The 60948-nt window shown below is 34.8% G+C and overlaps 1 protein-coding gene and 1 long non-coding RNA gene across 3 annotated transcripts; both read right to left on the bottom strand.

Moving 5' to 3' along the window:
* Positions 1 to 205: 205 nt before the first annotated feature.
* On the bottom strand, positions 206 to 30888 carry LOC143052192 (kelch-like protein 24). 2 transcript variants are annotated; one of them, XM_076225152.1, is made up of 3 exons: positions 30745 to 30888; positions 5628 to 5694; positions 206 to 3531 (listed from the first exon to the last, which is right to left on the bottom strand). In XM_076225152.1, the coding sequence occupies exon 3, from the start codon at positions 3511 to 3513 to the stop codon at positions 1759 to 1761; it is 1755 nt and encodes a 584-aa protein (XP_076081267.1). In that variant the 5' UTR covers positions 3514 to 3531; positions 5628 to 5694; positions 30745 to 30888; the 3' UTR covers positions 206 to 1758. The 2 variants fall into 2 exon arrangements, with proteins under 2 accessions (XP_076081267.1, XP_076081266.1); XM_076225151.1 differs by lacking the exon at positions 30745 to 30888 and having other exon boundaries at positions 5628 to 5804.
* Positions 30889 to 45301: 14413 nt separating this feature from the next.
* On the bottom strand, positions 45302 to 50235 carry LOC143052191 (uncharacterized). The gene is made up of 2 exons (XR_012971029.1): positions 50187 to 50235; positions 45302 to 46014 (listed from the first exon to the last, which is right to left on the bottom strand). It is a non-coding gene; the product is annotated as an uncharacterized LOC143052191 (long non-coding RNA).
* Positions 50236 to 60948: the final 10713 nt, after the last annotated feature.

Raw genomic sequence — 60948 nt, 5'->3', positions numbered from 1 at the left:
TTATTTGTCCCATTGTTGAAGGCCATATGAAGTTTTGATTTTGAGATGAGGTTCATCAATAAAAGCGCTGGATGTTTGGTTTTTAAGCAATATGCATGATTTTGTGTCCACAATTTTTTTTTATTTTCTAGAGGAAAAAGTACCATGGAAACTCCCTGTATGCTCCGACAACCAGCTGCATGATCAGTAAACAGACGATAAAGACTTCCGTTTCCATATTTATTACTTTTTAACGATACAAAATGTAAAAGTTAATAAATAAAAAAGTAATATTAAAAAATCTTTAAATTAAGGCCATCGAAGTGTTTGTGTAAATTGTTCTGAATAATTCAAGTTCTGTATACAAATATCTGTGTGTATATACAACATTACATTTTAGACAAAAAAGCACTACTCGAAAGTTCCATTTTATGCAAAAGGGAGAAGTGTTAGTAGCATGCACCGGATTCCCACAACGGTACATGTGTGATTAATTTATTGTTGGTTGCAAAATGTGCAGTGGAAAATATTTCAGTATGTATGATAAAAGTCTTTTTTAGTGTCTATTTTAATTTACCCTTACACTTATCCAAACAAACAAGGAACCACGATTTATCTTTTTTAAATCAAATATAGATATTAAAAACAAATTTAGAAGACACATTTCAATGCAACAACTTCTCCACCTTCCCTCTTCCATGCTGTGACCATCTTAAAATTCATCAAATGACTGCTCCCCACGGTTAACAAACATGATAAACATTAAAATAAAAAATCATATGACATCATGAAACATTATAAAAAGACAACAGAGATCTCATATATCATGTATATGAAGGCTATAAAAAGAATATAAAAATTTCAAAATTGAACCAACCATTTTATCAGAAAAAATTCACTGGTTAGATAGCAGTTTTACAAACACTAATATTGATCATTGAGAAGCTTAATATTCCCTTAATACCACAATGTAATTAAAACGTTTAGCTGATTTTACATAGTTATCTCCCTGTAGTGTTAGGTACCACCTTTAAAAATCTTTTTAAACATGTTGAAAGGAAAAAGATACAATCAAGTAAATTAAATGTTTCCGGTTATAGAGTACATGATTTGTTTTTCATTCATTCATTCACTCTATTTTATTTATTTTATTAAAAAAATAAAAGCTTTTTTCCAGTCTCTAAAAATTGAAACTTTTCCATGTATTATACACAAGATAAAATAAATGTAATTTAACCGATCTATTGGCACACATTTCTTTCCTCTAGTTCTTTATGTTTAAAACAGGTACAAATGCCAGACTTGCCGAGTACAACAAACACCAATTATATCCAAGACAATACGTGTTTTTCACCTTATAAATAAATAGCTACTGTAGGATCAAATAAGTCAATGTTTTTAAAAAATGACAATGAGCGAAATTTATGGGACTTAATAATTTTTAAAACGGGAAATATGCGCCATACAAGTCACGTGGCATGCGACTGCACGATGAACATGCAGACGATCAGAATTGAAAAGGATGCAAATTGATCCAGCAATGCACATGTGTATATATGAAAAAAAAATCAGTTATATCATTCATTATGTTCATAAACAATATTGATAAAGAAGTTGTAAAAAACAATAACGAATTCAAATTCAAAGAAAAATGGCAAATATAAATTCAAAAATAAAATCATGCATAGAGTGTTGTGTACTGACAAAATAGAAGCCATTTAGTTGCAATATCACCAATCTACATTTACGTTCTCTATCACAAGTAAAACACGGATTGTTTCATTTTTGCAAAGGTTTCATGTGCTTTTTTAGCGCAGCTATTTTGACGCAGCCGTCAATCAGTCTTGGTGCCGGAAGTGTGTCGCTTAATGTCGTACATCCAGAAGTTGAAGGGTCAAACATTATTAGATCTTTACAAAGCGTATTACTTTCAATTTCGCCACCAAGAACGATAATGTTACCTTGGTAATGAATGACGCCGAAATGAATTCTCTGATAGGCTGTTAGTCTACCAACGGTTCGGCAATACGTTTTCCTACTTTCTTTTGTGTCTTTGCAAAACTCAACTACACGGCCATCATAGAAAATCAGGAACACTCTACTGTTAACAGTAACGGAACGTGTAAGCTTACAAGCCATTGGAATTTTGGCATCAAGCTTACATGACTGACGCATGCGTGTATCAAAGCACTGAATGAAAGCGGTGTCTTTCCGATCGTTCTTTTCACCTCCGAAGGTATAAATACTCTCACCAACCACTGCTGCTGAAAATGAACTAATTGCAATTGGTAGTTGACCTACTTCTGACCATTCGTCTTCGCGGATGTCGTACAACTCGATACTTGAGAGCATGCGCGAACCATCTTCTAATTTGTTGTCGTATCCGCCTAAGGCATAAAGGCCACCAGTTACAGCAACGACAGAATGTCGGCGCCTTCCGCTTTTCATCGTTGCCATTTGAACCCATTTGTTCTTGTCTGCGTCGTATCTCAGAAGGCAATTTTGCATTGACCCCCCACCTGACACGAAAATATCATTCTTGTAAGTGCATGATGCAAACTCTATACCAGGATCATAAGGAAGGGCAGATAACTCAAACCATTCCTTACTCTGGAAACTGTAACATATGACCTGCAGACTTCTGATGTACGGTGGAGTTGTTGATTCACATCCTCCTAAGAGGACAACCACTTCTTCTGTTCCAGACGACAGACGATATCGTGTCTGCTTGTTGCAAATGTCCTGCTGTCGAGCAGGTAGAAGATGGTATTTCTTTGCTTCGTTGATGTATTTCATTGTCTCTAAATCATCTTTGAGAAAGTCATGTCGGTCCTCGATTGTTAGTAAATATTCCGGATTTAGGAAAGACAGGCGAATGTTTTCGAAAAGATTGCCGCAAAATTTCTTCCGTTTTTCTAAATCGTGTTCAAGCCACTGGAAAACTGTATCACAGAGTCGATCCTCGCTATCGGTTTGTAAGTTGTCCTCTTTCATTATACTCGCAAGCTCTTTGCCTTCTAATTCAACAAAGTCACTAGTTTTACGAATTTCTTGGTAGTTCGCAGCAACGATTTTTATTGCATGGTTAGCAAGGTTATGGCAGTCATGAAATGAAGCAAGTTTCCAAATTTTTAAACAATTTTCGGAGGTTATATGTGGATAGAGAAAATCTTCACAAATTTGCTGTAGCATTTTGATTTGCAAAACGGATGCAATACTGAGAATTTCGACGCCATTGTCTATCGTGAGTTCAATATCGCCGCTGTAAACAAACTTAATCACGCAATCAAACAGATCAGGATCCATTTCCGGAAAAGTCACTTCACCACTTACACTTTCGCGCATGCCTGAAGAAAACATGGCGTCGAAGTATGTGGATACTGCTGCCAACATAAATTTGTGACATTTGAATGTCTTCTCTCCCACCAGAATTATGACATCTGAATGATCTCCAGTATTCCATAGACGTTGGATACCTTCGAGTAGTCCCGTGGAGTAAACCTTCTCAGGGGAGATAATCACTTGTGATGACATGCTTGTATCACAAATATCCTAAAATAAAAAAAAGGAAAATTCAATAAAAAATTCAAAACATCAGTAATTGTTTTGCTCATTGCTGAAGTTTGCTTTGTAGTTGTATAAACCCTGTCATGTTATCTTCGGCAGATACATGACAAAATGTTAATAACTAAACATATCTATACTCAATATAAGTTGCAAAAACTTTTTTCCCAATCCACTATAGATAAATATGTTTAAAACTAAACATCTCTTTGTCATTGTATTAGTCCTTCGTACACTATGTAGGATAGACGGACTAGTGTATGACAATGCCCGACATTTGTTGAGTTTCTGTTGTTCGTAAATGATATGTCAAATATATATCAAAGCAATGTAACCTCCCCTGTGTTCGGGAGATTGTTGGTTCTAACCCTGCAAGTTCAAACCTACAACTTTAAAATTGGTATTTGCTGCTTCTAAACTAAGCACGCGCCATCATGGAGTAAGAGCAAACACTGGTCAGCTCAGTATCAGAATAATGTTTCCCGGTCAGGTAACTTGCCTTCCGGCTTTGGACTGTTTCCTTTTGAAGAAGCAAGTAAACATTTCAGTTTAGCGTGTCTGTTCAGTACAGAACATTTTTTTTTACCTCGCCTCCGACGCCGATATAACACTTTAAATGTCTCGCCATAGCGAATTTCGACGCAGGCGAGACAAAACATAAGCAAGACATTGAAGTTACTATTGAGATAGACACTTACAGGGCACCAGCTAGCTGTTTATATTTTCGTTTCAAATTAAAAACAAAGTACAAAGTCGACGAACTTTTTTAAACTAGAATTTTCCATAATTATTCAGTTTTCGTTAAAAAAAAAACACTATTCCAGGAATTAGACATGATACAATCGAAGTGATTGTAATCGGAAGGATATTCATGGTCGAACGTTGATCAATCGTTAACAATAATTATTGTGTTAAAATTTATGACTTCCTTCAATACGATGTCCTTGACCTAAAAGGGTGAAGCTGCAAGTTGTAAACAAAACTATTTATACATATATATATATAATCAATATAAGGAAACAGACCCAGTTTCCGTCGGGTTTGAGTATGTTTATACAATATATTTATATAAATATATAGATATGGATATTCACATTTTAAATTGTATAGATATGGCTATTCACATTTTAAAATAAAGTTCCTAATTGTATGTTTAATTTGTCCCATTTTCTTTGATTGAGACAGGACTGTTTAACGTCCAGTAGCAAGTATCATTATGCTTATTCGGAAGTCTAACTGAATATAAATATACCATTCTACACCATAGCCTTATTTCGATTCCGAGTCGACCAATCTTTTCTCCGATTTCTAAAATATGGCATGATTCGCAAATGAATTTTATAAACGCTAATTTAAAGGTCTTTGGATGACCTAGGTGCGGATCGAATCCCACGATCTCCTACGAGCGCGCCAGCACGTGACCATCGACCATTTTCAATTTCTTTTAACTTAGATCCTACTATTGGCGGGAGTATTAAGCCGTGTAATACATTTAAAAGTATATAGTCAATTTGAGATCAAGAAATCTTCGAAATGAAGAGACGATGATGACGGTGTTTAACTCGTAAGTCCAGTTACAAATATTACATGCATATTGGGACGAAAACAAATTGAAAATAATTGGATCTTTCATTATAAAAAAGATAAAGCTTTTTACACAACATATAATTTTACGCCAGACGTGCGTTTCGTCTACACAACTCACCAGTGACGCTTACATCAAAATGTTTATAAAGCCAAACAAGAGAAATTGTCAACATGAGAAACAATTAAATTGTCTTTTTATAGCTGACCATGCGGTATGGCCATTACTCATTGTTGAAGGCCATAATCTGACCCATAGTTAATGTTTGTGTCATTAGGTATCTTGTGAAGACTTGTTTCATTGGCAATCGTACACAATTTCTTATTTTTGTAATTCAGTATGCCCCTGCGAAAGGCTGGATACTTATAGCTAAAGTTCAATCGTTTCTGACTCTTTATCTGATGAAGACAGAAGCATCATCAGTGAGAAGCATTCTTTTTGTCTTTTTGTCTGTTTTATAACCTTTGCCCACTTATCATGTAACATTTAACTAACTCACCCTTAATGAAATTTCTGCATCCTCGCCCACGCCTCGTATAGAGGAACCTCTACTCCGCGTGGACAACCTGGAACGAAAACTTTTCATCAGAACAAATATTTACAACCAACTGCCTAAAACATCCATGGTAAATCAGGAAATATTATTGTGAAGCTTGATAGAACGAGGAGGGAGGAAGTCAAAATACAAGTATATCCGGTGATGTATGCTTTGTTAGATGTAAAATGATTCAATGACCCTAGCTACATTCGTATTATAGTTACAAGTGTTTATGGAAAGTTGTAGTAAATTTTAAAATCGGGCATACAATTGTATAGATGTGGATTTGTTTGTCCGATAAGTTCGTATAGAATCCGTGATTAAGCGGACCAATATATCCCAAACGATGAATATGTGAACACCAAACTTACTGTACTTTATTTTTTTTTATTTTTATCTATTTTCCTAAATGATGTAAATTGAGAGAGCTTCAATATATCAAATTTACAAGTGTTTATACATTTGTAGATGGTTGCAGTAAATTTAACCAGATGCTCCGCAGGGCGTAGCTTTATACGACCGCAGAGGTTGAACCCTGAACAGTTGGGGCAAGTATGGACACAACATTCAAGTTGGATTCAGCTCTAAATTTGGATTGTGATTAAATAGTTGACACAGCATAGGTTTCTGACACAGAATGAATGTGTTCTAATGAACTTAAAATTTTTGTTTTCTCTTAGAGCAATTCACTATGCTGTTGAATATTAATCCTCTCAAAACAAGAATGTGTCCTCAGTACACGAATACCCCACTCGCACTATCATTTTCCATGTTCAGTGAACCGTGAAATTGGGGTAAAAACTCTAATTTGGCATTAAAATTAGAAAGATCATATCATAGGGGACATGTGTACTAAGTTTGAAGTCGATTGGACTTAAACTTCATCAAAAACTACCTTGACCAAAAACTTTAACCTGAAGCGGGACAGACGGACGGACGAATGGACGGACGAACGAACGGACAGACGGACGGACGGACGCACAGACCAGAAAACATAATGCCCCTCTACTATCGTAGGTGGGGCATAAAAATGTTTGAAGAAATTTTCTTTTTTATTTATGAAATTTCAAATGAGAAAAATTGAACCCAATTTTTTTAATCACATCCCCCTTTCCCTTATTCCAAAACTAATCTCAATTAAAATTTCTAATGGAGTTTGCAACAATAACTACTCATTTAAATACATCATAAAATATTAAGATGTAAAAAAAACTGCTTGTTATCACTGAATGTTATTTATTATAATTTATCAGTTGGTAGTAAAAAGTGAATATACATTGTATATTGTATATAACAAAGATTTAAGTTGATTCTGGACAAAGAAAGATAACTCCAATTAAAAAAAAAATCTTGCTATTGCACAATATTTTGCAATTAGATATTTCTTGCTTACTATTCTGGACAAAGAAAGATAACTCTAATTAAAAAAAAATTTGCTATTTCACAATATTGTGCAATTAGATATTTCTTGTCATTGCGCAATACTGTGCAATTGAAAAGACTTGCTATTGCACAACACTTAATATAATAATTTTAGATCCTGATTTGGACCAACTTGAAAACTGGGCCCATAATAAAAAATCTAAGTACATTTTTGGATTCAGCATATCAAAGAACCACAAGATTTCAATTTTTGTTGAAATCAGACTAAGTTTAATTTTGGACCCTTTGGACTTTAGTGTAGACCAATTTGAAAACAGGACCAAAAATGAAGAATCTACATACACAGTTAGATTTGGTATATCAAAGAACCCCATTTATTCAATTTTTGATGAAATCAAACAAAGTTTAATTTTGGACCCCGATTTGGACCAACTTGAAAACTGGGCCAATAATCAAGAATCTAAGTACATTTTTAGATTCAGCATATCAAAGAACCTAACTGATTCATTTTTTGTCAAAATCAAACTAAGTTTAATTTTGGACCCTTTGGACCTTAATGTAGACCAATTTGAAAACGGGACCAAAGGTTAAGAATCTACATACACAGTCATGACCGTTAGATTCGGCATATCAAAGAACCCCAATTATTCAATTTTGATGAAATCAAACAAAGTTTAATTTTGGACCCTTTGGGCCCCTTATTCTGTTGGGACCAAAACTCCCAAAATCAATACCAACCTTCCTTTTATGGTCATAAACCTTGTGTTTAAATTTCATAGATTTCTATTTACTTATACTAACGTTATGGTGCGAAAACCAAGAAAAATGCTTATTTGGGTTCCTTTTTGGCCCCTAATTCCTAAACTGTTGGGACCTAAACTCCCAAAATCAATACCAACCTTCCTTTTGTAGTCATTAACATTGTGTTTAAATTTCATTGATTTCTATTTACTTAAACTAAAGTTATTGTGCGAAAACCAAGAATAATGCTTATTTGGGCCCTTTTTTGGCCCCTAATTCCTAAACTGTTGAAACCTAAACTCCCAAAATCAATCCCAACCGTTCTTTTGTGGTCATAAACCTTGTGTCAAAATTTCATAGATTTCTATTAACTTAAACTAAAGTTATAGTGCGAAAACCAAGAAAATGCTTATTTGGGCCCTTTTTGGCCCCTAATTCCTAAAATGTTGGGACCAAAACTCCCAAAATCAATACCAACCTTCCTTTTGTGGTCATAAACCTTGTGTTAAAATTTCATAGATTTCCATTCACTTTTACTAAAGTTAGAGTGCGAAAACTAAAAGTATTCGGACGCCGGACGACGACGACGACGACGACGACGACGACGACGACGACGACGACGACGACGACGCCGACGCCAACGTGATAGCAATATACGACGAAAAATTTTTCAAATTTTGCGGTCGTATAAAAATCGGGCATACAACTGTACATGCTGTATATGGGTGGATTTGTTTGTCCGATAAGTTCGTTAGAAATGAATCCTTCATATAGTGGACCAATATGTGTGATCGCCTAACCATGCTATCCAGCTTTACTTGATATTTTTATATAAAACAATCTGTTTTCCTAAATTGAGTGAGTTTTATTACAAATTTTAGTGTTTTAGTTGATGGCAGTGAGTTAACTTCAAAATCGGGCACAACTGTATGGATTAGGATGTATTCGTCCGCTAAGTTCGTTTAGATTCCTTGATTAAGCACGCCATGGATGTATCCTAAAATGTGTATAATTGAACACCTAACCAGTTATATTGATATTTTTATATAAAACAATCTACTTTCTGAAATTGACTTTGCTTCAATATATTTACAAGTGTAACAGTTTATAAAGCTTCTGTCATAAACTGTATATATAATAAGCTGTGTACTGCTATTGTAAACGTTTTTATGAATCATTTTTTTTCTCGTTTCGATTTTTTTTCGGACATAAACGCAGAACCATAAGCACTATGTCCACGAGTTTAGCCAGCCAAACGTGTTGACTTATTCTGAGTTTTGAAAATGTGTAGGATAATAACATAATGTTAATTTCATTGAATTTATTTCAGAAAAAAAGAAATTGTAGGACATTTACTTCTAAACAAAGCATGCAGAGATAAAAAAAAAATACTCTTTCATGTATTCGTTTCACAGCAGGTCAAGAGACTTTTAAGATTTTTTCTTTTGAACTGTTTCACATACAAATTTTTATCATGACGGGTCCTTTTACACGTACATATGATTAAACGTTATGGGTTTTGCTCATATGCAAACTTTTGAATTCTACAATGCTTTGATTCTCGTTTTTTTTTCTAAATAAAAAAAAAAACGCCCGCCAAATCCTCCAAGGTTGCTGGTTTTACTCTTATACATGTATAATACCGGTATGCCAAACCGTATTTAAATGTGGGGACTCGATAATAGAAATTTAGATATCAGAAATCCTAGTAGACTATCAATATTCTACAATGTATATATCATTTTAAAAGGAACATTTAATACTAGTATTACAGACACATGCACTTATCTTAAACGTATAATTACACTTGTGTGTATTGACGTACCGTACCATTTTCGAGGTTACTCGGTACATATCAATCTGAGCATACGGGATTTCTACTTAATATCATAAAGATATACTATCCATGATAAGTTATACATTTACATATCTAGTAATAGATACACATTTTATTTATGTTCACAAATGTACATGTATAAAAGTATTTAGGAAGCAACCATTTAACTTGAAATAAAAAAGGTTGGGAGAGAGGGGGCGGGGGTATTATGTTTTTTTTCTCAGTGAAGATTTTTTTTCGCTCTTTAGGCGAACATATTTATTAATTTTTTAAATTATTATTTTTATAATTTATCACTATAAGTTGGTTTTTCTTTTGGTTTCGGGGGGGGGGGGCATTCTTATGTCATCTGCATTGCAGAATATTTCTGCATTTTATTGCGCTAATGGACCGTGCGAGGGCTGTATAGCCAGTCAAGGTCGTTTAAAAGGTTAAATACTTCTATCATTGTTTGGGCTTTATCCCTTACTGAAAAATCAGCCTTCTGGCGAACTGTTGCGGCATATCTGCCGCAAACACTGCGGTAAGGTTGCTGCAAATAGTTTGCGGCAACTTCACCGCGACTTTTTACCATGCAAATGAAGGTTGCGGCAGACTTGCCGCAAAGTTTGATAGCCTTAAATAGTTTGTGGTGAACTTCTGGCGAATATTTGTGGTGAACCTCTGGCAAACTCTGATAGCCTTATATAGTTTGTGGCGAACTTCTGGCAATTTTTGTGGTGAACTTCCGGCAAACTTTCAAAGCCTTATATAGTTTGCGGTGAACTTCTGGCAAATCAAGTGATAATGATGCCCTATGACTACCTTTATATGTTTATTCTTTTTTTCAAAACTGTACCTCTTATTCAAAATGATGCACATGTGGATCAAAATTAATTATTATGACCAATAACTGATATTTACCTGCTCATCTTCTGATCAAATTAAATTTTTAAAGAAATGTGAAAGAGAGAAATAAAAGTTGTGACCACAATAAAAACAATGTAGGTACATGTATATTTATAAATTTACTCAGTGCATAATTCAGAATGAGCTGATTAATTTCTTAACAGATTCATATGTATGAAAAAATCAAGAACAGATCTGTCTTCATAAGGCCAATTATAAAGAAACTGGGATTAACATGATTAAGGCATTACAACATAAAGCATAAAATCATATCTAAAATATAAATCTGACAAATGTGATTAAACAATATAGAATTACAAATTGTTTTAAAGACCTTTCCTGTAAAACATCATTATCCACAAAGTTTAAGATTACAACTGTAATGATCTTTCTCTAAGGGCAAAAAGAGTGTAACACAATCGTTATTTCAAAATGGGGGTTCTTTGACATAATTTTTGTACCAATAATAGCAAATTAACATGCAAAAACTGTCTAAATTAACTTACAAAGAGATGATCAATGATGCATGGCCTGTTCCAGGAACTAATTGAATCATATATAACTCAGACATCTATCATATACAAATGTATAACATCCATTTACTTTTAACATGAAAACACCAACATTAAAAAATCCCTCCTATTTCAAATTCAAAGAAGCAGGAAGTCTGATTTTAGTACAGGGAGCATGCTCAGTATGCTATAATGTTTGCGGCGAAGTTCCAGCAAACTTTAGGACTCCTTTAAAGTTTGTTTACAAATTTCCTTCAAATTTAAGAAAGTTAAGAGTTTGCGGCAACCTTGCGGCAAACTTTTACATATGTTTGCCAAAAGGTCGCTGCTAGCGGCGAACACTGGTGAACAACTTTCAGGTCTTCTGGCGAACTAAAAAGATTGCCGCAAGGTTGCTGCAACCTTACCGCAAGGTTGCAGCAATGTTTCTCTTTTCATAAGGGATTGTATATCAAAACAGTGCAACAGTTTTGTAGCAAGGTTTTAAATTGTATTTTTGATTACTAGTAGTTTATAGTCTAATGACATGATCATGATAATACATATGCAGTTTGGGGGGTAACAAACTTTTTTCGAATATTTAACAGGATTTTATTTCTGACCATTTATTCGGGCTAAAAAAAAATGCATTGATTATATCCACTTCATTTGAAGTTTAGTGCATGGATAGTTGTCTCATTAAATACAAAGCATATCACATCTCCTTATCTCGACATTAAACAGACCTACAAGGTGGGGCATAGAAAGGACACAGAAGGGAACATAGATAGCTTAGATTAGAGGGACGCAAGAAAGGGCAGAGACGAGAGCATTACAATTGTAGAGGGAAACATATCTATGGTAATGGAGGAGTGTAGAAAGGTCATAAGGGGAACATTAAAAGGGTAGAGTGAAGCATATAAAGGGCAGAGGGGAGCAAAATGTAATGCAGATCAGAATGAAGAGGGGAGCACAGAATTAACAGGAAGATCATAGAAAGGTAAAGGGGAATATGGAAAGCACGGTTGGTGAATAAATAACGAGAGAATAGAAAGGACAAAGGGGAGTACTAGTAATGAAAGGTTAGAGGATGAATAGGCAAGGCAGATTGAAGGACGGAAAGGACAACAAGAGCACAGAAAGGGCAAAGGGGCGTTTAAGAAAGGACAGATGACGAATAAACAGGACAACTATAGCATAGAAAGAACAAAGAGGAGTATATAAATAACATAGGGAGAAAAGAAAGAGCAAAGTGTAGTACAGAAAGAACAGAGGGAAGCATAGAACGAGTAGAGGGGGTATAGAAAGGACAGAAGCGACTTTAAAAGGACAAATGGCGAATAAACAGGACAAGAAGAGCATAGACAAGGTAATGGGGAGAGTATATAGGGTAGAGTGTAGGGTATAAGAACAGAGTGGTATAGAAAATTGAAAAGGCAGAAGATAGTTAATAGCAAGGACAGAAGGAATCGTAGAAAGAACACAGTGTCATCAAAAGGGCTGAGTGTAGGACAGACAGGACAGAGAGATTTTGAAAGAGTAAATTGGAGCATGGAAAGGGCAGTGGTGAGAATAGAAAGCGAAGTGTCGGACAACAAGAGCGTACAAAAGGCACATAAAGAGGACAAGGAGAGCATAGCAAGGGCAAACTAGTCACAAAGGACAGATAGCAAATAAAGAGGACAACGAAAACCTATAAAGGACAAAGGGGAATATGAAAAAGACAGATAGTGATTAAACAGGACAAGGAGACATAGAAAGTGCAATAGGGAGTATATAGAAAGGGCAGAGAAATAAAATTATCAGCAGAGTGAAGGACAGAAAGATAAAAGGGCAGTTTAGAAAGGACAGACTGCGATTAAACAGGACAACAAGAGCATATAATAAAAGATAAAAGGGAGTAAAGATTTGACAGAGGGAGAAGAGATAGGGAAAAGTAAAGGACAGAGGGGACCATAGAGAGAGAAAAGACGGCATATTACAAAGGACAGAAGTAATTTAGTCTAGAAAGGATAGGTTGCAAATAAACAGGACAAGGAGAGCATTGAAGGTGCAAAGGGGAGTATAGAAAGGACAGAGGCGAATAAACAGTACAACAAGAGCATATAAGAGTATAGAGAGGACAGAGGCGAATAAACAGGACAACATGAGCAAAGAAAAGGCAAAGGTGAGTAAAGAAAGTACAGAGGCAAATAAAAAGGACAAGATGAGCATATAAAGGGCAAAGGGGTATAGAAAGGACAGAGGCGAATAAACAGGATAACAAGATTATAGAAAAGGCAAAGGAGAGTATAGAAAGGACAGAAGCGAATAAACAAGACAATAAAGCATAAAAAGGGCAAAGGGGAGTATAGGAAGGACAGAGGCGAATACAAAGGACAACATGAGCATAGAAAGAGCAAAGGGGAGTATAGAAAGGACAGAGGCGAATAAACAGGACAACAAGAGCAAAGAAAAGGCAAAGCAGGGTATAGATAGAAAGGACAGAAGCCAATAAACAGGACAATAAGAGCATAAAAAGAGCAAAGGGGAGTACAGAAAGGACAGAGGCGAATACATAGGAAAACATGAGCATAGAAAAGGCAAAGGGGAGTATAGAAAAGACAGAGGCGAATAAACAGGACAAGAGCATATCAAGGGCAAAGGGTAGTATAGAAAGGCCAGATGAGAATAAACAGGACAACAAGATCATAGAAAGGACTGAGGCGAATAAACAAGACAATAAGAGCATACTACAGCAAAGGGGAGTATAGAAAGGACAGAGGCAAATAAACAGGACAAGAGCATAGATGGGCAAAAGGGAGTATAGAAAGGACAGAGGCGAATAAACAGGACAACATGAGCATATAAAGGGCAAACGGGAGTATATAAAGGACAGAGGCGAAAACACAGGACAACATGAGCATAGAAAAGGCAAAGGGCAGTATAGGAAGGACAGAGGCGAATAAACAGGACAACAAGAGCAAAGAAAAGGCAAAGCAGGGTATAGATAGAAAGGACAGAAGCCAATAAACAGGACAATAAGAGCATAAAAAGAGCAAAGGGGAGTACAGAAAGGACAGAGGCGAATACATAGGAAAACATGAGCATAGAAAAGGCAAAGGGGAGTATAGAAAAGACAGAGGCGAATAAACAGGACAAGAGCATATCAAGGGCAAAGGGTAGTATAGAAAGGCCAGATGAGAATAAACAGGACAACAAGATCATAGAAAGGACTGAGGCGAATAAACAAGACAATAAGAGCATACTAGAGCAAAGGGGAGTATAGAAAGGACAGAGGCAAATAAACAGGACAAGAGCATAGATGGGCAAAAGGGAGTATAGAAAGGACAGAGGCGAATAAACAGGACAACATGAGCATATAAAGGGCAAACGGGAGTATATAAAGGACAGAGGCGAAAACACAGGACAACATGAGCATAGAAAAGGCAAAGGGCAGTATAGGAAGGACAGAGGCGAATAAACAGGACAACATGAGCATTGACAGGGCAAAGGGGAGTAAAGAGAGGACAGAAGCGAAAACACAAGATAAGATGAGCATAGAAAGAGCAAAGCGGAGTATAGAAATACAATACAATACAAACTTTTTAATTGTCAATTATGACGCCCAATAATTTGAGCAGTACAATTAAGTTCAATTTCATACAAGTGATTACATATTGATTACATTGATTATTTAACAATTAAACAAAGTCAAGTCTTTTTTACCCAAGAAATGACAGAGGCAAATAAACAGGACAATAAGAGCATAGAAAGGGCAAAGGGCAGTATAGAAAGGACAGAGGCGAATAAACAGGATAACAACAGCATAGAAAGGACAAAGGGGAGTATACGAAGGACAGAGGCTAATAAACAGTACAACATGAGCATAGAAAGGGCAAAGGGGAGTATAGAAAGGACAGAGGCGAATACACAGTACAACATGAGCATAGAAAGGGCAAAGGGGAGTATATAAAAGACAGAGACGAATACACAGGACAACATGAGCATAGGAAGGGCAAAGGGGAGTATAGACAGGACAATAAGAGCATAGAAAAGGCAAATAGTAGTATAGAAAGGCCAGATGAGAATAAACAGGGCAACAAGATCATAGAAAGGACTGAGGCGAATAAACAAGACAATAAGAGCATACTAGAGCAAATGGGAGTATAGAAAGGACTGAGGCAAATAAACAGGACAAGAGCATAGATGGGAAAAAGGGAGTATAGAAAGGACAGAGGCGAATAAACAGGACAACATGAGCATATCAAGGGCAAAGGGTAGTATAGAAAAGACAGAGGCGAAAACACAGGACAACATGAGCATAGAAAAGGCAAAGGGCAGTATAGGAAGGACAGAGGCGAATAAACAGGACAACATGAGTATTGACAGGGCAAAGGGGAGTAAAGAGAGGACAGAAGCGAAAACACAAGACAAGATGAGCATAGAAAGAGCAAAGCGGAGTATAGAAATACAATACAATACAAAGTTTTTAATTGTCAATTATGACGCCCAATAATTTGAGCAGTACAATTAAGTTCAATTTCATACAAGTGATTACATATTGATTACATTGATTATTTAACAATTAAACAAAGTCAAGTCTTTTTTAACCAAGAAATGACAGAGGCAAATAAACAGGACAATAAGAGCATAGAAAGGGCAAAGGGCAGTATAGAAAGGACAGAGGCGAATAAACATGATAACAAGAGCATAGAAAGGGCAAAGGGCAGTATAGAAAGGACAGAGGCGAATAAACAGGATAACAACAGCATAGAAAGGACAAAGGGGAGTATACAAAGGACAGAGGCTAATAAACAGTACAACATGAGCATAGAAAGGGCAAAGGGGAGTATAGAAAGGACAGAGGCGAATACACAGTACAACATGAGCATAGAAAGGGCAAAGGGGAGTATATAAAAGACAGAGACGAATACACAGGACAACATGAGCATAGGAAGGGCAAAGGGGAGTATAGACAGGACAATAAGAGCATAGAAAAGGCAAATAGTAGTATAGAAAGGCCAGATGAGAATAAACAGGGCAACAAGATCATAGAAAGGACTGAGGCGAATAAACAAGACAATAAGAGCATACTAGAGCAAATGGGAGTATAGAAAGGACAGAGGCAAATAAACAGGACAAGAGCATAGATGGGAAAAAGGGAGTATAGAAAGGACAGAGGCGAATAAACAGGACAACATGAGCATATCAAGGGCAAAGGGTAGTATAGAAAGGACAGAGGCGAAAACACAGGACAACATGAGCATAAAAAAGGCAAAGGGCAGTATAGGAAGGACAGAAGCGAATAAACAGGACAACATGAGTATTGACAGGGCAAAGGGGAGTAAAGAGAGGACAGAAGCGAAAACACAAGACAAGATGAGCATAGAAAGAGCAAAGCGGAGTATAGAAATACAATACAATACAAACTTTTTAATTGTCAATTATGACGCCCAATAATTTGAGCAGTACAATTAAGTTCAATTTCATACAAGTGATTACATATTGATTACATTGATTATTTAACAATTAAACAAAGTCAAGTCTTTTTTAACCAAGAAATGACAAAGGCAAATAAACAGGACAATAAGAGCATAGAAAAGGCAAAGGGCAGTATAGAAAGGACAGAGGCGAATAAACAGGATAACAACAGCATAGAAAGGACAAAGGGGAGTATACAAAGGACAGAGGCTAATAAACAGTACAACATGAGCATAGAAAGGGCAAAGGGGAGTATAGAAAGGACAGAGGCGAATACACAGTACAACATGAGCATAGAAAGGGCAAAGGGGAGTATATAAAAGACAGAGACGAATACACAGGACAACATGAGCATAGGAAGGGCAAAGGGGAGTATAGACAGGACAATAAGAGCATAGAAAAGGCAAATAGTAGTATAGAAAGGCCAGATGAGAATAAACAGGGCAACAAGATCATAGAAAGGACTGAGGCGAATAAACAAGACAATAAGAGCATACTAGAGCAAATGGGAGTATAGAAAGGACAGAGGCAAATAAACAGGACAAGAGCATAGATGGGAAAAAGGGAGTATAGAAAGGACAGAGGCGAATAAACAGGACAACATGAGCATATCAAGGGCAAAGGGTAGTATAGAAAGGACAGAGGCGAAAACACAGGACAACATGAGCATAGAAAAGGCAAAGGGCAGTATAGGAAGGACAGAGGCGAATAAACAGTACAACATGAGCATAGAAAGGGCAAAGGGGAGTATATAAAAGACAGAGACGAATACACAGGACAACATGAGCATAGGAAGGGCAAAGGGGAGTATAGACAGGACAATAAGAGCATAGAAAAGGCAAATAGTAGTAAAGAAAGGCCAGATGAGAATAAACAGGGCAACAAGATCATAGAAAGGACTGAGGCGAATAAACAAGACAATAAGAGCATACTAGAGCAAATGGGAGTATAGAAAGGACAGAGGCAAATAAACAGGACAAGAGCATAGATGGGAAAAAGGGAGTATAGAAAGGACAGAGGCGAATAAACAGGACAACATGAGCATATCAAGGGCAAAGGGGAGTATATAAAAGACAGAGACGAATACACAGGACAACATGAGCATAGGAAGGGCAAAGGGGAGTATAGACAGGACAATAAGAGCATAGAAAAGGCAAATAGTAGTATAGAAAGGCCAGATGAGAATAAACAGGGTAACAAGATCATAGAAAGGACTGAGGCGAATAAACAAGACAATAAGAGCATACTAGAGCAAATGGGAGTATAGAAAGGACAGAGGCAAATAAACAGGACAAGAGCATAGATGGGAAAAAGGGAGTATAGAAAGGACAGAGGCGAATAAACAGGACAACATGAGCATATCAAGGGCAAAGGGTAGTATAGAAAGGACAGAGGCGAAAACACAGGACAACATGAGCATAGAAAAGGCAAAGGGCAGTATAGGAAGGACAGCAGCGAATAAACAGGACAACATGAGTATTGACAGGGCAAAGGGGAGTAAAGAGAGGACAGAAGCGAAAACACAAGACAAGATGAGCATAGAAAGAGCAAAGCGGAGTATAGAAATACAATACAATACAAAGTTTTTAATTGTCAATTATGACGCCCAATAATTTGAGCAGTACAATTAAGTTCAATTTCATACAAGTGATTACATATTGATTACATTGATTATTTAACAATTAAACAAAGTCAAGTCTTTTTTAACCAAGAAATGACAGAGGCAAATAAACAGGACAATAAGAGCATAGAAAGGGCAAAGGGCAGTATAGAAAGGACAGAGGCGAATAAACATGATAACAAGAGCATAGAAAGGGCAAATGGGAGTATAAAAAGTACAGAGGCAAATAAACAGGACAGCATGAGCATAGAAAGGGCAAAGGGGAGTATAGAAAGGACAGAGGCGAATACACAGTACAACATGAGCATAGAAAGGGCAAAGGGGGGTATAGAAAGGACAGAGGCGAATACACAGTACAACATGAGCATAGAAAGGGCAAAGGGGGGTATAGAAAGGACAGAGGCGAATACACAGTACAACATGAGCATAGAAAGGGCAAAGGTGGGTATACAAAGGACAGAGATGAATACACAGGACAACATGAGCATAGGAAGGGCAAAGGGGAGTATAGACAGGACAGAGGCGAATAAACAGGACAATAAGAGCATAGAAAGGGCAAATAGTTGTATAGAAAGGCCAGATGAGAATAAACAGGGCAACAAGAGCATAAAAAGGACAAAGGGAGTATAGAAAGGACTGAGGCGAATAAACAAGACAATAAGAGCATACTAGAGCAAAGGGGAGTATAGAAAGGACAGAGGCAAATAAACAGGACAAGAGCATAGATGGACAAAAGGGAGTATAGAAAGGACAGAGGCGAATAAACAGGACAACATGAGCATATTAAGGGCAAAGGGGAGTATAGGAAGGACAGAGGCGAATAAACAGGACAACATGAGCATTGACAGGGCAAAGGAGAGTATAGAGAGGACAGAAGCAAAAACACAAGACAAGATGAGCATAGAAAGAGCAAAGGGGAGTATAGAAATGACAGGCGAAAAAACAGGACAATAAGAGCATAGAAAGGGCAAAGGGCAGTATAGAAAGGACAGAGACGAATAGACAGGATAACAAGAGCATAGAAAGGACAAAGGGGAGTATACAAGCGACAGAGGCGAATAAACAGGACAACATGAGCATAGAAAGGGCAAAGGGGAGTATAGAAAGGACAGAGGCGAATACACAGGACAACATGAGCATAGAAAGGACAAAGGATACATATAAAGGACAGAGACGAATACATAGGACAATATGAGCATAGGAAAGGCAAAGGGGAGTATAGACAGGACAGAGGCGAATAAACAGGACAATAAGAGCATAGAAAGGGCAAAGGGCAGTATAGAAAGGACAGAGGCGAATAAACAGGATAACAACAGCATAGAAAGGACAAAGGGGAGTATACAAAGGACAGAGGCTAATAAACAGTACAACATGAGCATAGAAAGGGCAAAGGGGAGTATAGAAAGGACAGAGGCGAATACACAGTACAACATGAGCATAGAAAGGGCAAAGGGGAGTATATAAAAGACAGAGACGAATACACAGGTCAACATGAGCATAGGAAGGGCAAAGGGGAGTATAGACAGGACAATAAGAGCATAGAAAAGGCAAAAAGTAGTATAGAAAGGCCAGATGAGAATAAACAGGGCAACAAGATCATAGAAAGGACTGAGGCGAATAAACAAGACAATAAGAGCATACTAGAGCAAATGGGAGTATAGAAAGGACAGAGGCAAATAAACAGGACAAGAGCATAGATGGGCAAAAGGGAGTATAGAAAGGACAGAGGCGAATAAACAGGACAACATGAGCATATCAAGGGCAAAGGGTAGTATAGAAAGGACAGAGGCGAAAACACAGGACAACATGAGCATAGAAAAGGCAAAAGGCAGTATAGGAAGGACAGAGGCGAATAAACAGGACAGCATGAGTATTGACAGGGCAAAGGGGAGTAAAGAGAGGACAGAAGCGAAAACACAAGACAAGATGAGCATAGAAAGAGCAAAGCGGAGTATAGAAATACAATACAATACAAACTTTTAATTGTCAATTATGACGCCCAATAATTTGAGCAGTACAATTAAGTTCAATTTCATACAAGTGATTACATATTGATTACATTGATTATTTAACAATTAAACAAAGTCAAGTCTTTTTTAACCAAAAAATGACAGAGGCAAATAAACAGGACAATAAGAGCATAGAAAGGGCAAAGGGCAGTATAGAAAGGACAGAGGCGAATAAACATGATAACAAGAGCATAGAAAGGGCAAATGGGAGTATAGAAAGTACAGAGGCAAATAAACAGGACAGCATGAGCATAGAAAGGGCAAAGGGGAGTATAGAAAGGACAGAGGCGAATACACAGTACAACATGAGCATAGAAAGGGCAAAGGGGGGTATAGAAAGGACAGAGGCGAATACACAGTACAACATGAGCATAGAAAGGGCAAAGGGGGGTATACAAAGGACAGAGATGAATACACAGGACAACATGAGCATAGGAAGGGCAAAGGGGAGTATAGACAGGACAGAGGCGAATAAACAGGACAATAAGAGCATAGAAAGGGCAAATAGTTATATAGAAAGGCCAGATGAGAATAAACAGGGCAACAAGAGCATAAAAAGGACAAAGGGAGTATAGAAAGGACTGAGGCGAATAAACAAGACAATAAGAGCATACTAGAGCAAAGGGGAGTATATAAAGGACAGAGGCAAATAAACAGGACAAGAGCATAGATGGACAAAAGGGAGTATAGAAAGGACAGAGGCGAATAAACAGGACAACATGAGCATATAAAGGGCAAAGGGGAGTATAGGAAGGACAGAGGCGAATAAACAGGACAACATGAGCATTGACAGGGCAAAGGAGAGTATAGAGAGGACAGAAGCGAAAACACAAGACAAGATGAGCATAGAAAGAGCAAAGGGGAGTATAGAAATGACAGGCGAAAAAAGAGGACAATAAGAGCGTAGAAAGGGCAAAGGGCAGTATAGAAAGGACAGAGACGAATAGACAGGATAACAAGACCATAGAAAGGACAAAGGGGAGTATACAAACGACAGAGGCGAATAAACAGGACAACATGAGCATAGAAAGGGCAAAGGGGAGTATAGAAAGGACAGAGGCGAATACACAGGACAACATGAGCATAGAAAGGACAAAGGATACATATAAAGGACAGAGACGAATACATAGGACAATATGAGCATAGGAAAGGCACAGGGGAGTATAGACAGGACAGAGGCGAATAAACAGGACAATAAGAGCATAGAAAGGGCAAATAGTAGTATAAAAAGGCCAGATGAGAATAAACAGGGCAACAAGAGCATAGAAAGGACAAAGGGGAGTATAGAAAGGACTGAGGCGAATAAACAAGACAATAAGAGCATACAAGAGCAAAGGGGAGTATAGAAAGGACAGAGGAAAATAAACAGGACAAGAGCGTAGATGGGCAAAAGGGAGTATAGAAAGGACAGAGGCGAATAAACAGGACAACATGAGCATATAAAGGGCAAGGGGAGTATAGAAAGGACAGAGGCGAATACACAGGACAAAATGAGCATAGAAAAAGCAAAGGGCAGTATAGGAAGGACAGAGGCGAATAAACAGGACAACATGAGCATTGACAGGACAAAGGGGAGTATAGAGAGGACAAAAGCGAAAACACAAGACAAGATGAGCATATAAAGAGCAAAGGGGAGTATAGAAATAACAGAGGCGAATAAACAGGACAGCATGAGCTAAAAGGGCAAAGGCGAGTATAGAAAGGAAAGAGGCAAACACACAGAACAACATGAGCATAGAAAGGGCAGAGGGGAGTATAGAAAAGACAGAGACGAATAACAGGAAAATAAGAAGCATACTAGGGCAAAGGTGGGTATAGAAAGGACAGAGGCGATTAAACAGGACAAGATCATAGATTGGCAAAAGTGAGTACAGAAAGGACAGAGCCGAATAAACAGGACAACAAGAGCATAGGAAAGGCAAAGGAGGGTATAGAAAGATCAGAAGCCAATAAACAGGACAAAGAGAGCATAACAAGGGCAAAGGGGAGTACCAAAAGGACAGAGGTGAATACACAGGACAACATGAGCATAAAAAGGGCAAATGGGAGTATAAAAAGGACAGAGGCGAATACACAGGACACCATGAGCATAAAAAGGACAAAGGGGAGTATAGAAAAGACAGAGGCGAAAACACAGGACAACAAGTGCATAGAAAGGGCAAAGGGGAGTACAGAAAGGACAGAGAGGAAAAGACAGGACAATATGAGCATAGAAAGGGCAAATGGGAGTATAGAAAGAACAGAGGCGAATAAACAAGACAATAAGAGCATACTAAGGCAAAGGGGAGTATAGAAAGGACAGAGGCGAATAAACAGGACAACATGAGCATAGAAAGGGCAAAGGGGGTATAAAAAAGACATAAGCGAATAAACAGGACAACAAGAGCAAAGAAAGGGCCAGGGAGGATATAGAAAGGACAGAAGCCAATAAAAAGGACAATACGAGCATAAAAAGGGCAAAGGGGAGTACAGAAAGGACAGAGGCGAATAAACAGGACAACATGAGCATAGAAAGGGCAAAGGGGAGTATAGAAAAGACAGAGGCTAATAAACAGGACAACAACAGCATATAAAAGACAAAGGGGAGTATAGAAAGGATAGAGGCGAATACACAAGACAACATGAGGATAAAAAGGGCAAATGGGAGTATAGAAAGGACAGAGGCGAATACACAGGACAACATGAGCATAGAAAAGGCAAAGGAGGGTATAGAAAGGACAGAAGCCAATAAACAGGACAATAAGAGCGTAAAAAAGACAAAGGAGAGTACAGAAAGGACAGAGGCGAATACACAGGAAAACATGAGCATAGAAAGGGCAAAGGGGAGTATAGAAAAGACCGAGGCGAATAAACAGAACAACAAGAGCATATAAAAGACAAAGGGGAGTATAGAAAGGACAGAGGCGAATAAACAGGACAAGGGCATATCAAGGGCAAAGGGGAGTATATAAAAGACAGAGACGAATACACAGGACAACATGAGCATAGGAAGGGCAAAGGGTAGTATAGAAAGGCCAGATGAGAATAAACAGGGCAACAAGATCATAGAAAAGGCAAAGGGGAGTATAGAAAGGACTGAGGCAAATAAACAGGACAACAAGAGCATAGAATTGGCAAAGGAGGGTATAAAAAGGACAGAAGCCAATAAACAGGACAATAAGAGCATAAAAAGGGCAAAGGGGAGTACAGAAAGGACAGAGGTGAATACACAGGACAACATGAGCATAGAAAGGGCAAAGGGGAGTATAGAAAAGACAGAGGCTAGTAAACAGGACATTAAGAGCATATAAAAGGCAAAGGGGAGTATAGAAAGGACAGAGGCGAATACACAGGACAACATGGGCATAAAAAGGGCAAATGGCAGTATAGAAAGGACAGAGGCGAATACACAAGACACCATGATCATAAAAAGGACAAAGGGGAGTATAGAAAAGACAGAGGCGAAAGCACAGGACAACAAGTGCATAAAAAGGGCAAAGGGGAGTATAGAAAGGACAGAGAGGAAAAGACAGGACAACATGAGCATAGAAAGGGCAAAGGGGGTATAAAAAAGACATACGCGAATAAACAGGACAACAAGAGCAAAGAAAGGGCAAAGGAGGGTATAAAAAGGACAGAAGCTAATAAACAGGACAATACGAGCATGACAAGGGCAAAGGGGAGTACAGAAAGGACAGAGGCGAATACACAGGACAACATGAGCATAGAAAGGGCAAAGGGGAGTATAGAAAAGACAGAGGCTAATAAACAGGACAACAACATCATATAAAAGGCAAAGGGGAGTATAGAAAGGACAGAGGCGAATACACAGGACAACAAGAGCATAGAAAGGCAAAGGAGGGTATAGAAAGGACAGAAGCCAATAAACAGGACAATAAGAGCGTAAAAAGGGCAAAGGGGAGTACAGAAAGGACAGAGACGAATACACAGGATAACATGAGCATAGGAAGGGCAAAGGGGAGTATAAAAAAGACAGAGGCTAATTAACAGGACATCAAGAGCATATAAAAGGCAAAGGGGAGTATAGGAAGGACAGAGGCGAATACACAAGACAACATGAGCATAAAAAGGGCAAATGGGAGTATAGAAAGGACAGAGGCGAATACACAGGACAACATGAGCATAGAAAGGGCAAATGGGAGTATAGAAAGGACAGAGGCAAATACACAGGACACATGAGCATAACAAGGACAAAGGGGAGTATAGAAAAGACAGAGGCGAAAGCACAGGACAACAAGTGCATAAAAAGGGCAAAGGGGAGTATAGAAAGGACAGAGAGGAAAAGACAGGACAACATGAGCATAGAAAGGGCAAATGGGAGTATAGAAAGAACAGAGGCGAATACACAGGACAATATGAGCATAGAAAGGGCAAAGGGGAGTATAGAAAGGACATAGGCGTATACACAGGACAACATGAGCATAGAAAGGGCAAAGGGGGTATAAAAAAGACATAAGCGAATAAACAGGACAACAAGAGCAAAGAAAGGGCAAAGGAGGGTATAGAAAGGACAGAAGCCAATAAACAGGACAATACGAGCATAAAAAGGTCAAAGGGGAGTACAGAAAGGACAGAGGTGAATACACATGACAACATGAGCATAGAAAGGACAAAGGGGAGTATAGAAAAGACAGAGGCTGATAAACAGGACAACAACAGCATATAAAAGGCAAAGGGGAGTATAGAAAGGACAGAGGCGAATACACAGGAAAACATGAGCATAACCAGATGCTCCGCAGGGCGTAGCTTTATACGACCGCAGAGGTTGAACCCTGAACGGTTGGGGCAAGTATGGACACAACATTCAAGCCGGATTCAGCTCTAAATTTGGATTGTGATTAAATAGTTGACACAGCATAGGTTTCTGACACAGAATGAATGTGTTCTAATGAACTTAAAATTTTTGTTTTCTCTTAGAGCAATTCACTATGCTGTTGAATATAAATCCTCTCAAAAAAATGTTTGAAGAAATTTTCTTTTTTATTTATGAAATTTCAAATGAGAAAAATTGAACCCAATTTTTTTAATCACATCCCCCTTTCCCTTATTCCAAAACTAATCTCAATTAAAATTTCTAATGGAGTTTGCAACAATAACTACTCATTTAAATACATCATAAAATATTAAGATGTAAAAAAACCGCTTGTTATCACTGAATGGTAAAGATTATTTTAATTTATCAGTTGGTAGTAAAAAGTGAATATACATTGTATATTGTATATAACAAAGATTTAAGTTGATTCTGGACAAAGAAAGATAACTCCAATTAAAACAAGAGGCTCTCAAGAGCCTGAATCGCTCACCTGAATTTTTTTGGTTTAATCTCTCATCAATGATTATTTTGGCTTTTCAATTTATTTAAATGTTCTTTGAATCGTCCTATTTTCTTCAAAAGCAAAAAAAAATCATTTTCTCCTATGTTCTATTTTAGCCATAGGAGCTATGTTTCTTGACATACAAGGAAATGAAATATAAAATTTATACTAGATACTCTGAAACTCTAAAACTCATTTAGCCTAAGTTTGGCTGAAATTGATACAGCAGTTTCAAAGGAGAAGATTTTTTAAAGTAAGTCAACATGATGAACAAATTGTGAAAAAAGTCTTTAAAGGGCAATAACTCCTTAAGAGGTCAATTGACAATTTTGGTCAAATTGACTTATTTGTAGATCTTACTTTGCTTAACATTTTTGCTATTAACAGTTTATCTGTATCTATAATAATATTCAAGATAATGACCAAAAACTGCAAAATTTCCTTAAAATTACCAATTAAGTGGCAGCAACCCAACAATGGTTTGTTTGATTCATCTGAAAATTTCAGGGCTGATAGATCTTGACCTAATGAACATTTTTACCCCATGTCAGATTTGCTCTAAATGCTTTCGTTTTTGAGATATAAGCCAAAAACTGCATTTGACCCCTATGTTCTATTTTAAGTAACGGCGGCCATGTTTTTTGACGGATCAACAATCGAAGCACACACTTTGTGCAGGATAATCTAAGGAACAATCATGCTAAGTTTCATCCAAATCCATTCAGCAGTTTCAGAGCAGAAGATTTTTTAAAGTTGGCAAATATGATGAACAAATTGTGAAAAATTGTCATTAAAGGACAATAACCCCTTAAGGGGTCAATTGACAATTTTGGTCATATTGACTTATTTGTAGATCTTACTTTGCTGATCATTTTTGCTGTTTACAGTTTATCTTTATCTATAATAATATTCAAGATAATGACCAAAAACTGCAAAATTTCCTTAAAATTACCAATTAAGTGGCAGCAACCCAACAATGGTTTGTTTGATTCATCTGAAAATTTCAGGGCTGATAGATCTTGACCTAATGAACATTTTTACCCCATGTCAGATTTGCTCTAAATGCTTTCGTTTTTGAGATATAAGCCAAAAACTGCATTTGACCCCTATGTTCTATTTTAAGTAACGGCGGCCATGTTTTTTGACGGATCAAAAATCGAAGCACACACTTTGTGCAGGATACTCTAAGGAACAATCATGCTAAGTTTCATTCAAATCCATTCAGTAGTTTCAGAGGAGAAGATGTTTGAAAAATTGTTAACGACGACGACGTCGACGACAACGACGACGACGACGACGACGGACGCCAAGTGATGAGAAAAGCTCACATGGCCTTTTAGGCCAGGTGAGCTAAAAAAGTCTTGCTATTGCACAATATTTTGCAATTAGATATTTCTTGCTTACTATTCTGGACAAAGAAAGATAACTCTAATTAAAAAACAATTTGCTATTTCACAATATTGTGCAATTAGATATTTCTTGCCATTGCGCAATACTGTGCAATTGAAAAGACTTGCTATTGCACAATACTTAATATAATAATTTTAGATCCTGATTTGGACCAACTTGAAAACTGGGCCCATAATAAAAAAAATCTAAGTACATTTTTCGATTCAGCATATCAAAGAACCCCAAGATTTCAATTTTTGTTAAAATCAGACTAAGTTTAATTTTGGACCCTTTGGACTTTAGTGTAGACCAATTTGAAAACAGGACCAAAAATGAAGAATCTACATACACAGTTAGATTTGGTATATCAAAGAACCCCATTTATTCAATTTTTGATGAAATCAAACAAAGTTTAATTTTGGACCAACTTGAAAACTGGGCCAATAATCAAGAATCTAAGTACATTTTTAGATTCAGCATATCAAAGAACCTAACTGATTCATTTTTTGTCAAAATCAAACTAAGTTTAATTTTGGACCCTTTGGACCTTAATGTAGACCAATTTGAAAACAGGACCAAAAGTTAAGAATCTACATACACAGTCATGACAGTTAGATTCGGCATATCAAAGAACCCTAATTATTCAATTTTGATGAAATCAAACAAAGTTTAATTTTGGACCCTTTGGGCTCCTTATTCTGTTGGGACCAAAACTCCCAAAATCAATACCAACCTTCCTTTTATGGTCATAAACCTTGTGTTTAAATTTCATAGATTTCTATTTACTTATACTAACGTAATGGTCCGAAAACCAAGAAAAATGCTTATTTGGGTCCCTTTTTGGCCCTTAATTCCTAAACTGTTGGGACCTAAACTCCCAAAATCAATACCAACCTTCCTTTTGTAGTCATTAACATTGTGTTTAAATTTCATTGATTTCTATTTACTTAAACTAAAGTCATTGTGCGAAAACCAAGAATAATGCTTATTTGGGCCCTTTTTTGGCCCCTAATTCCTAAACTGTTGAAACCAAAACTCCAAAAATCAATCCCAACCGTTCTTTTGTGGTCATAAACCTTGTGTCAAAATTTCATAGATTTCTATTAACTTAAACTAAAGTTATAGTGCGAAAACCAAGAAAATGCTTATTTGGGCCCTTTTTGGCCCCTTATTCCTAAAATGTTGGAACCAAAACTCCCAAAATCAATACCAACCTTCCTTTAGTGGTCATAAACGTTGTGTTAAAATTTCATAGATTTCCATTCACTTTTACTAAAGTTAGAGTGCGAAAACTAAAAGTATTTGGACGACGACAACGACGCAGACGACGACGCCAACGTGATAGCAATATACGACGAAAATTTTTTCAAATTTTGCGGTCGTATAAAAAGGGCAAATGGGAGGATAGAAAGGACAGAGGCGAATACACAGGACAACAAGAGCATAGAAAAGGCAAAGGAGGGTATAGAAAGGACAGGAGCCAATAAACAGGACAATAAGAGCGTAAAAAGGGCAAAGAGGAGTACAGAAAGGACAGAGGCGAATACACAGGAAAACATGAGCATAGAAAGGGCAAAGGGGAGTATAGAAAAGACAGAGGCTAATTAACAGGACATCAAGAGCATATAAAAGGTAAAGGGGAGTATAGAAAGGACAGAGGTGAATACACAGGACAACATGAGCATAAAAAGGGCAAATGGGAGTATAGAAAGGACAGAGGCGAATACACAGGACACCATGAGCATAAAAAGGACAAAGGGGAGTATAGAAAAGACAGAGGCGAAAGCACAGGACAACAAGTGCATAGAAAGGGCAAAGGGGAGTATAGAAAGGAGAGAGAGGAAAAGACAGGACAACATGAGCATAGAAAGGGCAAATGGGAGTATAGAAAGAACAGAGGCGAATAAACAAGACAATAAGAGCATACTAGGGCAAAGGGGAGTATAGAAAGGACATAGGCAAATAAACAGGACAATATGAGCATAGAAAGGGCAAAGGGGGTATAAAAAAGACATAAGCGAATAAACAGGACAACAAGAGCAAAGAAAGGGCAAAGGAGGGTATAGAAAGGACAGAAGCCAATAAACAGGACAATACGAGCATAAAAAGGGCAAAGGGGAGTACAGAAAGGACAGAGGCGAATACACAGGAAAACATGAGCATAGAAAGGGCAAAGGGGAGTATAGAAAAGACAGAGGCTAATAAACAGGACATCAAGAGCATATAAAAGGCAAAGGGGAGTATAGAAAGGACAGAGGCGAATACACAGGACAACATGAGCATAAAAAGGACAAAGGGGAGTATAGAAAGGACAGAGGCGAATAAACAGGACAACAAGTGCATAATGTAGAAAGGGCAAAGGGGAGTATAGAAAGGACAGAGGCGAAAACACAGGACAACATGAGCATAGAAAGGGCAAATGGGAGTATAGAAAGAACAGACATGACAGATGCGAATAAACCAGACAATAAGATCATACTAGGGCAAAGGGGAGTATAGAAAGGACAGAGGCAAATAAACAGGACAGCATGAGCATAGAAAGGACAAAGGGGAGTATAGAAACTCTATAGGAAACTGGAAACCAACCTTTTTTTCCAAAAAAAATCATTAGCCCCCCCCCCCGAAAATCAAATGGTTGCTGCCTAACAACTTGAAAATTGGTATTTGCTGCTATTCTGCAAAGCATGCATCATTAAGAAGATAAAACATGGACTGGTCAGCTTGAAGTCAAATAATGTGTTTGGGTATCTTCTTCTTCTTTCAATACAGAGTCAGACTTTTCTTGAGTGTATAATGACTCTTGCACGTAAAATCATGGTCTCTATGGTGATATGACACAATGTAGGAGATCTTATGTATCTATAGCCATTTGTAATTTGTAAACTAAAACATTCAAAATCTGATACAGCTTTTCAGTCTAGTACACATGTACAATGTCGTGATATGTATGTTATACCATAAACATCAATGGGTTGTTAGACTAATCCTTTGTCGGACTAATGGGACGTTTGCTTATCAGGCAATGACAGATCCAGAACTTTTCATAAGGGGTGGGGGCACTGACTGACCTAAGGACGGGCCGCTTCAGTCATGCTTCAGTGATTCTCTATATAATCAATCAACATTTTCCCACAAAATGAGAGGGGGGGGGGGGGGCAGATATGTCTGTGTCGGGGCGACCCCCTATTTATCATATTGATACAAATATTGTACTGGCATTAAAGTCAGTTTAGAAGAGGGTAGTAGTAATGCCTTTTACCGTCAGGGGTCAAACGATCATTTTAAGCTACCGTTAGCGTCAACTTGTTTTGTTTTTTTACCCTGATTCGTCAAACTATCCTTACTGTTTTTCGTCAGAAGTCTCAAATAATTAACGTTACTGTCATTTTTGGGGAAAGTTTAACATCATTCGTCAAAATCAGTCAATTTTCTTATCGTCTAAAAGAAAGTGTACATTTTATGGTCATGCAATTACCGTTAACGTAATTTGGCAAGAATTTTTACCGTGATACGTCATGAAGGTATCCCCATTACCACCCTCTTAAAGGTATTGGGGGTATGACGTTTGGATTAGATCTGGTTCTTAATTGTTCTATTAATGTGAACGACATTTCTGATAAAAAATTTGTGATGATTTGGCATAGTGTCCATGATTAATGTTAACAGCCCACTTCAATGCCAATATATTGCCCCTAATGAGGGCCTCCTTTGTTATTTAAATAATATTTCTAAACTATAATACGAGGATCCGATGACATTAATACGAACCTCCTTAACGATATGATCTGCATTATTGTGAATTACAGGACCGAAAACAGTTTAAAGTTATAATCGTATCTTTTCCAGTAAAGAAGTTTGGAAAAGGGGGGGGGGTGCTAGTTAACAACTTTTTCACCCCAGGATGAATCTAAAACAATTTTTAAATAATATTGGGTACGTACCTTTCGTCCCTCTTAATATCGGATAGAAGAACTTGTTAAGATGTACCAAACTACGACTACTCATACATAATTTCAATATTTACAAAAATGTATAATCATTTTGGAACAAAAATAGACATTCGATTATCTCCCTTTGGAAATTTTCACCTGTGTATTATTTACCTGTATGATATCCGGAAATTTCTATTTTCGTTATTAATTTATAATTCGGAATTATTTTACCTGCAACCTGGTCCTCAGAACAATGAATATTAATTATTTTATGAATGAAATTATCTTTTACTCTGGATTTCGTCAACTTCCTGATGGAAATAGGGGGACATCTCAAGGTTTATAAATAAAATTGCCAGACAGTGAGGGTCATGAGGGGAACGCTCAGAACTGGTATGCTTAGGGATGGTAATTTTCTCTCATTGGGAGGACTAACATGCACTTGGAGAAAACATCTGAATTTTTCTTTCGTTTTTGACGCCACCTAAAAGATGGAAAATATGTTTTCAGAAACATGGAAATTTAACTCCAACCCCCCACAAAAAAAGGAAAAAGTTTCAATATTTTTATTCTTTACATCATATCATATGTATAATGTGGAAAAAATATCAGCACACCGAAGGCAGGTTTAATTTACATTCTACACAAATATCTATAAAATATGGTTGATTTAAGGTGCCATCTAAAACAATTATCCAAAGTGGTTAGATTTACAGAAAAATGTAAAATTTCAACAAGGCTTTGGTTGGTTCATGTTTATATTCGAAAAAACTGTCAGTACATCTAAGAAAATAATATTGAACAAAATTTACAGTAAAATGTGGAAAAATTATCAATACATCGATGGCAGGTTTGGTGTATGTTTATATTCGAATGAACTGTCAGTACCTCTAAGTAAATGATATTGAACAAATGACCGATTTAAAGTATCATCATTGCAATTATCAAAAAAGTGGTAAAAGTTACATTAAACTGTAGACAAATTATCATTACACCGATGACAGGTCTGGCGTTAATGCTTTCAACAAATATGGTCTATTTAAAAAATTATCAAAAAAGACGTAAAATTTAGTCAAATGTAGAAAAAAATGGCAGGTCAAGGGACGGGCCGGGGTGTATGTTTTTTTTTCTTAAATAATAATCTGGTCCCCAATTTGATAAAAACAAATATAATGGTCAAGATGATGACAAAAAAAGTATTCTGAATCCAGATTTTCTCCATATCTTATTGCGTTAACTTTTGATAAAAATGATTTGAAAAATAAAGAAAACTTTTCTGACTCAGACAAAAAATATATCCCCTCTTTGAAGGTAAATGTTTAGTTTTGCTCCCTAAGTAATTTTTCATTTGACATGTGTTGCTCTATCGACTGACTATCATAGAATGATTATCATATGACACATAGCATAGACATATAATGCAGATAACTTTATTGCAAAATTTCTTTTTTTAAACAGTTATAATTACATTAGATAGATATAGGAAGATGTGGTGTGAGTGCCAATGATAGAACTCTCCATCCAAATAACAATTTATAAAAGTAAACCATTATAGGTCAATGTACGGCCTTCAACACGGAGCCTTTGATCACACCTAACAACAAGCTATTATATATAAAGAGCCCCAAAATTACTAGTGTAAAACCATTCAAACGGGAAAACCAACGGTCTAATCAATATAAAAAACGAGAAACACGTATATTTCATAATCAAACGACAACTTCTGTACATCAGATTCCTGATTTAGGACAGGTGCAAACATTTGCAGCGGGATTAAACGTTTAAATGGTACCAAACCTTCTCCCTTTTCCTGAAACAATGGCATAACATCACAACATAGAAAAACACACGATAAAAATATGATATGTCTATGCCATATAACCTGCACTCGAATCTATTATAAAATAGAGGCGCAAAAGATACAAAAGGTACATTAGACTCATAAGTTAAAAATAAGCTGACAATGGAAAATAAATTAATCGAACAATTTGTGGGATTAAATATATATTTTGTTGTACTTTAACGCATTTTTTTTCAAATATGGTAATGAACATTTGCATCAAAACGAAATATAAAGCTCCGTGTTGAAGACCGTACATTGACCTATAATGGTTTACTTTTATAAATTGTGACTTAGTTGGAGAGTTGTCTCATTGGCACCCATTTGCTTCCGCGCCTCATACAAAATGTCAAGGCTTTTACACCCCAATGAAGTAACTAAAAGAAGTATTCTCGTTACATTGAAGACCTGTTGATGACCTTCTGTTGTTGTTTTTTCTATGGTCGGGTTGTTGTCTCTTTGACACATTCCCCATTTCCATTCTCAATTTTATTGAATTCTTAAATAAAAACAAATACGAATTTCCAGTTTTGTTAATAAAAAAATGTTAATCTGAGGAATATATGAGTGAATAGTGTATAAGTATGAAAAAAATGAACTTGTGATATGGCTTGTACCGATAGAATATAGTCCCTGTAACTTCTGTTCTATATAGATATAAAAAGATATGGTATGAGTGCCAGTGAGACAACTTTCCATCAAAGTCACAATTTGTAAAAGTAAGCCATTATCTAGGTCAAAATATGGCTTATTATCTTGAAATCTTTAATTATCTTTAATAAACAGAGCATTACACCAAAAGTGGTCAGCAATTCTAAATCATCAGTCGACTAGTTAAATGTAGTCACTGCCCTTGATTGATAGAAACTTTGAATAGCACTGAATTGATAAAAAAAATACAGGATCTGCAAATAGGTCAGTGTAGATGGCATTGTCAGTTGTTACATATGAAAGCCATTGCCCTTAAATGGCCATGTTTAAAAGTGTACGACAATATATCGAGAAGATAGAGAAAAATTAAAAAAGAAAAATAATCAACAAAAATGAGATTTTAGTCATGAATTATACTGTAGTCTTTATATCCTCTAGCAACTTTTAATTTCGATACCTTGATACATGTAGCAACGATATTATTTGCCTTTAAGCTTGATGTATATCTTGTTATACATATAAGTGATGTCGTATCCACTTGGCATGTTTCGTTTTGGAAAATTAACTGTACCCTCGGACTAATTGTTTTTCTTAAAAAAAAAAAACCCCACCTTAAATCACTATGCTATATAAATTTTAGAAACGTGTTTTTTTTAAACACAACAGTTCATATCTTTTCCACAATATTAAAGTATATAAAAATATCAGACAACTTTGAACAAAACCAAAACCGCAAAAGACTTTATTTGAATACATGAAATATTAAACAGCACTATTTACCATTTAACTTCAAACAACCACGCTTTATTCATTTGATTTGCAACTAACAATGTATTGGTAGATTGGTCATAATGCAGAGCCTGTGGATTATTGGTTACATAGTGTGCTAGTGACCTAATACGGTATATATGGAATTTACTGACCCTATATATACCGTATTACGTCACTAGCACACTATGTAACGAATTTATCTTACCGACTATCTTAACGTGTAAAATTTAGACTAGTGACCTATCAAAATGAGCAAGTCTCCAATACAGTTAGCATCAACATGATTAAGAAACTACTGCCTTTGATCCTACAAAAAAACAGATGCCAACAATGACAACTTGTTAGATTTAAATGTGTTTTATGAATCTATTTCACTGTATCATCACTTTCTTCGTCTGTTGAAACCTTTAAGATTTTTTCTCAGTACTGTTTTGTTTTTCTAAAGGGACGTAACACCACTACTAACCGTGTATGAAATAAGCCCGCCTCCTTATTACCTTATATGGAATATAAAGGGACGTAACTCCACTACTAACCGTGTATGAAATAAGCCCCGCCTCCCAATTAACCTAATTATATATTAAATATACACGGTTTCCACAAGAACGCTTTTAACCAATCATATTCCTAGAAATGTATAGGAGGTAAGATAATGTAAAGTCCATCGTTGAATGGTAAAACTTGTTTAAAGTGTTGTCCATCAGGAGAGATGGCGACCAAATTATTAGAAAAATCCTTCCCACTACAAACACGATACCATCATTGTCTACTGAGATATCATAAGGCGACCTAAGAACACGTACAGAATTTACAAAACGTCCACAGTATTTTACCGTGGTAATCACAGCATATTACTCGGTCATTGTGTGGGTCAGTGTAGAACAGTTTGCCACGAAATGTTGTAACGTACGTGTATGCATATTGTGATATTTTGTTGAAGGAAATACGGATTCATCATTTAAACTAATCATTTACAATCCACTTTTACCTGCACAATAAATCAAATGCCCATCCTTGCACACTACTCCATGATTTTCTTTATGAACTTTGATTGCTTTTTTTCACTTGTATTGTCTTTAATTTTTCGAAATTGATCCGCCAGATATGAGTTCTAATATCTTTTTTCTGTAATAACAGGTTAATATCATCCTACCGGTAGGCAGCACAGAACAACTGCTGGTGTTTATAAAATCTGTATAGTATAGATGCGTGTCTTTAACGACAGAGTAAGGTTGTCGATTGTTCTGCTTATAAAGGCTATCATTATCTGAGTTTGTCTAGGCATCCGGTTTTGAATCAACGAATCGCATTGATCAGAACTGACAGTGATATCGCAAAACTTATGCACGCTGATCGTGAGTTCCTGTGAAGTTCGGTTCATTTTGAATGAAATATTGATTTGACTCTTGTTGTCGATTGCAAGCGATTGAGCATATTTTTCTTCGGCTGGAATATCTTTTTCAATATATTTCAAAACCAAATATGTTTGAAGTTCGGAAGCATGTTGTTTAATGTTAGCAACAACACCTTGGTATTCTGTGATCTCTTTTTCCTTTATACTGAGAGATCAACAATTTTTGTATTTTCTTTTTTCTTTTTGTTCGACTGCAATTAATTCTTTAATCATATCATCTTGAAGTTTATCAAGATGACAATTTAACTCGGTCCTAGTTTGTTGTATTTCTGCTTCAATTTCTCTTAATTTCTTCTTTTCTAGCAATGTTAAATTTTCTTTTCGATTAAGCGTGATTCGTTTGATATTTTCGACAATTTCATGCAAGTTTTGTTCGATTTCATACAAGGCATTCGAAGTTTTGATGTTTTTTTTTTATGATTTCATTAATGTCGGTTAAACCTTGACAATTGTGAGATTTTAAACATTTCTTACAGCATGGGCAATCATGTCTGCTACAGAAAAGCTCGTATTCGTATTCGGCAACGGAAGCAGTTTTGTGGTCTTGTGTTCCTTTTGAAATACTGTTATGTTCCTTACAATCTCCCCAAAGTCCTTTATCACAATCAAAACACCAGACTACTGATGGTTTGCTTATCTGACTTTTATCACATACACCACAAATTCTCTAATTACTGGCCATGATTCTGCAATAAATATCAAAAAGGTTTATGAAGTAGATCATGTAAATGGTAACATTATATTCTGACAGGTATTTTAATTATAACTACCATGCTCCCCTCGCAATATCACATGTCTGTGTTCAGTGGACCATGCAATTAGAATCAAAAGAAATTGTCTCATGCATATAATTTAATATAAAGTACATCATAATTTGTAATTATGTGTACTCAAGTTTCCTACTTGTTGGTGTGAGAGGACATTAACAAAGGGAAAGCAATCAGAAGTACAATAAAACAGATATTTCAATAGTAAAAAAATAACGAAAAACATCTGATTTGGACTTGCGTTGTTTTGTTTACATGCATACCGAAGAATAATTGATAATGTTTTCTATGAAAGCCAAGAAAAGTATGACGAATGGATTGCAAGCACAATGAGTGATGTAAACTTTCAGGATGAATGGTACATATAGAAATTACTCAACATAATCTAGTTCAGGATCAAATATTAATCAATCATATATTCGCAGAAGAAAGAGCTTGACTAAAATATTCATTGTACATCGAGTGTTGTAAAATTTCAAGCTATCGCGGCAATTGGAAGTTGCCGCATGGCTGATGTAGCAGCTGTCTACGCAGAAATAATCAATAGCATAAAGGTGTTATCAAACACTAGTCTAACGACTGCTATTAATTTGGCTAGTTTAATTTTCATAAAATAAAGGCAAAATATTCCATTTGACCCTTTAACACCTGTTAAATGTGTTTGAGTTAGGAATTTGCAATTTTATAAAGGACTCTCGTTTTGAATTTCCTTTAGAGTTCAATATTTTTGTTTATTTTACTGTTTTTGACAAAAATATACTTTTTGTTAAAAAAATATGAACTACACACTCTAGCGTAAAAAAATCATTCGATATATAGTAGTTTGACAAACACTTATTTTGATAATTGAAAAACTTAATATTTCCTTAATTAGCAATAGAACGTAATTGAAGCATTCAGCAGATCTCACAGTTATCGTACAGCAGTGTATTGTACCATCCTAAGCTCAAACATATAATAAATTCCTTCCAAAGAAGCTTAGAACTTTCGTGGCGTCACATTTATGGTTTTAGATTTATGACCTTTTTTTAAAAAAAATATGCAATTGGGGGCATCATCTGTGTCCCATAGAAACACTCTCCATTCATTTAAGACATTATTTATCCTTTGGTTATATTTTTGATATTTCTCTTTATTTAAGTTCATTTTCTCTACTCTATAAACCCAATCAAGACGGGTTTTTTTTTAAATTTAAGCAATAATTGGCGTGTACTCATCTATTTATAGAGAATCCACGGTTGTGTTTAGGAAGGAGTTTTTTCTAACTTTATCAATGGGGTGTAATTTTAAGAAGGTTATTTGATAGTATGTAAAAGGTTATTTGATAGTATGTAGAAAGTTATTTGATAGTATGTAGAAGGTTATTTGATAGTATGTAGAAGGTTATTTGATAGTATGTAGAAGGTTATTTGATAGTATGTAGAAGTTTATCTGTTAATGCATATGAATCATACATTCTCTTTTATGTCGGACGGTAAAACAAATTATCATACATGTATGAATGATCCCTTGTGGTAAAGAGTTATTGTAGAGACTGTGTGAGTAGCTGATATCTGGAAAATACGTGAACGTGCCATGATTTTCCTATAAATCATATGTACGGGTAGGGATTTTTTCAACATTTGATTTGTATGTTGAGATCCCAATTCCTGTGAAAAGATCAATGTCAATATGTGTAGGGCGTTAAACAACACTATTTACTTACTACTTGATAATAATGCTCGTATGTCACCACAAAACATTATTTCATAAACAAAAAGAAAACATCTGGGAAGTTCAACAAAAGAGAACAAAGAAGGTGGAAAGGTGAAACACCATTGGTAAATATAGTAAAACGTTCCAAATAAACTCATCATAGATACCAGGAATGACATTTAATATTAACGCCAAACGCGCGTTTCGTCTACAAAAGACTTATCAGTGACGCTTGAATCAAAAATGTTATAAAAGGCAAAATAAAGTACGAAGTTGAAGAGCATTGAGAACCAAAAATTCTTAGGTAATCTATTCCTGAGGTAGCACATATCTACCAAAGGATGGTTAATTATGTGACACATATATTTGAAAGAAAAAGCTACATCTAAATAATGGCAACAGTACTATACCGCTGTTCGAAAGTCATAAATCGATTGAGAGAAAACAAATCCGGGTTACAAACTAAAACCGTGGAGGACACATCAACTCTAAGAGGAAAACAACGAAATTAAAGGAACACTGAAGTGAGCAAAAACGAAGCGACAATACAACAAACACAAAAACAAACTATGAGATAACATCTGCCATTTTCCTGACTTGGTACAGGGCATTTTTAAGAAATAATGGTTGGTTTAACCTGGTTTTGAGGCTAGCCAAACCTCGCACTTTTATGGCAATGTTAAATATAACACTAAAATGACACCATTACATGACAGGAAGATAGTACAAATAATAAACAAATAACATTCAGGACAAAAAAATATCAATACAAGAGTACATTTCGACTTGCTAACCACAGAATTAAAAAGAACACGTAAAACAACACAGGACAGCACACTAAATACATGAATGTTGGATAACAAGCACAACGACACGTCTTATATCAATGCGAATTCACACTCAGCAAAACTGCTATTTAAAACATGCATGTTGGATCAAGTTGAAGATGATCAACATTTCTTATATGAATTTTCAATTATAATTATTATATATGAAAAGAGTGTTATATAAAGATTGTAATTATTTCGATTTTTTAAAATAAAATACGTATATCTCATTTATAAGATAAACCAATGTAATTAAAGAGAAATGATTACTGCATCATTCGGATCCGGTTCTCCTTTCCCGCATATCAACGTCACATGACTCTTCAGCATAACATTGCACTAGCCACTCTTGTAAATATGTAAACGTTTCAAAAACCCACCGACCTCCCTTGCAATCTTCCATCTAATACCAATTCTTTTGTCTGCTGCTGTTTTATTTATCTTTTTAGAATAACCAGAACAGGTCAGATCTATAACTTTTTGGACAAAAAAGAGGAGACAAACAAGCCGATAGATTTGATAGCTGAATCATACGTTCGAGAACTATATAATATAATATGTTAATGCTAATTTTCATGAATGGCTACCACTTTTATCTTAATATTCAGACACCAGCAGTGCGAAAATGAAATTATCAATACCTGTCATTAGTTCATCGCCTGGAACGCATTTAACATTTGACTTTATTTGGATAAAGATCAACATATGTCTTGATTACTTGATTTTAATTGTTCATTATTTTGTAATAAATTCATTCGTCAGAGTCAAAAAGAATGTCGGGATCTGGCAATATTAAGGGGTTATGATCGTTTCCCGTATTTGTACGTCGGATCAAATTAAGTTTTTACTTTCCTGTGGTACCGCAGGAAGTTCTGTTGAGACCATCTAATGTCTATCCTGAGTGGCCGGTTCTAAATTGGTACCAGTTCGAGCTTGACTGTTGGTATGGACTATGTATTCAGCGTGCATATAGAGTTTTATGATATAGAAACTGTTAATCTTTACTCCCCTGAAACCAGGGGGTGATGCAAATAAGACCCGACGTATTTGGGGATCATAACCCTCGTTCTCTTTAGGCTGAACCTTGAGGAACTTGAGCATCCATTGCTACCAATGGTGCACAGATTATCAGTTAAATCAATCATATAAGCATTCTGTAAACATGTCAGATCTCGTCATTCTAAGTGAACTGTGTCCGTTATTTCCACATTAGTTATTTGTTTGTTAAGTTTTTGCCTGAAACTTGATTCTTTGATTAAGAGCTGATTATAAGTTCAGTTGGGTTTTTAGCTATTGACAATTATTGGAACTGCGAGAAATAAATATTTCAAACTTGATATAGAACAGATACAATTAAAGCTTTATGTGACCCAGTTAGAATATTTGCCTAATAATCCATTTATTTTGCTTTCTTTTATTTTTTTAACATATTTTTATGGCGCTGATCTGGTTGTGGCCAAAGGTCATTAAATTAGGTTGATTATGATTAAATATTTGTGTCTCTCAATTATAAAAAGAATCATTGTAATGCTTTACTTTGCTTGTCATTGGCTTTTATTGGGATACACACACGGTAGGTATAGTATCCGGCTAGGATCGAGGTTGTTCGAGTGATTCGGTCTTTTTTCGAGTGTAGTTTGGGCTTTTTCGAGTGATAATACATGCGATAAGTTCAATTAACTACTATTTCGTAATTATAATAGTTTTTACATTACTACCCATCTTATATTGAATACTTTACATGTTTCGATCAACAAAGAAGCAGAATTTCCTTGTATCTAAACCAAAAATTCAATAGATATAGGAAGATGTGGTGTGAGTGCCAATGAGACAACTCTCCATCCAAATAACAATTTAAAAAAAAGTAAACCATTATAGGTCAATGTACGGCCTTCGACACGGAGCCTTGGCTCACACCGAACAACAAGCTATAAAGGGCCCCAAAATTACTAGTGTAAAACCATTCAAACGGGAAAACCAACGGTCTAATCTTAGTAAAAAAAAAACTAGAAAATCGAGAAACGAGAAACACGTTCAAATTACAAAAACAAACGACAACTACTGTACATCAGATTTCTGACTTAGGACAGGTGCAAACGTTTGCGGTGGGATTAAACGTTTTAATGGTTCCAAACCTTTTCCTTTTTTTCTGAAACAATAGCATAACATCACAACATAGAAAAGCACACGGTAAAATATCAATTGGCAGGCTTAACTCAATCAAAAAACGTAAATTAATACACTATGAACGAATACATATGATCTGCGATATCTGAATGTTTATTATTGTCTTTTTTTTCGAGAGCAACTGTGAAATCGTCCGGGTTTTTAGACAAATGGTCCGTTTTTTTTACAGAAAATTTGAATAAGAAAAAAGGTATTCTAGACTTTAAAAAAAATACTTTTCTAGTTAATACCTGTAATTTAATGAATGAAAATATTATTTATTCTCAATGAATCATAATACTACATTGATCAAAACTAAACTTTTTGAATTTAATGCAAGTTTTCTGTTCGGAAATCGTTCTACCACAACTTTCCAGTATTAAATTAGAAATTATTTTATCCTCATTAAAGGGTATTTAGAACAAATTAAAATGCAGGAGAATCGTACTCTTTTTAACTTCATTTCATGGTACTTTTGTTAGTTTAAACATCTTTATTAATAGTTGATTGGGAAACAAGTTATTGCAACTTATACTCAGCCTTTTCCACTTTGGTACTTTTGTTGTCAAAGTAATTAAAAATTCGTGGTGAACCATGGAGTTTTTATACGGGACGTAGTATGGTACCCCGTTGTCCATTCGTCCATCGTCAGCATGTCAGACAAAAACTCATAAACGCTGTAACCAATTTACATGAAACTTCGGTGAATTGTGTATTTATAGGTTTCATAACGAGTGATAATTAGATATCGATTGATATCAACTCGAGTTATTTAATTTCAATAATAATAAAAAAGCCTATGGCGAGTTTTTTATTATTGAAATTAAATAACGAGAGTTGATATCAAGCGATATCTAATTCTCACAAGTTGTTAAACCTATTTCTCTTATGGCAAAAAGTTGTATGTGCGTGGCCTATTTGTTGGGAGTTGTGTTGCTACGGCCGTTTTTCTTTGCAACGCGTACTGATCTGTATACTTTTTGAACTAATATGATTTTATTTTAGTGTGTTGTATGTTCTTGTGTGAACAGAATACTGTTCCATTGACTCCCAGATATATCTTTTTTTTTATATTTTTATAGGTTTCATAACGAGTGCACGGGTTCCTTTCTTTATTTCTTCGTCCATGATAAGATTTATATTAGATAATGCAGACGATAAAGCAGACGAAAATTGCGAAAACCGGAAGTAAACAATCAGTTGTCAATAAAAAAAAGTAGTCCCGGTATGACCTTTTCCAGTGAATAATGACCTGATCAACGGCCAATGAAAATATTGGAAATTTACGAGATAAGCCAATCAAATTAACGTAATTTTGATATCACTTTTTCATATCAAATTCCGTACGGTGTGATACGAAAAATATCTATTCACGTGGGAGTTAGACAACAGGCCCCAACTATAAGAGAATGATCTATCATCCATTTCAAATTTTAAGAAATATTGATTTTTGAGTTTTAAGATTTTATTAAACATTAAAGAGTTTCTTAAGAGCATATGTCACTCACCTTAGTCTATTTTCTGAAGTTCATGTCAAACAAAGGGCACTCTTCAACATTAAAAACAAGAATAGTATTCATGGCAAAATCATCTGTTTTGGTGATGGTGACTTGTTTGTAGATCTTATGTTATTGAACATTCTTGCTGTTTATCTTTATCTCTATCTATAATGAACTTGGTCAAGTAGATTCAGACGTGTAGATTTTTGTAAAAGTTAAGTTTTTGACATTAGAAATTATTTATAGGTGTCATAACGAGTGAGCATGGATATAGCTTTTTATCAACTCCAGTTATTTAATTTCAATATAATAATAAACGAGCCTAATGTGGAGTTTATTATTACTATTTTGATTAAATAACGAGAGTTGATATCAAGCGATGTCACATTCTCACAAGTTATTAAACCTAGTTTTCTTAATACGACCAACACACTGCGTTAAACTAAAAATTTCGAGAATCTTGTTCTAGCATTTTGCACACGAAATGTACATCGTCGTAACCTTTGAAGGTCATCAATGGCCTTTCGCATAGCCAGTGAAAATGTCGAAATATCGTATAATGATAATGTATAAGGTGCCAGACCACCAATTAGACATTTCTGTAAGTTCAATAATGATGACTTTTATCCTAAATATTTCATCTGGAACCGTATATTTGGAATGACCACGAATTTGTCATATTATAATAGAAATAATCCATTGGGTTATTTTTAGACATGGTATTCCCCATCTGCCATGGTATTTGCTAGCAAATACCCCGTATATGCTTAATACCCCAGCACATGGAATTTCCTAATGACAAATACCCCGGCAGAGAAAAGTAAATCTTAATACATAGAAATTGGTAAAAAATACCATGTCTCTTATCCAATCAAAATACAGCATTATGACTTAAGGTGGAATTATTATTTCTAGTATTCTATTCTATTCTAATATTTCAGTAATACAAATACCTGTATGTACGTCTGAATCCAAATTATTTATGCGTACATTATATTGTTGACATTACGAATATGAACTGAACATGAAAGTTATAAAATATAACAAACAGCAAATTATATACAAATGAACGAATATTTATAACATGTAAGTGTTAGAACACCATTATCAATCTGACAGATGCTATGGTTCATGCCTGGAAAAGTACTTGAAACTTTGTTTATCATTTTTAATCGTAAATACACTGAACAAATAGCATTTTAACTATAGGAAATTTGTTTAATCACTCGAAAAAAAATTGGACACACATGAAAAGCCCAGACTGCTCTCGAAAAAACCCGAACATAAATAAATAAATTTAGTCTCAAAATGTCGTTTTCAATGAAATTACAAGAATTTTTGTAAAGTGTCTGTATTTCTAATGATATATAGATTCCACGTATGAATTTCCTTCAGCATTAGCAGCTAGTGTTATGTGTATAAAAGCGGCTTTACTCTATACTTTGGAATTAAAGCATTTTAATGCTAATTTTTAACTTTTTTTAACGAAAAATGATGTCGGGTTAGTAAAATCTTTCTATATTAAATACTATCATACATAATATAACTTTGTATATTAAAGACAAGCGTCTATATCACGTCTTGTTAGAAATGAAGTCTGTTTGTTTACATTTTTGTTCATATTCACTCGACAAAAAGTGATCACACTTGAAAAAGCCCGATCAAATCACTCGAAAAACCTCGATGCTAGCTTGACACTTTACCAACCGTCGACGACAGACTTTAAAAAACCCAAAGTCGACAAAAAGATAAATATGAAACGTAGACATTAACATTTTCATTTTTCTTTAAAAATGTTAATAAAACAATACAAGGTTGCTGATTAATAAACTTGTACCAGGTACTATATGCACCAAATATATATATATTGAGTTTTAATAAGCATATCAGACATGTAATTTTGAAAAAAATCAGAACCGCGAAAGACTTTATTTGAAAGCTGAATACATAAATTATCAAACATCGCTATTTACCATTTAACATCATACAACCACGCTTTTTGCATTTGATTTGCAACCAACAGTGTATTGCTAGATTGGTCATAATGCAAAGCCTGCGGATAGTTCAGTCCATCGTCGGATGATAAAATTTGTTTAAAGTGTTGTCCATCAGGAGATAAGGCGACCACATTGTGAGTTATCCTTCCCACTACAAACACGATACCATCAATGTCTACTGAAATAGCACAAGGCCACTTAAGAACAAGGAAGTTACGGAACGTCCACAGTATTTTACCTTGGAAATCACAACATATTACACGTCCATTGTGTCGGTCTGTGTAGAACAGTTTGTCACCAAATGTTGTAACGTATGCATATTGCGATAGTTTGTTGAAGGGAATACTGGTAATGGATTCATCATTTAAACTAATCATCTTCAATCCACTGTTACCTGCACAATAAATCAAATGTCTATCCTTACACACTACTCCATGATTTTCTTTATTAACTTTAATTGCTTTTTTCACTTGTTTCGTCTTGATGTCGATTATTTTAATCTGATCTGTAGAGCCTGATGTAACGGCAACCGATTCATCACCAATAAATGCAACATCAAACGTGTCACCTATTTTGTTTATTTCGAAATCCTTAAAACCGTCAGATGTGAGTACTAATATCTTCTGTTCGTAAGCACAGGTTAATATCATCCTACCGTTAGGCAGCGCAGAACAACCACTGGCGTCAAAAAAATCTGTATAGATGCGATTCTTTAACGTCAGAGTAAGGTTGTCGATTTTTCTGGTTGTAAATGCTATAATAATCTGGGCTTGTCTGTGCTTCTGGTTCTGAATCAACGAATCGCATTGATCAGAACTGACAGTGATATCGCCAAACTTATGCACGCTGATAGTGAGTTCCTGTAAAGTTTGGTTCATTTGGAATGAAATATTGGTTTGACTCTTGGTGTCGATTGCAATCGATTGAGTATATTTTTCTTTTGCTGAAATTTCTTTTTCAATATGTTTCATTACCAAATATGTTTGCAGTTCGGACGCATGTAGTTTGATGTTAGCAACTATACCTTGGTATTCTATGATCTCTTTTTCCTTCGTGCTGAGAGAGTTCAACAACTTTTGTATTTTACTTCTTTCTTTTTCTTCAACTGCAATAACTTCTTCCATCAAATCATCTTGAAGTTTATCAAGATGACGATTTATCTCAGTCCTAGTTTGTTTTATTTCTGCTTCAATATCTCTTTTCTTCTTTTCTAGCAATGTTAAATTTTCTTTTCGATTGACCGTAATTAGTTTGATATTTTTGACAATTTCATGCAAGTTTTGTTCGATTTCATACAAGGCATTCGACGTTTTGATGTTTTTTATGATTGTTTTAATGTCGGTTAAAGCTTGACAATCGGTGTGAATTTTAAACATTTCTTACAGCATGGACAATCATGTCTGCTACAGAAAAGCTCGTATTTCTCACTATGTAATTTACAAACTGTTGCATTTTGCAGGACTTCGGTTGACAGCTTCCCGTATTCGGCAATTGAAACGGTTTTGTGGTCTTTTGTTCTCTTTGAAATACCATGATGTTCCTTACAATCGCCGCAAAGTCCTTCATCACAATCCGAACACCAGACTACCGATGGTTTGCTTATCTGACTATTATTACATACACCACAAATTCTCAAATTACTGGCCATGATTCTGCAAAATATAAAAAAAGGTTTATGTAGAAGATGTATGGATACATTGTATTCTGATAGGTAACTACCATAGGTTTATAATTAAATTTGTTTTTACCTAACCGTTGGGTTAACGTCAAGTTGGAAAAATTCAAAGAATGAAATAAAAACAAACCTGTGTCTATTAACCCTATTTATTAAAAATCATGTGCCGCTCGCCTTAACACATGTCTGTGTTCAGTGGACCATGAAATTAGAATAAAAAAAATAGATTGTGTTATATAATTTAATATAGGGCACATCACAATGTGCATTTATGTGTACCTAAGTTTCCTTCTTGTTGGTGTGAGAGGATATTAACAAGGAGAAAACAATCGGATGTACAATTTAACAAACATTGCAATAGCCAAAAACATAACAAATGAGCCAGTCCATGCGAAAAGGTACAAAAAGTCCTTTAGACAAACTTAATAGGACACGTTATTAAAGTTTCTTATATAAAATAATTTTGAAAAACGATTTTATCCGAACAAAAATACATGAATGTAAACATTTATACAATTGTCTATTCTATACCGTATTTGTCAATTAAAACAGAAAAAGACGTAGAAATATCTTATTTTATGGTTTTTGAGCAAGTGTAAAATTATTTGTTCCCCGGACTAATACTATACTGACCAGAAACTTTAAAAAATTGCGACACTATATAGACAAAAAGTCATTAGTTTTAATCAGTTCTACAGTTTTAAAGAAAGTAAGATAACATTAAAACATGAGGGAAAATCGAAAAAACTATGTCATCTTGTGTTTAAGAAATTAAAATTTAAATTTAAGTTAAGTTATTAAAAGTTATTTAATATTATATTATATAGATCAACCGTCCTTGTACGGAATTCGAATCGTTGTCCGGTTTGATTGCATTTATATCGGCAAAGTATGCGAGAGCATTGTCCACACTGCAGCCGGAGTTAAATTATCAATTGGCAAATTAAAACATTTAAATTGTGCTTTGAAAAGGATTGCAATATATGAAATAGTTCATTTAAAATCTTAACAAAACAAAGGGCGGGGGGGGGGGCTCAGCACTTGATGGTGGGTATAGCTTACAGCTTTAGGATATGAGGAAAAGTAAATGTGTTTTATAAATCACAAGTCTGCTAGCAATAATTATGCACACGTTTTAGAATTTCGTATATTTTTTTGGGGTACTTTTTCGCATGGACTGGTTCAAATGGTTTGGACTTGCGTCGCTTTGCATACAACTGCTGGAGGTTACATGAACAACGAAGAATAATTGATATTTGTTTTCTATGAACGTTAAGAAAGTATGACGAATGGATTGCAAGCACAATGAGTGATGTAAACTTTCTGGATGAATGGTACATATAAAAATTACTCAACATAATCTAGTTCAGGATCAAATATTAATCAATCATATATGCGGAGAAGAGCTTGACTAAAATATTCCTTGTATATCAAGTGTTGTAAAATATCAAGCTATCGTGGCAAACCGGAAGTTGCTGCATGGCTGATATAACAGTTGCTAACTCAGAACAAATCAATACTACCAAGCTACTACCAAACACTACTAGGTATGCAGATCCACGGTTGGGTTTAGGAAGGAGTTTTTTCCTAACTATATCAATGGGGTTTAATTTTAAGGAGTAGTTTATCTGTCAATGCATATGGGTCATACATTCTTTTTAATGTCGGACGGTATAATAAGTTACCATACATGTATGAATGATCCCTTGTGGTTAAGAGTTATTGTAGAGACTGTGTGAGTAGCTGATATCTGGAAAATACGTGAATATGCCCATGATTTTCCTATAATTTATGTACGGGATTTTTTCAACACTCAATATCTGTCTGGGGTTGGTTCCTTGAGCCAAGATAGACGTCTGTATCAACATTTGATTTGTATGTTGAGATCCCAGTTCCTGTGAAAAGATCATGGTTCATATGTGTAGGGCGTTAAACAACACTATTTACTTACTACTTGATAATAATGCTCGCATGTTACCACAATACATTATTTCATAAAGAAAAGAAACATCTAGGAAGGTAAACAATGTTGAAGAGAAAATAATAAGACAAAGAAGGCGGTAAGGTGAAAAACTATTGGTAAATATAGTAAAACGTTCCAACATATCTACCAAAGGATGTTTAATTATGTGACACATATATTTGTAAGACAGTGTTACATATAAGTAAAGGCAACAGTACTATACCGCTGTTCGAAAGTCATAAATCGATTGAGAACACAAATCCGAGTTAAAAACTAAAACCGAGGGAGACACATCAACTATGAGGAAAACAACGAAATTAAAGGAACACTGAAGTGAACAAAAACGAAACGACAATGCAACAGACACAGAAACAAACTATGATATATCAACTGCCATTTTCCTGACTTTGCACAGGGCATTTTTAAGAAATAATGGTTGGCTGACCCTGGTTTGGAGGCTAGCCAAGCCTCGCACTTTTATGACAATGTTAAATATTACACTAAAATGACACCATTACATGACAGGAAGATAGTACAAATAATAAAAAATAACATTCAGGACAGAGAAATAACAATACAAGAGTACATTTCAACATCCTAACCCAAGAATAAAAAAGAACACGTAAAACAACACAGGACAGCACACTAAATACATGAATGTTGGATGACAAGTACCGTGACACGTCTTATATCAATGCGAATTCACACTCAGCAAAACTGTTATCTAAAACATGCATGTTGGATCAAGTTGAAGATGATCAACATTTCTTATATGAATTTTCATTTATAATTTTATAAGAAAATAGTTCTATATTAAGATTGTAAATATTTCGATTTTTTAAATACAAGAGCTTATTATAAGTTCAGTTGGGTTTTTAGCTATTGACAATTGTTGAAACTGCGGGAAATAATTATTTCAATCTTGATATATAGAACAGATACAATAAAGCTTTATGTGACCTAGTTAGAATATTTGCCTAATAATCCTTTTATTTTGCTTTCTTTTATTCTTTTTAAACACATTTTTATGGCTCTGATCTGGTTGTGACCAAAGGTCATACAATTGGTTGATTATGATCAATTATGTGTGTCTCTCAATTATAAAAACAATCATTATAACGATTTACTTTGCTTGTCATTGGCTTTTATTGGGATACACATATATCTAATCGACGACAGACTTACAAAAACCAAAGTCGACAAAAAGAAAATATGAAACGTAGACATAAACACTAATTATTTAGTCCCAATATATAATATTGATGACTTTAGGAGAAAAAATAATACGAAGACGACATTCAAACTAAAATACATTATCGTTCAACACGCTCAAAGTTACTTACTATAAGGGATGGTTTATCATGAGACGCATTTGTTAGAAATAAAGAGTTTCATCTTAAAATCTTACGACATGGTTTTTAAGCATTATTGTTTTAATGAAAAAATCAAGCTTTTAAAACTTTAATGTACCAGTTGGCCAACCATGTAAAAAAAGAAAGGATAACTTATCTGAAAGAATTAACAATAAGTGCAAAGATATCAGAGAAGGAAATTAAAGTCAGATATGGGTAAAACTTTTTTTTTGTCTAATATTTCAATGGAATGTTTTCTTGTACAAACAAATATTTTGAATCGAACGATTTTATCGGTAGGCAAACATTATGTAAGATCAGAATAATTAAACATCCTCCAAAAGTACAAACTGATAAATATGCAATAAACTATTAACACCAATTTAAAATGTTATGTGAAACATGCATTTTGGATAAAGATGAATTTGTTCTAGAAAACCTAGAGGAATTGGTATTTTTGAACATCATATCAATACATATTTTGAACATTCAAAAGTATCCGTAAAGTTTTAAGTCCAGAAGCACATTTATCTTTATTTTTTGTTGTCTACAAGTATTGACCATACTGGAGACAGTGTATACGTTGCATAAGTTTAATACCCCTTCAAATGAAGTTGTCCGAAGATATCAAGACCTACGTATAAAACATTGTTCATATTAACATATCTTCTAGAAAATATAGTTCAAAACGAAAGTTGACAAAATGAAAATAAAGCTAAAATTAACAAATTAAAGTACACATTAATAATTCAAAATATTTTGTATGCATTTATGAGTTTGGCGGGGTAAATTGTAGCTGTTTTATATCGATAATAAATGAATTAAAATACCCACCATAAACGTCATAAACGGCCTTATCAATATGACATTTCTTTTGGAAAGGAATGTACTTAGTCACATGATTTAAATACTTCAATTCAGGGGACATAATTCTTGGTATCATTGGATATAGGTATTTATTCGTCTGCAACTTTATATAGTATTATATATCGTGTACGCAGATAGTGTGCATATACACACACACCTGATATTAATTTTGTTTCTTTTGAATTTGTTTTTAAATTGATGTTGTTTATATGAATTAGTTTAAACTTCTTTTAAATCTGCATTTCCCTTCTGTAACTTGAACTGCCTTTAAATGGTCATACGGGTTCTAGGTGGGTTTTGCGGAATAGACAATTGTGGGCAGAATAATTGGTAACGAATTTGGTCCTAATTTATAAAGAATAAAAATTAATTGTCAAAAATCAATAGGAATAGATGATAATTTTCAATAGAAAATAGAAAATAATAATTAATACAAAAACTTAAAAGTCCAGATTTTTAAAAATTATCCCAACTTTGTGTAATGATACTCCTTATCATCTGCATTCCTTATACAGTGATTTTTTAATATTTTCTGGCAGTCCATTTTTCCGATGGTCTCTTTGGTTCTTTTAGTAGTTTTCAGACACTTTTCTACTTTACGGTCTTTATTTTTTTTTAAATCTCACAGAATTGAGATAAATATTTTTTTTGCAAGAAACATTTGCATAAATGAAAAGTCTTATTTCCATGGAATCAGTTTTATAAATATCTTATCACGTGACTATCAATTCAGAAATATCAGCTGTCTGAAATGTTCCATAACGATCCTATATATTATAAGCGCAGTTTTATATCCATAAACCTAAGTAATATTAAATATATTCAATTACCATACCATACTTCTGATTGTTTTATGCATAATGGGACCATGGTTCGAATGAATCTGTCAAGTATTCTTTAATATCTTATATAATAAGTATTTTACTCTATTCCTTATAAATATTGCCTAATATTCTCCATTATTCTAATTAATATCTGTACCAAGTCCGGAATAAGACAGTAGTTTTCCATTCGTTTGAGCTTTTGGTTTTAATATTTGATGAGCTACTTGCCTACTTTCATTTTCCCTTTTTATCATTTTGACCCATTTTTCTGTAGTATTGATACATTATTCTCTATTCTGTAAACGTCAACTAGACCCTCATATATACTAGTCTGTAACAAACCTAGGGTTACTATAAACTGTTTAATCATCATTCAGGAGGAGTGGAATCAACGGCAGTGTGAAGAAACAGATTTGTAATAAACATAACAATCATATTTATTTCAACAGTATTTTGACTTCTTCTTTCAATATGATAGACATCAAATACACATTCATCATTCAACAGATAAAGCAATTATAAATCGGGTGGTCAATATAAAAGGTAGTTGACGGTTCAAGAGATTGATTCAGAATGACATGTTGTTCTACAGGCTCCTATTTATGTGTTTTGGCACTTACTGTGACGTTAGAGTAAACATCTAATCGTCCAATCAAAAGCAACGTTTCTTACGTCTTTTGGCTTGAAACGTTCAAGAAGACAATCAGATTTCGTTATTATTCAATAAATACTCATTATTGAGTTGTCCTCATTTTGTCCTTCTTGTCCGAATTTTATTTAAAAGCGAATAAAACCAAAAGGACATTTCTACATAATGCTATATTTAAACGGACAGTAAATTCCTTTCTCGATACGGCGTATGAACTTGGGTGTAATTTACATAACCTTACGCATTAGATATAATGCTTAAATGAGATCAATGAAAACCCTGTTCTATCATAAATAAAGACAATGTTAATGAAAAGGGAGGCACAAACATAATAAATACGCAATTTATCTGCATTGATAAAGTGTTAACTTAAACAAATAATAATATGAGATCGCAAAGTGAAAGTACAGAACGGTGTCATGGCAGATGTAAACAAGTTGAATCTCACGACGATATTTGTCAAAATAAACCACTATATGATGGGACAATCAAAGTATTACATAGGTAAACATTACCAAGATAAACATATAAAACTGGCCCTTATCACTTGCAAAGTACAAATAGTTTAAATCATGAGTATGAAAGTCAATGCATTTATCAGTGTTTGTGCACACCCGAGAAGTTCACCACCCGGCAATATTCAAATAAATATATGTGTCATATACAATAAATAATACGCTAAATAATAACAATTATAAGTCCAGATTTGTCACAAGTCAATAAAAAAGGCAATAGTAGTATGCTGCTGTTCAATAGTCATAAATCGGTTTAACAGAAATAAATCCGTTCATAAACCATAGACTGAGGGAAATACATCCATTATGAGAGAGAACAAACCGAACTGCTTCCTAAGCAAACGCCAACATACATAGGAACGAACTATTTGACAACTGACATATTTCTTACCTGGTTCAGAACATTTTAAGACACGATAGAAGGGAATTTGTATGACAAGATATTGAATACTAGTACTGTGGATTCACTTATTTTTGTGGGAACGAATTTTCGTGGATTAAGGAAAACTTACGTGTTTGTGGATATTTGATTTCGAGGTTTTACCGAAGTCTGTTAACAAGCCTATCAAAGTTTTGTTATTCTTTGAACATTTAATTACATAGTTCACCTGCATCCACGAAATTCACAAACAAATTGGTTTCCAACGAAAAATAATGAATTTACATTATAGCATATTTGCATATTTGTTTAAAACAATGACTTGGTAAGCAAGAACATCAATCGATCCCGCTAGTGTGAGCTGATGATGTCAGTATCAACAAATACAATGTAATTATTCTTTTTATCGACAATTTATCTTATTATAAATGTATTGTGTGTTGAGAATATGCAGTAAAATACAAAACTTAGTAATACTATTTTTATGTGTACAATATGTTGGAATAGTTGTTCGGTTAGATGAATGAAGTCGCGTGCATGTCATTGATAAAATGATGCGGAACTCCTACGTTGTGTTTTTTTTTTAAACGTTAACCAGCACCACACAAAGATTTGATAAATGTTTGTAGAAAAAAGCACAACGACGTAACTTAAGATTTTGTTATTTAATTCAATCGATTATGTAGACATTAACTTCACTTCTTGTTTTTTTTTGTATCAGAGCAACCATTGTACTTTCTATATTCTTTGATATTTTATGCAATTTTTTTCTTTTCTCTGTTTTTATCGAATGTTAACCAAAAAGAATATAAATGATTGATTATTTTGTCTTAGATACATGGTTTTTAATAAGATATTATTGTGTTTTGAACTAGATGTCAGTACTCTAAGATTTGTACTTCATGTCTTGTTATGTTGCCTAATTAGTTAAAAAAAAAAAAAAACAACGAGAAAAATTATGATATAAACATGAATTAGTTTCAGTGTTCTCTACACCCCCTTCTGCAATTTGCCGGGAAGTTGAAGAAGTAGCTACAGCCAAAGAAGCTGAAAAAATTAAGTCCATATATTTTAAAAACTTATATCGCAACACATGAGAATCTTATACTCATAATTTGATAAGATGTCTATCTGAATGTGCTTTAATGAAAAAAGTTAGAGATCCTGCATACTGCCGGAATTTTCAAATTTAAATGATATTGACCACCTTCCAATACAAAACTTTGTTGTTAATAGGGTCAACACTCTCTTTTACAATGCTTGTGTCTGAAATATCTTTTCTCCGTCTATATAAAGCCATTAGAAAATTTCTTCAAACATATATATTTCACCATTATGAAAATGATATCATCCCAGCAATCTGTCAGTCAATTATATTCATCAAAATAACAGCTCCTTATTTTTCTTTGGAGTCTCAAAATAATACAGCTCTACAAATCATACCTGTTTATTACCCTTTAGTCAAGATATTTGGAAAAAATATGTAAAAAAAATCCAACTGTACTATTGGACAGTCAATGGAAAACTTTTACAGACAAACAACATCAAAATATCAGAATTCAACAAAGCAGTATTAAAACGATGTTCGGCAGTTCAGCAGTTATATAATGCATTTGAAAAAAAAGCATCTGGTAATTTAGCAAAACGCAGATATTTATTTTATTATCTGCCTTAAGGTTAATACAACTGTCAATCTGTGACACGTTGTCGTGTTTATCGAATAACATGGCCCTATAAAAAAGAAATTCTTAGAAAAAGGAAATATGAGATGAGATAAGAATAATTCGGAGAGAAGAGCAACATTTTATTAAATAATTTGGTCAATTGTCCTTACCTTAAGGTGCTGAAACAACTTTACTGTCTTTCAGTAAAAAGAAAAATACACCGATTGTCCAATATTAATACCCAATCGGCCTACTTCATTGCATATATCTACAAATTTTGAGACAGATTGGCAATTTATGTGTAATATAAAAAAGAAGATGCGGTATCAGTGGCGTAGCCAGGGTTAAAATGATGTGGATTCCTTTGCCGAGCGGAGCGAGGCGAAATTTTTTTTTGACTATTTTATGCAGAAAATTATATTTTTTTTCAGACATTAATTGTTCCCTAGAATCCGACACTGGTTAGATTTTTGTTTAATTTCAAAATACCCACCAATTCATATAATTATATTTCAAACAAAATTTTAATGTTTTCTCGAAATTCTCCAAATTGAATGTAATTCATAATTTATTTATTTGATGTAAAAGTTTCCCACCAATCTTATATTTGACATCTCATAAACGGCCTCATCACAGCGGCACTTCTGTATAAAGGAACTGAAGTGATCCCCTTTCCGAGCATTTCTCAAAAAACGGCCCCATCACAGCGGCACTTCGGAATATAGGAACTGAAGTGATCCCATTAACGCGTCGCAGGGGACATCATCGAAATACCTGGTGTCCGTCCATCCGGTCTTGTTTGCACTCTCATGTGTACAATTCTTGCCAGATTTTTATATCATCAGCAATGACAATTTCGAAAATAAGTCCTAAGCTTTGACCTTTTGAAATATAAATTATAACGTAAATCCCATTGCATTCAGTTCTCTAAAGCTTTTATTTCTCCATTAAAAATAAAAAGGAAAAGGAAAAACATTATTTTTTATTAGTTATTGCCCTTGTTCCTTGGTTACATAAAATATGTGCAATGCAGGGGACATATGAATTTTGTTCTTTTATTGAAAATAAAATTAATATGTGGACCTAGATAGAAACTGGAATTTACTGATAAGCCTAGGAATGATCAGGTTTTTTTTCACGTCGTCTTTCATGTCACCGGAAACGATATCAGGATATGGTGGTTTAGTTGTCAGTTATGTTGTTAGTCAGTTGTAGAAGCAATCGCGCGCTCCGCTAGGCTCAATTTCAGATGAAACATGTCCGAGGATCTGTGCATCGTCCTCTGCACTTGCTGTAGCCGACGACGCAATCTTTTTACGAAAAAAAATGGAGAACACTTTTCTGCGATTTATCCATCTTGTTTTATTACATGTACTAAATTATCCTTAATAAAAGACCACGCATACTTCATCGGAAATAATTGGATGTTATCCTCATATCCTAACCCTTGTTACATACGGATACCTCCGAGTTTAACTGCTGCGAACATATCTTTATTTATAATTTTTTTCCTGTCAAAATGATGTGGATGCTTGAGCATCTGAGCATACATGCAAGCTACGCCACTGGGTATGATTGCCAATGAGACAACTATCCACAAAAGACCAAAATGACACAGACATTAACAACTATAGGTCACCGTACGACCTTCAACAATGAGCAAAGCAAATACCGCATAGTCAGCTATAAAAGGCCCCGATAAAACAATGTAAAACAATTCAAACGAGAAAACTAACGGCCTTATTTATATAAAAAAATGAACTGTTTATAAGGAAAAAAAGGTGATGTATTAAATTAGCCAAATCTTTTAAACAAAACCAACTATTTATGTTTTTATGATAATTTTTCAGCTTGGTCATTTAAGGGGAGATAACTCTTATATAATTATTTTTTACACTAAAGTGATAGTGAAATGTTTATATTCTACTCGTAGCAACAACAAAAAAAACGAGTTCGGAGACACCATATCTTCATTTTATTTTTACGCATACTATAAAACTTATTTTCTAACATTTTACTTTTAAATTCTATCTCATAGATTTCTTTTTATTCTCAAAAATGTGTTTTTGCATCAATCTATGCAAATTTTGAAGATATTGAACGACGTTTAGCTTGAAAATTGGCACAGTGACCCATACTTATTATTATGTTAAAAAAAAGCATTGGGAAATCTTCGTTTTGGAAAAGTATAAACAAAGCATATCAATCTGAAAAATATATTCATCAGCCACCGTCAGTAATACCTTCAATTTCAATGGGAAATTGTTCATCATGTGGCACGGCGATAAACCTTAAGGGTAAAATAGATTTCATTTTTGGTGTGCATAAAGACTCAATGTCACATTTCCCGAACAAACCTGAGAAATTACAATGACATTGATACTTTTCTCTTTTGATGACTGGTTTATATATCATTCGTGTTAGCCTTTTAGATCAACAAAATGATTTCCCTTATGTTGAGGATTTAACCCACATAGCAGTTGCTGCATACCTTTTATTACACACACTGACTCATGTTTCACATGCACTGTGTTAAGGATCACAAAACATCTTACTCTGCATCCCTTTAACATTATGCCAGATGGATGCAAAGCTACCAAAAATACTGACTACTTCAGTGTGTGGGCAAGGCATATTGGCTACTTCAGTGAAATGAAACAAACCTCTATATTCTATAAACATGCTTCTTATTGCTGGTATAGCTTGGGCTTGGACTATTTAACTTTATTTAACTTTGTTGGTTTCGGTAACTTTTTTTTACATATTCTTAATTTTGTTTTACTGGTTTTTACTGAATGATACACACAAAAAAAACCCAGACTACTAAAGACAGCTTGAATAGTATCTACTGTTTACGGTTTATTTTTTTGAAAGATTCAAAGGGCCAAGAAGAAATGAAACGATTAGAAACATATGATTTGACTGTTGACGAATGAAACAGGACATAAGTGAAGGCATCCATACTTTAATGTAAGGATCATTTGAATATTTACAAAATAAAATAATTTCAAGAATCGATTTAAAAAAAATATACAAATACATGTATATAAAAAAGATATTTCTATATTTTTTTTATCATTTGTTTATACTTTGTTCTGTTAAATAGGTTTAATCAGAGGGTGTTTTCAATCGGAGCGTCACTGGTTAGTCTTGTGTGGACGAAACGCGCGTCTGGCGTATTAAATTTTACATCTGGTACCTTTTGTGTTACCTATTATTCGTGTGTTTCTCTGTCTTACATGTTTTTCTATTTATTTGTATTGTAGTCCTATAATGCAATGTTGACATTTTAATGTTATATTTAACGTTGTCATAAAAGCGGAAGGTTTGGCATGCCACATAACCAGGTTCAGTCCACCATTTTTTTCTTATAAAAATGTCCTGTACCAAGTCAGGAAACTGCCCATTGTTATATTATAATGTTCAAGTCATTGAAAAATTGACACTATGTGCATCTTTAAATAACAGATTTAAGGAATATTGGTCAGTTGGTAAATTTGTTCCGTTCTTTCAAAATGCTGTGTCTCAAAGTAATGAGCTTCATTTAAAACACAAAGTCTGCCTAAAAATATTGCTCGAACTTTTAAGCGATTCAGCATTGAATGAACATGAAGATATTGTGAAATGGTTTACATCGCCATTGTTCAGCTGTAGGGAAAACATTTTTGAGGCCCTAATTCATTTCATGACCAATGCGATGAAGCCTGTTTACACTGATATATCTTACAAAGATGCAGAAAAAACATTGGAAGAGGCAAGTGAACGAACAAATCACTACAGAAATAGGGATCATTATTAAGCAACATGGGGATTATTTCAATGATAACAAACAATGTATTTTTATTGCCAGGTGTCTTGCAAAACTTGGCTTCGACTTCGAAAAACTGCAAAGGTCATATCGTCATCATGGTCATGGCGATTACTCTGTTGAAGACTTTTTCATCGCCATTACCCAAAAAACAGTGAAGTCTTCCGCTTCCCAAGATTTGCAGTTTCAGATTCAAATGATCGAACGTTATTTCTTCCGTGCTTTGCATATATGTAAATCTGTATACAAGAAATACAATGAGCTACAACTTCATCAAGCATTTGTCGATGAATTGTCCAACTGGTGTGAAAAAACTCTAAAAGAGACTGGTGATCAAATTGATTTGGGCACGGCTTTACTAATAGCAACGCTAGGATTTGATTTTCAATTAATGAAATTTAGCACTGATATTGATCCATTCTCGTCTATTATTGAAGAACAATTTAAAATCTATGCATTAGTTTGGAATTTGCAGAACGAAAATTCATTTTCCGAAGACCTATCTTGTTACCATGTCATATCGGTGCTTAATTCGGTATTTATAAAAACAGTAGAAACACTCGAAGAGCAATTTCCGAAAAGCATTGAAGAGGCTCGATCATACATATTTTCTCTTCGCTCAAACATACTTACTCAATTACAGAATACGCGCACCAAAAACTTGGTGCAGAGAGAATGTATACTGTTAGAAATCATTTTCTCAAAGGCTTTTCAAAATATGACAAAAGACAGAGTTTTCCAATTAAACTCAAGCGGGGAGTTTCGAATACTGGTTGACGACATGGCCTCTAGTTTAAACAAATCTTCCAAACAAGTAAGCCTAGATTCCAGACCGATACCGCCCAATCCGGATCCTTTCGTTGTATTTTTGAGAGAATGCGTGTTGTCTTTATGGCGAAATTCACGCACACAGATGGTAAACAGATGCGAATCAGATACAGGGCATGAAATCAGGGTTTTTGACGAATTCTTCAAAAGAGAACTGGAATGGTTGTGTTCTTCCTCTTTACGTTCTTGTTTAGTGACTAAACCGGGAGACATCCGATCTAATATAGTCCAGAACCTATGCAATCAGTCAACAGTCATTTGCATAGATGTTGAAAGATTTTTAGCTGTGCACAACTCTAAGTGGAAATGGTTCATAATGAGACTTATCTCTATTTGTCAATTTTTATATGACCAGGCAAACCAATTTGTTAATTCAACGTTCTCTGCATTTAAAGAAATGTATAAGAAGGATTTCAAGTTTGAATGAGATTCTTATTTACATGAGGTTGAACAAAGTTTCAATACACAGGAACAATCTCATTTGACAATATTTACATTCAAGAACATGCCGAGGCCAGAATGAGTTTATCTGGTCGCTTAACGTTTGTCGTCTGTACCTTGTTCAAAGATTTATCTTTCATTATACTGAGCAAATGTATTTTATTTAATAAGACTATTTGAATTAAACTATTTTAACTTATTAAAAAAAAAAACCAGAAACTGTTATAACACACATACCTTTTAATCCAAGATCTACAAAATTACAAATTAACTGGAATAAACTGACCCCTAAGGAGTGCATGTTTTTTTTTCGAAACTACTCGTAAAGTAAATTTGGTCAAAAAGATGTATGTTTTCAGATATAAGACAAAAACTGTTCCAAAAAGATCAATAAAACTTTAAACTGCACTCAGAACATCTAACTACTAGATGACGATTCTAAAACAGTTGGCTTTCATTTTAGTTGTTTTTCTTCAAAAAGAGGTCTTATGGGAGTTATCATGGTTTTAGGTTGCACTTTGTAAATACAGCTGTTTCTCAAAACACGCCTCTTTTGGGGAGATCTTGAATAATCATAGAAAAATAATTTTGTTTACATACTCGTTCCCAGTTATGCTCTCTGTTTTTCATCTCACAGAGACATAACTTGGGAATGTTACCAGTACATTTACATGTGCATATTGTTTACATTGAGATCTGTGGTAACCTTTCATTCGAGGTAGGGGTAGTTAAGAAAATTAGCGTTAGTTTAAACTCTGAGAAGTTCAGGGCATATAAACGTTGAAAATATGCCGTACAGCCATATAAAAAATTTGTGGTGCAAATGAACTTTCAATTCTAGGATAAGATTTTTTTTTCAAAACTTCATAGTAAAAGTAGTACAGTTTGAGCCGTAAAAGGAGTTGCTATGGAAGATTGCATTGCCAATATTTACAGAAATGCAACCTATAAGCTGGATTGTCATTACATAAACAATTTTAGCCTTTCGTCATTTATATTTATATGTTTTCTTGAAAAAGAGGTTCGAAACGATACCCGAGGGACAGTCTAACTCATAGAGCGAAATTAAACTGACGACGTCATTGTTAAAAAGAAGAAAAAGACAAACAGATTAATAATAATTCACAAAACACAACATAGAAAACTAAAGAATAAGCAACACGAACCCCACCAAAATCTGGGATTTATCTCAGTTGTTCCGGAAGGGCAAGCAGATCCTGCTCCACACGTAGCACCTGTCGTGTTGTTCATGGTATTACAAACCTGGTAAATAATCTAAATGAAATTAACATGATCCAAGAAAACGAGGTCAACGTCATATAAACCAAACCAGAAATACATGTACACCTTACAATCATTCAATACACTAAATATAATTGACCTATTGCTTATAGCTTCTAAAAAACATTCCTAACCAACAAAATAAACATTGAAAATGAACCATGAAAATGAGATCAAGGTCAAATGAACCTTGCAAGGCAGCCATGTACAGCTTACATTCCTTCAATACAACAAATATAATGACCAATTGCTAATAGGTTAAGAAAAACAGACCAAAACACAAAAAAATAACACTGAGCTATGAATCGTGAAAAAAATGTCAAGATAAAATTTAACCTCT

Source organism: Mytilus galloprovincialis, chromosome 11 (assembly GCF_965363235.1).
Source record: "Mytilus galloprovincialis chromosome 11, xbMytGall1.hap1.1, whole genome shotgun sequence".
Taxonomy (NCBI): domain Eukaryota; kingdom Metazoa; phylum Mollusca; class Bivalvia; order Mytilida; family Mytilidae; genus Mytilus; species Mytilus galloprovincialis.
Note: the sequence above shows the minus strand (reverse complement) of the source record. Positions and strands in the feature narration are given on the sequence as shown.

Coding starts and splice junctions, on each gene's coding strand:
- LOC143052192 (XM_076225151.1), bottom strand. CDS start 5,714: ATGAAAAGTTTTCGTTCCAGGTTGTCCACGCGGAGTAGAGGTTCCTCT. Junction 3,532..5,627: donor ATGCAGAAATTTCATTAAGG/GTGAGTTAGTTA, acceptor TTTTTATTTTAG/GATATTTGTGATACAAGCAT.